Here is a 72,089-nt window from a genome sequence, read left to right on the forward strand (position 1 = left end):
TAGAGTAATCTTGGTTGTAGATTTTTCTCCATCATCACTTTAATTATGTCCTGCCACTCCCTTCTGGCTTGCAGAGTTTCTACTGAAAGATCAGCTGTTAACCTTATGGGGATTCCCTTATGTGTTATTTGTTGTTTTTCCCTTGCTGCTTTTAATACTTGATCTTTGTATTTAATTTTTGATAGTTTGATTAATATGTGTCTTGGCGTGTTTCTCCTTGGATTTATCCTGTATGGGACTCTCTGTGCTTCCTGGACTTGATTAACTATTTCCTTTCCCATGTTAGGGAAGTTTTCAACTATAATCTCTTCAAATATTTTCTCAGTCCCTTTCTTTTTCTCTTCTTCTTCTGGGACCCCTATAATTCAAATGTTGGTGCATTTAATGCTGTCCAAGAGGTCTCTGAGACTGTCCTTAATTCTTTTCATTCTTTTTTCTTTATTCTGCTCTGCAGTAGTTATTTCCACTATTTTATTTTCTAGGTCACTTATCCGTTCTTCTGCCTCAGTTATTCTGCTATTGATCCCTTCTGGAAAATTTTTAATTTCATTTATTGTGTTGTTCATCACTGTTTGTTTGCTCTTTAGTTCTTCTAGGTCCTTGTTAAACATTTCTTGTATTTTCTTCATTCTATTTCCAAGATTTTGTATCATCTTTACTATCATTATTCTGAATTCTTTTTCAGGTAGACTGCCTATTTCCTCTTCATTTGTTAGCTGGGTTTTTGCCTTGCTCCTTCATCCGCTGCGTGTTTCTCTGTCTTCTCATTTTACTTAACTTACTGTGTTTGGGGTCTCCTTTTTGCAGGCTGCAGGTTCGTAGTTTCTGTTGTTTTTTGTGTCTGTCCACAGTGGCTAAGTTTGGTTCAGTGGGTTGTGTAGGCTTCCTGGTGGTGGGGACTGGTGCCCGTGTTCTGGATGAGGCTGGATCTTGTCTTTCTGGTGGGCAGGTCCATGTCTGGAGGTGTGTTTGGGGGTGTCTGTGGTTTATTATGATTTTAGGCAGCCTCTGTGCTAATGGGTGGGGTTGTGTTCCTGTCTTGCTAGTTGTTTGGAATAGGGTGTCCTGCACTGTATTTTGCTGGTTGTTGAGTGGAGCTGGGTCTTGGCGTTGAGATGGAAATCTCTGGGAGATTTTCACCATTTGATATTACGTGGAGCTGGGAGGTCTCTTGTGGACCAGTGTCCTGAACGTGGCTGTTCCACCTCAGTGGCACAGCCCTGATGCCTGGCTGGAGCATCAAGAGCCTGTCCTCCACGTGGCTCTGTTTGAGCTTCTATTTCAACAGCAACAATGGGACTCTGGACGGTGTGGGCCACTTTTTTCGCCAATTGGCCGAGGAGAAGCGTGAGGACGCCCAGTGTCTCTTGAAAATGCAAAACCAGTGCTGCGGCCGCGCCCCCTACCAGGATGCGCAGAAGCTTTCTCAAGACGAGTGGAATAAAACCCAGGACGCTGTGGAAGTCGCCATTATTAGGGAGAAGAACCTGAACCAGGCACTATTGGATCTGCTTGCCCTGGGTTCTGCCCTCGCAGACTCCCACCTCTGTCGGATTGGGTTGTTTGTTTTTTTTTGATATTGAGCTGCATGAGCTGCTTGTAAATTTTGGAGATTAACCCTTTGTCAGTTGTTTCATTTGCAAATATTTTCTCCCATTCTGAGGGTTGTCTTTTCATCTTGTTTATGGTTTCCTTTGCTATGCAAAAGCTTTTAAGTTTCATTAGGTCCCATTTGTTTATTTTTGTTTTTATTTCCATTTCTCTAGGAGGTGGGTCAAAAAGGATCTTGCTGTGATTTATGTCCTAGAGTGTTCTGCCTATGTTTTCCTCTAAGAGTTTGATAGTGGGGCTTCCCTGGTGGCGCAGTGGTTGAGAGTCCGCCTGCGGATGCAGGGGACACGGGTTCGTGCCCCGGTATGGGAGGATCCCGCATGCTGCGGAGCGGCTGGGCCCGTGAGCCATGGCCGCTGAGCCTGCGCGTCCGGAGCCTGTGCTCCGCAATGGGAGAGGCCACAACAGTGAGAGGCCCACGCACAGCAAAAAAAAAAAAAAAAAAAAGAGTTTGATAGTGTCTGCATGCTCCTGAATTTATGTCACTCTCTAGTCTCAGTTTCACCCTTGGGCATGTTGCATGACCCCTCTGGAGTTCAGCCCCCACCCTCTCCATGCCTCCCTCACTGCACTTAGGAATATCTGCCCTACTTCCAAAACACTACTCAACTGATGGAAGAATAAATGTCAGGAATAATGACAACAATAATCCTTACGTAGGTTCCATGGTTTACAAAATATTCTTACACATTTTTAAAGTTTGAATCTTATAACAAAAGTGAGATTATTGAGACAGATATTGTTTTATGCTAGTTTGGTGAGGAAGAATCCATGAATGCAAGAGAGGTCAGGTGGCTCATTCAAGGTTACTAGTTTGGTAAGTAATGGGACAAAGGCTCCCAGTTTAGGGCCAAGTCTCCAAGTTCTGCACTTTCTCTATCACTCTGGACAAAGAACAAAAGGGTTATCAGGAAAAGAGATCAAAAGGCAGAAAACAGAACTGCTTTTCTGGGGAAATGCTGTCATCCTAAGGGAAAACTGTCCACCAGAGGCATAAAGGAGAGTGTGGCTTTCCAAAATATTTCCAAGGGAACATATCTTACTGTCATAGAAGTGTTCAAATCAACCTTCACACACACAAAAAATAAGGATATTTTCCTTTTTCCTAAAAAACTGAGTTGCTTAATTTCAAAATTATTAAGTTCTAAGATGAACTTCACAACATTTCCAAAGCTATGAAGCAGTAAACAGTGGCTGTCATTCCACCTTATAAATAGAAAACAAAGCCAAAGAGAAGTGATCCGCCCACTGTCACTCCCTTTTATAAACCAGCTGGTACCTCCTTAATCTTTTCACTGCTGCCTGCATCTCCTTGTTTCTCAGGGTGTAGATGATGGGGTTGAGCTTGGGGGTCATGACAGTTTGGCTAATGGATACAGCCTTGTCAATGGAGAAGGAGGTAAAGGGCTGGGTGTAGAGGTAAATGCTTGGAACAAAGACCATAGACACCACGACGATGTGAGTGGTGCAGGTAGAAGCTGTCTTTCTCCTCACTTGCCCTGAATGAGACCTCAGGATCACCAGGATGGCTGAGTAGGAGGTCAGGAGAAGGAGGAACCAGATGAGGACCAGCACCCCACTATTGGAAATGATAAGGAACTCCAGGAGGGAAGTGTCCGTGCTGCCAAGTCTCAGCACTTGTGGAACATCATAGTAGAAATTATTTAGGACACTGGGGCCACAGAAAGGTAGGGGGATCATCAGAGTCAGTTGGGAAATGGAATGGATGAAGCCTCCCACCCAGTTAGTCACCACCAGCCCCACACAGATCTGAGTGTTCATGATGGTGACATAGTGGAGGGGCTGAGAGATGGCAACAAGGCAATCATAGGCTATAAATGAGAGGAAGAAAACCATGGACCCTCCCACAGAGTGGAAGGAGAAGATCTGGGCCATGCAGCCCTGATAGGAGATGGCCTTCTTCTCAGCGAGGAGGTCCACCACCGTCTCTGGGGCAGTGACTATGGAGAAACAGAGCTCTAACACAGCCAGATTTCAGAGCAGAAAATACATGGGTGTTTGGAGTGGGAATCAAAGGTCACTGTGACCATGATGAGGAGGTTTCCCATGACAGTGGAGGCGGAGACAAACAGGAACACCAGAAACAAGAAGAGCTGGAGCTCCTGAGTCTGTGAGAGCCCCAGGAAGACAAATTCTGATACTCACGTGAGGTTCCCTGATTCCATGGTGTCTTCTCCATACACCTAAAAAACACAAACCACAGACAGAGATGCATGAAGTCACTACTTGCCCATTTAGTGCTTTCAGTGTCCAGGTCTAGCTGATGGAAATTTATGTGCAGATCATAATACCAGTTCTGATTAAACGACCTTGTCTCTGGAGAGTTCACTAGTTGGTGCTGGAATACACATTCTTGAGATATCTTAAAGCCATCCAGAGACACATGCAACCTGCCTTTCCAAGATTCAGTGTAATATAGTGGTGGGAAGGCTCTTGGAGTCCAATGGACCTGCAGTCAAATTTCAAAGCCTCTATTTCCTTGAGATTTGGCCTTGAGCTAGTTACTTAATCTCTCTTAATCTCAGTTTCCACATCTATAAGGAAAATGTTTTCTTTATAGAAATTGTCTAGGGGATTAAATAAAATAACACATAAGGTTCCTAGAACAGTGCCTGGAATAATAAATGGTAATCACTCTCCTCTGTGTAGTCTCCTGCTCTAAAGACCTCCTCCCCTTTCCAGTCTCTAATACATTTTTGTACCAATCATTTTTCATACAACAGTTAGCACATCATAATGTTAATGAATTTTTCATGTGTCTATATTTTTCCTCCACAATTCACAATATGCTACAGACAGAAGTCTTGATTCATAATTTATTTGTGCCCTGCAGTATCCATCCTTCCTCATAGTCAGTACTTAATAAATAGCTGGTGTTAACTGCTGAGTGGGTGAAAAGCTATTTTGTGTGCAGGTCCATGCAGGGGCGCCTCTGGATACAGCTGGACATCTGGGGCATTCCATTTCTTTCCATCCTTCACAGTAGGTGGTCCCTTACTAGGTGAGGCTCCCCAGATCAGAGGTGGAGACAAGAGGCAGAGGGGTAACTACCATTAGTGAAGAAATAGATGATGAATATATTGTTTGAAGGAGACTTAGAGCTCTTCTGAAAGGACAGCAATTTCAGAAGATGTTATTGAATCCAAGAGTAGAAGAGAAAAAAATATTGAAGGAGAAGAAATGGAAATAGACGAAGAATTAAAGGGAGGAAGGAAATTATAAGGAAGGAAAATGGGGGAATAGAATGAGTGAAGGAAGAAGAGATGGAAAGATGGTGGGCAGGGGAGGGAATGGGAACAAAGGGGAAGAAGGACATAGAGGTTGAGAGGTAGGGGTGACAGGTGAGGGTTAAGTGCCCTCCCCACTCCCCCTGCCTCGTCTCATCTCCCACCCTGACCTCATGCAATCCATTATCTATTAGAGACCACTCCCTTATTTTTTTAAATTAATTTTTATTGGAGTACAGTTGCTTTACAATGTTGTGTTAGTTTCCACTGTACAGCAAAGTGAATCAGCCATACGTATACACATATCCCCTCTTTCCTGGATTTCCCTCCCATCTAGGTCACCACAGAGCACCAAGTAGAGTTTCCTGTGCTACACAGTAGGTTCCCACCAGTTATCTATTTTATACACAGCAGTGTATATATTTCAATCCCAATCTCCCAATTCATCCCACCCCCCCTTGGTATCCATACATTTATTCTCTATGTCTGAGAGATCACTCCCTTATTTTTCACTTCAATTTGTTTTCACTCCAGTCCACTTTCTACACAGCTGTCCATGAGACCTTTCTAAATGCTGAAATGATCACATTCCCCTCACTCCTATCCTCGTAGTGATGCTCACCAGAGCCCCTTAGGAGCCACATCCAATACTTTGTGGATCAAGTCAGGGTGGATACACGTACACGTGCATGCAACACAGCATGTCATACAGGGCTGTAAAACGTAAGCTCCATTTGCCTTTCTAATCGGTATCTCCGCCTCTGATGAACCACTAGCTCTTTGATGGATTAAAGTCTTAAACACACTCCATATTTATTTCCATGTTGGTTCCCTGGAATTCTGTTCATACCTTCTCAACCCTAGAAAAGGCCCACTAAAACATCACCCTCTCTGTCATTCCTGTCACCATTTCTCCCATACAGAACAAATTCCCCATTTTTCAGTGTTCTTAAACATCGAAAACATACTCTGCTATAGGTTTATCATCATTCATTTTTTCAGCTTCTCTCCTCAACTTACTACATCGTAATTTCAATATCTTGGCAACCCCAGGACTTGGAACAGCCGGTCTGATACAGCACATGCTCAGTAAATATTGTCAAGTTAATGTATTAAGGAGGTAATTGATTATGTGGAGATTTTTAAAGTGAATTTACTTATCCTATGTTCCCTATCTCATAAAGCCACATCTATAAGTGGTTGTTAAAATTACTGGGTTTTACATGCAACCTAAAGCAGCTGCTTAAAAGCACATCCCCTCAATTACTTCCCGAGGCTCTCCTCCAACTTTAAACTTAGTACCATCAAGTCTATATCACTTTTTAATTCTCTCCAGCCTCCAGCAGGTGTTTTCAAGAACCTAGTTACCATTGACCTATCCGGAAGTGTGGAAACCCTCAGGCTCTCACCTTCCTTCAGCCCCGAATGGCGGAAGAGAGTTCAGGTCTTACATATTTCTGGGAGGTCCTCTCTATGCAGCTTCACAGCTTTCTGATCTCTGCCCATACCTCACACACACAACTCATCGGCATGACCCTGGGGACGAAGGGATATCCTTAGGGAGAAATTATTGGACTGGGAACAGGAAGCAGAGCTGGAATGAGTCTTGCTGGGGACAAGGGAACAATGGGAGTTGCTAAAAAGTTTCTAAGTCGGGCTTCCCTGGTGGCGCAGTGGTTGAGAGTCCGCCTGCCGATGCAGAGGACACGGGTTCGTGCCCCAGTCCAGGAAGATCCCACATGCCGCGGAGCGGCTGGGCCCGTGAGCCATGGCCGCTGAACCTGCGCATCCTGAGCCTGTGCTCTGCAACGGGAGAGGCCACAACAGTGAGAGGCCCGCGTACCACAAAAAAAGAAAAGTTTCTAAGTCTTTCAGAAACACTTGCTATTTGACCATACTCCCCAAGGCAACCTACAGATTCAATGCAATCCCTATCAAAGTACCAAAGGCATTTTTCACAGTACTAGAACAAATAATTTAAAAATTTATATGGAACCACAAAAGACCCCAAATAGCCAAAACAATCTTGAGAATGAAGATCAGGGTTGGAGGAATTATGCACTCTGACTCCAGACTATACTACAAAGCTATAGTAATCAGTACAGAATGGTATGGGTGCAAAAACAGACACACAGATCAATGGAACAGGATAGCCAGAAATAAACCCATGCACTTATAGTCAATTAATCTCCAACAAAGGAGGCAATACAATGGAGGAAAGACAGGCTCTTCAATAATTGGTGCTGGGAAAACTGGATAGCTACATATAAAAGAATGAAATTAGAATATTCTCTAACACTATATAGAAAAATAAACACAAAATGGATTAAAGACATAAATGTACAACTGTATACTATAACATAGGCAGAACACTCTTTCACATAAATTGTCACAATATTTTTTGAGATATGTCTCCTAAAGTAAAGAAAATAAAAGCAAAAATAAACAAATGGGGGCTTCCCTGGTGGTGCAGTGGTTGAGAGTCTGCCTGCTGATGCAGGGGACACGGGTTCATGCCCCGGTCCAGGAAGATCCCACATGCCGCGGAGCGGCTAGGCCCGTAAGCCATGGCCAATAAGCCTGCGCGTCTGGAGCTCGTGCTCCGTAACGGGAGAGGCCACAACAGTGAGAGGCCCACGTACCGCAAAAAATAAAAAATAAATAAACAAATGGGACCTAATTAAACTTCACAGCTTTTGTAGAGCAAAGGAAACCCTCGATAAAACGAAAAGACAACCTACTGAATGGGAGAAAATATTTGCAAATGATAGGACCAATAATGGGTTAATAGCCAACATATATAAACAGCTCGTACAACTCAACATCCATAAAACAAAAAAACCAATTAAAAATTGGCAGAACTTAATAGACATTTTTCCAAAGAGGAAATGCAGCTGGCCAACACGTACATGAAAAGATTCTCAGCAATGCTAATCATCATGGAAATGCAAATTAAAACCACAATGAGACATTACCTCACACCTGTCAGAATGGTTATCAGAAAGAACAGAAATAACAAATGTTGGCCAGAATGTGGAGAAAAGGGAGCCCTTGTACACTGTTGGGACTGTAAATTGGTGCAGCCACGTGGAAAACAGTATGCGGGTTTCTCAAAAAACTAAGAATAGAACTACCATATGACCAAGCAATTCCACCCTTAGGTGTATATCCGTAAAAAACAAAAGCACTAATTTGAAAAAAATACATGCACCCCAATGTTCCTAGCAGTATTATTTACAATTGCCAAAGTATGAAAGCAACCTAAGTGCCCATCAACAGATGAATGGATAAAGATGCAGTATATAGATATGACAGAATACTAATCAGCCATAAAAAAGAATGAAATTTTACCATTTGCAGTAACATGGATGGACTTCGAGGGTATTACGCTGAGTGAAATAAGTCAGACAGAGAAAGACGAATGCTATATGATATCACTTATATGTGCAATCTAAAAAAGTATAACAAATTAGTGAAAAAAGCAAAAAAAGAAACAGATTCACAGACATAGAGAACAAACTAGTGGTTATCAGTGGGAAGGGGGGTGAGGGGTGATATAGAGATGGGGAGTGGGAGGTACAAACTATTGGGTGTAAGATAGGATACAGGGATGTATTGTACAACACGAGGAATATAGCCAATATTTTGTAATAATTGTAAAGGGAGTGTAACCTTGAAAAATTGTATAAAAAATAAAATTAAAAAAATTGCAAACTCCCTTCCCCCCCAAAAAAGAATACCTGGAACATATTGGAAGCTTAATGAATATTAACTGAATTAACGCATAAGCAAATAATTTAACACATGGAGACTATAACCAAACTACCTTCTGTTAATGCATCTGCTTAAGTGCAAATAAAATAATTCTATATGAAAACTCCAAAAACAAAAAACAAAACAACACAGCAACAAAAAATAACACTTACTATTTGAAAGGTCTGCCTTGAGGGCAAAAAGCAAGCAAGCAAACAAAATTTTTTTTAAAAACCCACAAAAAACAACAAAACAGGGCTTCCCTGGTGGCGCAGTGGTTGAGAGTCCGCCTGCCAATGCAGGGGACGCGGGTTCGTGCCCCGGTCCGGGAAGATCCCACATGCCGCAGAGCGGCTGGGCCTGTGAGCCATGGCCGCTGGGCCTGCGCGTCCGGAGCCTGTGCTCCGCGACGGGAGAAGCCACAACAGTGAGAGGCGGCGTACCGCAAAAAAACAAACAAACAAACAAAAAAAAACAAACAAACAAAAAAAACCACCAATGACAATGAAAATTGTAGAGATTCATGACATGTAAGATTAGGAGATCAAGATTAGAAAGGCCAGGAACTCTCAAAATTTCTGGGATTTTTGGAAGGACCCACTTCATAGACCAGTGGTTCACACACTTAAACATGCATTAGAATCACCTGGAGGGAATGTCAAAACTCAGACATGCCCATGCAGAATTTTTGACTTAGTAGGTTTGGGTGGAGCCTGAGAATTCACATTTCTAACAAGTTTTCAGGTGATGCTGATGCTGCTTATCTCACAGTTTGAGAACCACTGACTTTGAGTTTCACTGCTCTTGTCAGCAGAATGAACAGTTCTTTCTCACAGCATCATCAAGGCGACTGGTTTAATAGTTTACTTTTTAAAAAAGAATTAATTGACCTTGACTTGGACAACATTATAGGTGGGAAGATATTTGTATACTACATTGGAAACAAAACCTATAAATCTGTCTTTTATTTTGTCAACGGGATCCCAAGGTTGATTCCCCATCCATATCCAATTCTATTGCACCATCTATAACATTCTAGTACCCTTTATATATGAATTATTACTCAGTAAGATCCTTCCTTTCATACAAGGACTAGTACAGGAAGTGCATATATATTTTCTTATTATGATGAACCAGAATTGGAATTTCTAATCTTGGTGTCCAGTAGCTTTCCTTTCTACATGAGATTTCCAGGATGATCTGAGTTCTTTTGTTACAAATATTTATACTTAGCAAGAACATAGAAAAACACTATCAGAAGCTCTGGTTTTGTCCAAATACAAGAGATATAGATTTTAAAAAACATGAATTCTTCCCAATATTTAGAGCTTTATTCCACTTAAAAACCAACCACCCGTTAAAATAGCCTGGGTTGAGGCTGGGGAAGGGACTAGGTCTTATCAATCTCCTTGACTGTCAGATGTCACTAACTGTAACATTATTAAGAATAACTAATTAAATTACCTGGACTAATTCATTATAATTCTGATTTGGTTTTCAATAAGAATGCCATTATATCTTCTACTTTATATATTTCTCCTCTCAAGTCACATAAATGTTTGTAAACACATTTCAACCCCAAAGTTGATTCCTCAGAGCATGATTGTGGACGAGTTATCTGTTTTAGAAATTGATTACAATGTGGCTTATTGTTTTGGAGTTATTGTACTTGGGCCGTTGTGAACATTCAATAAATGTGTAAAAATTAATAAACAGAAGCTTCAATTAAATAGTGTTGAGAGACCAGAAGGGGGAGCTCTCAAACCTTGTGACAATAGCAGAGCCCAACAGGAAAAAGAAAGACTCTACTTCTTTCCTGGCAAGAACTCAGCCAAAGAAAAGCCATGGGCTCTTTTTTTACTACAGCCTGCCACCTTCTTTTTTCTCTCTAAAGAAAGAAGTTCCCTTCCCACTGGGGACTTGCACGTGGCTCACTATGGGTGCAGACCCTGAATTGCAATTCTCTGCTGATCCTGAATAAACCCATCTTTGCTGGGAAATATTTGGCAGTCTGTTTGTTAGCATAACTGAAAGTTATCCTTTTTTAAGAATAGGAGAGCAGTAAAAGGCAGGTTGGGTACACCTCAATGCACAATGTTGCAGATACAAAAATAAGAAATCCATTCTCCTCTCAAGGAACTCACAGGTTGATGCGAAAAACAGAGCCGGGAACACATAAAGGCACTTCAGAGAGGAGATACCTCTACTAGCAGAATGGCCAATGGTTAAAAGGCTGAGCAGCTAACCATGACTGGAAGAGAAGGAAGACTTCGGAGAGGACATGACATTTAAACAGAGGTAAAGTTCAAATGTGTTAGGCAGACAAAGGAGGGAAAGTGTATTTCTGACAGGAAGACCAGAGGTCCAGGGATGAACTGGCACAGCATACACTCCAGGAGCCCTCAGGGCCTTGACAAGGTTGGAGCACAGGGGAAGTGAAGGGACATTAGGGTAGAAAGGAGGCAGGAATCACTGTGAATAGTGTTAAGAGATCAGGCTCATACACTTAAGTTTTACCTTGAGGGAGGTGAGAAGCCGGTGGAGGACATTATGCAGAAGAATGACCTACAGATGCGGGCCTCTCTGGCAGCAGGGAGGAGGAGAGATGGGAGAGTTGAGAGGATGAACATAGCGGTGCAGCTCCTCTGTTTATTCATACCCCATCCTGTTTCAGAAGAGACTTCGTGAGGGCAGTTAGGAGCTTATAAGTGTTCTGTGTTCGTTACCCAGCCCATCCCAGCTTCAAAATCATTAAAGATGTGAGGAGGGTGAAGAGCTAGAGGAGAAAGGGAAAAGGAGATGGGAGCTAAGAACAGAAGGAGGAGGATAAATAGGTAATTAAGAAAATTCAGCGTGTGAAAGCCGACGAGCCAACAGGGACCCATGGCTCAGTGATATCAAGACCCTGATTCAGTGAGTCTGTGGTGCCCTTGGCCTCTCCCTCATGAGCCGAGATGGCCTCCATGCTTCCTTATGGTGTAAGTCCTCACACATCTCATTCCAAGGTTGGTGGGGAGGAAACGGGTGGAGGGCAGTTTCTTTCTCCTCCTGCATCTCTTGCCTCTACTCCTGGAGGAGAAATCTTTCCCAGAATCTCCTAGGCTATCACACTGTTTGTTGTGATCACATGAACCGGATCACATGAACACATGAGCACTCCTGGCTTCTAAGTGTTCTGGGAAGGTGAACACTTATGATAGGGGACAAGCAAGGGGGAGGTGGTTGGCAATGGCTTTGGGTAGACACCCAAGAACAAGGCTATCTTCTTATAAAGCACCTAGAAACGGGGATGAACATGATGGACCAGAGGCAAGAGAATACTGACAGGGATGCAAAGTCTGTCGTATGTAGGATAACTCTTCTAACAGTAGAGGTCATGAACTCAAATGTGAGGTCACAAACTCAAATAAGAAAAGGAGGTCAGCAGTAATTTCTCTGTCTAAGAGGTACTGAGGATCATCACGCTCCTTACCCCAGGACAAAATTTGAGCATCTAAGCCAAAGACAGGAAATCAAGATTTTTCTTTGCAGAAACAACAACTCCTGAAAAATAGATCTCCATGTATTGGTACTTGGGTGTCCTCCAGTAAAGAGCTGATTTCCACCTGAACCCCTAAGGTAAAGTTTAAAACCTTTAATACATAGAGGTATGAATTCATATTTTATTCCCTTACTCTTAAATGTAGATAGCCAAGGATCAACAGGAAGACCGCTAATACAAAAGGGAAAAAAAATAAATAGAAAAATAAATGAGACGCAAACAGAAATGACATAGGAAATAGAAGAAAAGTTTATATAATTAACATCCTTTCAGAGAAACAAGAAGACATAGGATCCATAAATAAGAACAAGATGGTATTAAAAATCATAGAACAAAAAAGGGTTCTTGGATATTAAAATATGTTGACAGAAATGAAAACTTTAATAGAGAGATTGGAAGGTAGAGTTGAGAAAATCCTCCTAGTGTAGAATAAAAACACAGTTTGAATAGAGTTTCCACAGAATGGGGCCCAGCATGGGTTGTCAGAGCCTGGATATCCCTTTTGGGAGCCACCAGTTGCGAACATTAAAGCACAGTGAGAAGAATATTCCCATAGAGGGATGACTCAGTGTGGGGAGCAAAACTCCAAATGGATGAGAAGGGTGTCTATGTAGAGGTGCACCCTGATGTCAGGTGTCAGAGCCCAAGCAGGGTGAGGAGGGTTTCCACATGGGGGATATTCTGATGGGGGTGTTGGAGCACGAGTAGGGTAAGGAAAGTGTCTGAGCAGGGGGCTGGTCTGCTGTATGATACCAAAGCCCAACTGGAGTGAGGAAAGCATCAGGAGAGAGAGTGGAAACATGGACAGAACTGCTATGGGAGATGGCTGAATACAGGGGGATGAATGAAACAAGTTAAAAAATTAAGGATAGAGTGATGTCAGAGAAAATGGCAGAGTAGGGAACTCCAAGGGCCCATCCCTACACAGAATAGAATTGAGAATAGAATTGAGAGTCCAGAAATAAACCATATTTTTATGGTCAATTGATTTTCACCGAGAGTGCCAAGATTTTTCAATGGGGAAAGAATTGTCTCTTCATTAATTGTGCTGGGACAACTGGATATCCACATGCAAAAGAATAAAGTTGGACCACTACCTCATACCATCTACAAAAAATTAACTCAAAATGGATCAACGTCCTAAATGTAAGAGACAAAACTATAAAAATCCTAGAAGCAAACATAGAGGTAAATGTTTATGAACTTGGATTTGGCAAGGCATACTTAGGTATGATAACAAGAACACAAGCAACAAAAGAAATAATGATAAACTGGACTTCATCCTAATTTTAAAATTTGTGCATCAAAGACCCTTATGAAAAAAGTGAAAAGATTTCTTCCAAAGAATGGGAGAAAGTATTTGCAGATCAAAATTTGACAAGGATCTATCATCCAGAATATGTAATGAACTTCTACAACTTGACAACAAAAAAGACAACCCAATTTTTAAAAAATAGGCAATGGATTTGAATATACATTTCTGCAAAGAAGATATACAAATGTCCAACAAGAAAAAATGCTCAACATGAAAAGATGCTCAACATCATTAGTAATTAGGGAAATGAAAATCAAAATCATAATGAGATACCACTTCATACATGACAGGATGGTAATAATAATAATAACAATAGAAAACTACAAGTGTTAGAGAAGATGTGAGGAATTTAGAAGCCTCATAATTGCTAGTGGGAACAAAAAAGGGTACTGCTGCTGTGGAAAACACTTTGGCAGTTCTTCAACAAGTTACATATAGAATTAACCGTATGACCTAGCAATTCTACTCCTAGGTATATACTTGAAAGTCCTGAAAACAGGTACTCAAACAAATACTTACAAAGGCTAACAGCAGCACTACACACAATAGGCAAAAGATGTAAACAACTAAAATGTCATTCATCAGATGAATGGGTAAACAAAATGTGCTGTATCCAGACAATGGAATAGTATTCAGCCATAAAAAAGAATGGAGTACAGGGAATTCCCTTGCGGTCCAGTTGTTAGGACTCCATGCTTTCACTGCTGAGGGCGCAGATTCAATCCTTGATGGGAGAACTAAGATCCCTCAAGCCATGCGTCATGGCCAAAAAAGAATGAAGTATTAATACATACTACAGTGTAAACTAACCTTATTGACATTGTGCTAAGTGCAAGAAGCCAGACACAAATATTTTATCATTCTACTTTATGAAATGTCCATAATAGGTAAGTCTATAAAGCGGACTAGTGGTTTCCAGGAGCTGAGGAGAGGGGAGAGAATGGGGAATGACTGCTTAGTGGCATGGGAAATCCTTTCGGGGGGATGAAATGTGTTGGAACAAGACAGAGGTGATGGCTGCACAACACTGTGAAAATACTAAATGCCACTAAATTGTACACTTGAAAAAGTTAATTTTATGTGAAGTGAATTTCATATATTTATATAAAGGATTATGAGAGCCAGGTTCCTCAGCAGAGAAAATAGTTATAAGTGTGGAAAGGGAAAAACAGAATAAGTTCTAAGTTCTGTGATGCTGGATTGGGAAAGGAGAAATATATATATATATATATATATATATATATATATATATATATATATATATATATGAAACAGTGAGCACACCCAGCACCCAAATTTGCCTTCTAAATACCATTCTCCACTCAGAGGAAGCAGGACTGTTTACTGAAATAGTTGATTCCAGAGCTGGAGCACAGAAAGTACAAGATAAGCATGGTGCGTTTCATTGGACCAGTAAGAAAGGAAGTGCTCAAAGAATAGAAAGAACATATGGGACTTCCCTGGTGGTCCAGTGGTTAGGAATCCGCCTTCGTAGGGGATACAGGTTCAATCCCTGGTCAGGGAACTAAGATCCCATATGCATGCCGCAGCTAAGCCTGCGTGCTCTAGAGCCCATGTGCCACAATGATGCAGCCAAATAAATATTAAAAAAAAAAAAAGAACATAGAAGCCAGCCTGAAGAGACTATGACTGGCCAAATCTGGGATAAATTCACACAGATAATAAATAAATAAATAAATTGGAAGTTTGATAAGAAACCAGATATTGACATAGTCTCAAAGTACCTTTCCACAAAATATTCACTAATTTCCAAGGGAAAATGAATAACTTAGGTGAGAAGTCTAATGAACACTTCTTAGTCAAGTAATCAAAGTGATGGGACAACAAAAAAAAAGAGTGATGGGACACTAGTAAAGAGACAAAGCAAAATCACTCATCCCTCATAGGTTGTAATAAGAACACATCATGACTTCTGCGATATTCCTGGCAAACTGACAAAGATGCATCACCTGAGTCTAATCATCATGAAACATCTGACAAATCCAAACTGAAGGACATTCTACAAAATAATTGGCCAATAATTTTTTAACGTTCCAAGATAATCAAAATCAAGGAGAAACTCTTCCAGATCAAAAGAGCCTAAAGACACATGACGACTAAATGCAACACATGGTCTTTTTGTTTGTTTAAGATTTTTTTGATGTGGATCATTATTGAATTTGTTACAATATTGCTTCTGTTTTATGTTTGGGTGTTTTTTTTTTTTTTCGGCCACGAGGCATGTGGGATCTTAGCTCCCCATCCAGGGATCGAACTGGCACCCCCTGCATTGGAAGGCGAAGTCTTAACCACTGGACCACCAGGGAAGACCCACAACACATGTTTTTGAAGCAGATTCTCTTTCTATGAGACTTTCTTGGGACATATGGCAAAACTTGAGTAGAGGCTAAAGATTTGATTCTAACAATGTATTGATGTGTATCAATTTTAGTGACTGTATGGCAGTATTGGAGGGAATGTCTTTGTAGAAAATACACACAAATATTAAGGTGGGCATCAGGTTGGCAACTTACCCGGTTTCCTCAAACCGAGAGGGGAAAAAAAAGTCCTTTATAGTATACTTGCAACTTTAGTGTAAGTTTGAGATTTTTCAAAAAGTTAAAAAGGTGTTTAAAGTTAAATTTTTAAAAAAGTTAAAATAGAAAAACTATTATATGTGGCTTCCCTGGTGGCGCAGTGGTTAAGAATCCACCTACCAACACAGGGGACACGGGTTCGAGCCCTGGCCCAGGAAGATCCCACGTGCCGCGGAGCAACTAAGCCCGTGCGCCACAACTACTGAGCCCGCGCTCTAGAGCCCGCGTGCCACAACTACTGAGCCCACATGCCACAACTACTGAAGCCCGCATGCCTAGAGCCCGTGCTCTGCAATAAGAGAAGCCACTGAACTGAGAAGCCCGTGAACCGCAACGAAGAGTAGCCCCCGCTCGCCACAACCAGAGAAAGCCCACACACAGCAACGAAGACCCAACGCAGCCCAAATAAAAATAAATAAATAAACAAACTTTATATTTAAAAAAAGAACAATTATATGTAGCAGAATATCTTTTTGTCCTCTGGATAAGAAGCAATTTTTAAAAATTAGATCTCAATAAGAGGTCATACCAAAATAAAAGATTGATATACCTGACTACATGAACACTAACACCAAAAATAAAGAAGACAAACCACAAACTAGGAGAAGGTATTGTAATAAATATAGCTGACAATAGATCAGCAAATTATATAAGAACTCCTACATTAACTAGAAAAAGTCAGTAGAAAAGTGAACAAAAGGCATTCATGGGAAACCTGAATGCAGTAAAAAATATGGAAAGAAATGTTAGAGGAATGCAAATTGACTACAGTGAAATATCATTGTTTACCCATACACTGGCAAAAATGAAGACGTCTGACAATATCAACTGTTAGGAGGATGTGGATCAATAGGAACACTTCAACTCTGCTGATGAACATGTAATGTGTTACAACTTTGGAAAACAATTTGGCACGATTTTGTAAAGGTAAGTCTTTGAAGATCTCATGACTCAGCAATTCCACTTCAAGGTAATGAGCCATAGCTCCTCAATATAACAACTGGAGACAAACAGAAAAAATATTCAAAAGAGCACTGTTTGCTAGAGCAAAAACTGGGAGCAACCCCAATAACTTATTCTCACAATGGAATATAATATAGCAGCGCAAATGAATGAACCACAGTCAAACAGAGCAATATGGGTGTTTAGAAACATAATGTTGAGTGAAAAACACCCTCAGAATATTAAGTACGGTCTGATATGTTTATCAAGTTCAAAAAAAGCAAAACAAAACAATACACTGATTATGTAAAAATGTGATGAAATTATTTTTATAAGCAATGAAATGATAAACACAAAATTCAACAATATAGTTTCATCCGGGGAGCAGTGATGTGATGGAGAGTACCTACAGGCAGGTATAAGCTATTGGTGCCATATGGTTCTTGAACTGAGTAGTGTGCACATGAGTGTCCATACAATATAGTGTTTTATAGCTTACATGCATTGTACACATAATCTTTTGCTTGTAATAATTATTATACTGTATTAAAATGTACAGCAAAAAAACCTGAATATTCATGATAATTTCCAATTTGAAAATAAAAGATGGAGTAAAGAAATATAAGTTACAGAGAGAGAAATAAAAAGTAGATCTGAACTTGACAGGGAAAGAATAGGGTGCAAGAAAAAGCAGAAATGCCTCTCTGTATAAAATACTGTTCAAGGTGCTGGGAGGATATAAAGATGAATAAAACACACCTTTGCCCTCAAGAAGCCCTCATCCCAGGGAAGAAAGTCAAAGAGAAAGGCAAAAACCCATGAGGTGACAGCTTTGGACTGAACCCATGCCTCAAATCTGGACCACTAATAGACATGGCCCTGCCCTCTGACCTTGGTTTCCCAACCATACTATTAGCATCTTCTTCTCAGCCATATCATCCCAATGATGTAAAGATTAGGCTGGGAAAGTAGAATACTTTTCAGATTATCCAAGGAATTTTTCTAGAAAAGGAATAAATCCAAAGGGAAAATACTTTTATGGGAAATATTTAGAAAAATGTTAAAAGTGAGAACACTTCCCAAATACCGCGGTGAAGGAGGCAGAGAGGCAGGGAGCAGAAAAGAATGTGATTGTTCCAAAGTTGAGATGAAAGTGTTAGGCTGCAATTCAATTGAGAGAACATTAAAATGTAAGAGTTGATAGGATTATTAAAGTTGGAACACTTAAACAGGTTTTATATAAAGAAGTTGTGTGTCTTTTTAACTGAGTATTTTATGGAAATGGATATTATGTTTGGCTGTAGGAATACCACAAACAGGAATTTCTGGAACTCCTTGGTCTTTACCTAGTATTGTAAAGACAAAAATCTATTAATAAAGTCCTAATGGAGGCTATAAAAAAAAAGATGAAAGTGTTGAGCATTCATCACAGATATTCATCCATAGATGAGGAACTCTCTAAGTTTCCCCTTGTGATTGTGGGAGACCCTGAGTTTCAAACCCCACCCATATCTCCTGCCTCGAAACTTGGAGTCAGAGGAACAATCTCATGGCCAAGCTCTGCCCCTCCCTTGCTGTTCATCATTGAGCAGGTCACTTCTCTCTGAGTTTTCTCATTTGTAAAACTGTTTAATATAAAAGAACATATCCATTGTCAGTTTTGTGAGAATGAGATAAAAGTGCGAAAGTGCCTAACACAATACCTGCCACAGGAGTAGGTCCATAGAAATATTAGTTTAATCTCAACGGCTACACTCCATAAAGACTTTCCTCCACTTCTCACATGGGAAAACAAAAGTTCAGAGAGAAGATTTGTCATTTAAAGTCAACCTATTTTAAGTTCACTTCCTGCTGAAAATCACTAGGTGCTTGCCTAATCTCTTCATGGCTGCCTGTATCTCCTGGTTCCTCAGGGTTTAGATGATGGGGTTGAGCATGGCGATCATGACAGTTTGGCTGATGGGCACAGCCTTGTCCATGGGGAGGGAGGTGAAGGGCCAGGCATAGATATAGATACAGGGAATGAAGACCATAGACATGACGATGATGTGGGTGGTGCAGGTGGAAGCTGCCTTCCTCCTCGCCTGCCCTGAGTGGGACCTCAGCATCATCAGGATGACAGTGTAAGAGAGCAGAAGGAAAGGAACCAGATGAGGACCAACATCCCACTGTTGGAGATCATACGGACCTCCAGGAGGGAGGTGTCCGTGCAGGCAAGTCTTAGCACTTGTGGAACATCACAGTAGAAGTTATCCAGGATGTTGGGGCCACAAAAAGGCAATGGGAGCATCAGAACCAGCTGGACAATGGAGTGGAGAAAGCCCCCTACCCAAGCGGTCACCACCAGCCCTACACACATTTGAGTGTTCATGATGGAGACATAGTGGAGGGGCCGGGAGATGGCTATGTAGCGGTCATAGGCCAATACTGTGAGGAAGAAGACAGTCCCACCCCCCAGTAAGTGGAAGAAGAAGATCTGGGCCATGCAGCCCTGGTAGGAGATGATCTTGGTCTCATGTAAGAAGTCCACCAGCATCTCTGGGGAAGTGACTGTAGAAGAGCAGATGTCTATGACAGACTGATTTCAGAGCAGAAAATACATGGGTGTGTGGAGCCGAGAGTCAAAAGTCACTGTGACAATGATAAGGAGGGTTCCCACAACGGTGGTGACATAGACAAATAGGAATACCACAAACAGGAATTTCTGGAACTCCTTGGTCTGTGAGAACCCCAAGAGGACAAACTCTGACACCTGTGTGATGTTCTGTCGTTCCATGGGATCTTCCTCACATGCCTAGAAGAGAAAATATGCAAAACAAAAACCATAAAAATTTACTCGTTCTCCTTTGGAGAGTCAGGATTGAGTTAATCAAAGTCTTTGTTGAGTACCATTCCCAAATGGAGCTTAGAAGAGCCTTCCATGGAGATAAATACATTTTCAAGGCTTTCACAGACTTATCTCCCTAACCATACCCTACATCGTATGGCATTTATGGGTCTTTTTCCCTTTGTACCATGCTGTCCTTGTCCATGGGTTTCATGTCTGACTCACACTTGCTGTGCCTGTGAACCACAGGCTCTACAGATATAGATGAACCAATCAATGGATGAATACACATGTCACCAAGTACCTATGACCACAAACATCATCAACCTAGGTGCATCAATCTTGAGAGGATATAGAGGTTAATGATTTTAGATAAACAAATAGAGACTTCTTTTCAGTGAACATTTGAGGGGCTGCCTATGGTTCATTGCTGAAGAAAGAGAGATGTGTATTAGAAGAAATTGTCATGTACAAATTCAGAGGCAAATGTGAAGAAAACCAAGCAGATGATTTTGGCTGTAGTGAAGCTGGGATGATTAGAGCTTCTGAAACTTTTCCACATAAATACTTCTTGAATGGCATTTGTTGCCATGGGGCCATCTGCAGGGGTAACTCAAAGCAGCCCAGGACAAATGCAAAATCTCCTTGAACTCTCATGTTTTATATTTTAAAACTTATGTGAATTTTCTATTAAACACATATCTCTAGACAATCTTTGGGAGGCTTAAAATTTAAGTATTGTGGCTTGTAAAACTTTGTAAGACCAAGGTGTTAAAGAAAATATAGGATAGGGGAGGGAGGGGGATCAATATGGCAGAGGAGTAGGATGTGGAGTTCACCTTCTCCCACAAAAACATTGAAAATACATCTACAGGTGGAACGATTCACACAGAACAGCTACTGAACGCTGACAGAAGACCTCAGACATCCGAAAAGACAAGGAAACCCCCACGTAACCGGTAAATGATATTCAATTAATAAATACAAACTGGAAATCACAACTGTCAAGAACATTTAAAAATATATATCTGTAAATACCACTCTATGAGAAAAAGGACAAAAACAAAAGGTGAAGTATCATTGACTGATACGTTAAAAATAAATGACGCATATTCTCTAGTAATCAAAGAAATTTAAATTCAAATTCAAATCAGCTTAAAAAAATCCACTTGTAAAGGATTATTGAGATAGGCCTTCTCACACCCTGGTGGCAAAAGTATAAATTAATATACTTTATCTAGAATGCAACTTATTAACCTATGTCTGAGTTTTAAAAATATGTATTGTGACTTCAGGAACTTGAGCCTGTAAATATACTATAAAATGTAAACAAACACTTATGAAAATAGATGTATAGTTCACTGTTATTTCTAGAAAAAATAGGAAATAATCTAAAATCTAACAATAGAAGAAATAGAAGAGTCTACAATAATTAAGAGTTTCCATTTATTGAGTTTTCATAACATGTCCAATTTTGTCAAGGCCTTTGCAGATGTGATCTTATTTTGTCTTTATAATGACACAGGGAAGAAGGGACTCTTCACGTTTTATATTTGAGAGATTTCTATCATAGAGAGTAGGGACATAGTGGGCATTACCAAACTCACACGTGGTAAGGTTTGTATTCATGTGATTAAAAAGTAAATGTTCTTCAATATTACGTACTTCTTTCCTCTATAGTAATACTATGCATCCTTTTAAATGACCTGTTCATTTTATTGAATCATCACTGAATTGACCTAGAAATAATGCTGGTGAAGTGTAAGCGTTATTTCATTAAAGTTTGGTCATTGATATGGAAAATATATATGACAGGGAAGAAACATGTTTCTTTAGTTCAGTAAGTGAAAGTTCTAGAAGACATCCACTTAAACTGAATTCTTTGGTGTTAAAATCCATTCCCTCAGATTACACTTTTCCAGAATTGTTTTCAGTAATTGTTCAGGAAATTTTGCCCTGAGGCCCCACCCTGCAAAGATAATAGAACATAGAAAGATCCCCACCTGAAGTATGGGAAGGGAAGCAGCAAATGCACTGAAGTTCTTTTTACAAGGGAACTGAATGAATATATGTAAAAAGATTTCTATCAACTTCTGTAGACAAATATAAAACAATTCTCTCTAAAATTATCTGTGAGCTATTACAGTACTCAAAATATTACCACGTTTATCTCATCTAAAACTCACATTTATCCTCAAATATTTGTGTAAAAATGATGTTGCGGGGGCTTCCCTGGTGGCGCAGTGGTTGAGAGTCCGCCTGCCGATGCAGGGGACACGGGTTCGTGCCCCCGGTTCGGGAGGATCCCACGTGCCGCGGAGCGGCTGGGCCCGTGAGCCATGGCCGCTGAGCCTGCGCGTCCGGAGCCTGTGCTCCACGGCGGGAGAGGCCACAACAGTGAGAGGCCCGCGTACCGCAAAAAAAAAAAAAAAAAATGATGTTGCGGGAAGATGCCCTTTATTGTTTATTCAGGCTGCATCTACTCCCTGAATAGTACCATTGGAAAAGCATCCCCATGGGCCATTGAGACCCCCACAAGACTTTTGGAGGGAAATGATGTGATGAAACAGGGTTAAAATGGGTTTATCCTAGCACAGTAGGGCAGGAAGCCCTGAGACAGGCAAGAGCGGAACAGCACTTCTGGGGCGTTGTCAGAGCAACCCCTACAAAGGGTAATACGCTTTAGTCTGGCTTTGTGTCTTCGCTCCTCCACATGGTGTCAAGGTCAGACTGGGTAGGCAGCAGCTTCAATAGCATGGTTTGGCCTCTCTGAGAAAGCCCCTGACACCTAACCCTTCATTCTCAACTCTCGCACCTGTTCATTGATTCCTAAAATGCCAACGGCATAGCTTGATTATCTCTATTTTTTTTCTTTACTCCTATTACGTTGACAATTACACGCTTTTATATGCTTTTATCAGTCAGAGATGCACCCTGTGCAACGTTATACATAAGTCAACTTCCTAAAAGATATTTTCCCTCTCCTTCAAAGTTTTTTCAAAAAATTTCCATGGTTCTTCATTGTCTACAGGAAAATATTCAGGGTTTTCAGATGGATTTTCAGGGGCTTCCACACAAACTGGCTCCTACCTTTCTTTCCAGACCCACCTGCCACTTAATAGTAGTAGAAGTAGTAAACATTCATTGTAGCAGTAGAGGTAATGATTGTTAACATTTACTGTGCGTTTATTATGTGCTAGGCACTATGCTAAGCATTATCCTGTTTAATTCTCATATATTATCCTCATGCTTATAAAGTATAGTAAGTACTATTAATTATCCCCACTTTACTTTAAGTAAACTGAGACTTAAAAGGGTTAAATAGGGCTTCCCTGGTAGCGCAGTGGTTGAGAGTCCGCCTGCCGATGCAGGGGACACGGGTTTGTGTCCCGGTCCGGGAGGATCCCACATGCCGCGGAGCGGCTGGGCCCGTGAGCCATGGCCGCTGAGCCTGCACGTCCGGAGCCTGTGCTCCGCAACATGAGAGGCCGCGGCAGTGAGAGGTCCGCATACAGGAAAAAAAAAAAAAAAGAATGCTTGATTGCTTGATAGTGGGTGGAGAGACGGGCAGACCTCTGTGAGAGGTGAGGAGAGAGAGTAGCCACTGAACAGAGGGGTTCAGTTTAAGGGACCTGGAAGGGCATCCAGGCATCCTAGTTCCCAGCAACACCAGGTTTACAATCCTAGAAGCATCATCTTAGCATGGCCAGAATTCTTTCTACAGACTCCTAAATAATCTTTGGAAATGATTGTTTCACCTACATGTCTAGAGAATAGATTTAGAGGGATTCTAGATGGGAAAGAAAATAAAGAAACATGAAGGAGGGGCATGGACATGTGTGGGGTAAGGCAAGGATTCCAGACCCTTTTCTGTTATTACTCAGTCCTGTCTCCCATCTGTCTTGCTCTCAGGAAATTAGTTTACACAGGACAAAGAGAGAGGAGGGGAGGAGATATAAGTGGTTCCAAAAATGGGGGTGAATCTACTCTGTGGTCATCTTGGAAACATTAAGAGTTTTTATTAAACACAAGATTTAAGAGGAAGGAAAACATGGAGGAATAGCAACAGAGAGGGAATAAAAACCTGAAGTGAGTGGGAGAGGCAGCAAGCAGGAGGAAGAGGGAGAAAAGAGGATTAAAAGGGAAACATTAGAGGGCGGGAAGGGAGAGAGAAAGCCCTGGTTTGTTTTCTCTTAGGTGTGGGAAGAAGCTGTAGTACATGTGTGGGAGGTGAAGGAGAAACCGTTCACATCTATATACTGCTCTCCCTCCCACTCTGTCCTAAATTCCACCCAACACATACACCAGTACAGACAAAAGTCTTAGCTCCACATAAAATCAACTGTTCCTCAAATCCCATTCCCCAGCATTCTGCCCAAAGACTTCCCCATAGCTTCCCTCCACCCCATGCTTGTGTTACAATGGGCTTTGGCAAGAACCTTCTCAAGGCTGATTTGTCCATGGGAAGGACCCTGGAGCCATCACCAACCTCCAGCCCAAAGAGGCCAAGGGGACTTAGAGCTTCCCATCATCCAGGCCAGCCTTCTCCTGCAGCTCCATTTTTCTCTTGGCCTCTCTCAGACCAGGAACACATATAGGATTGGTCTTAAGCAGAGGGACATTCCTCGGGGGATAAAACTCAAGCTTAATTCATGAAATATAGCTGGGCTCAGGCTGCTGAGGGCGAGAGCAACGGGAGTTATTAAAAAGTATGTGAACTATTACATCAGATGTACATTATCATTGCGAAACTGTCTTGGGACAAAATACTTCAGGGGCTCTGATCATAGGACCAAGATGAAGAAGGATAAGAGTGCTTAAAGGAAATAAATTCCCAGGGAGTTTTACAAGAGCCAAATTCCCTGAGGTCAGCACCATGGGCAGCGCTCCACCCTCTCCTGACACCGGTCAGTGAAAAAGTGAGCTACGTCCTAGGACCTGGTCCAGGTCACACCCTCTAGAGAGTAAACTCTGAAGCATTTTTCACATGTACAACTGTTTAGGTATCTCTCACCCCAGCCTCTGATCTGCTGTCCTTTCAGCCAGAGTGAATTTCTCAATATAAATCAACTAAGTTTACTCTCAAGATAGAATTCACATACCATAAAATTCATCATTTTAAAATGCACAGTTCAGTGGGTTTTAGTATATTCACAAACTTGTGTAACCATCAGCATTGACTCCAAAATATTTTCATCACTCCAAAGAGAAACTTCGTACGCTTTAGCAGTCACTACCCGTTCTGTTCTCTCCTCGGTCCTGGGCAAAACCACTAATCTACTTTTTGTTCCTACGGATTTACCTACTCTGGACATTTCATATAAATGGAATCATATGATATGTTGTCTTTTATGTCTTGCTTCTTTCACTTAGCATAATGTTTTCAAGTTTCATCCATCTTGTAGCATGTACTTCATTCCTTTTTATGACCAAATAATATTCTATTGCATGGATACCACTTTTGTTTATCCAGTAATCCGTTCTTGGACATTTGGGTTGTTTCTCCTTTTTGGCTATTATGAATAATGCTGCTATAACATCTGTACACAAGTTTATGTACGGACATATGTTTTCACTTATCTTGGGTATATACCCAGGAGTAGAAGTACTGGCTCATGGTAACTCTATGTTTAACCTTTTAAAGAACTGCCAGTTTGTTTTCCAATGGCTGCACCATTTTATATTCCCACCGGTACTGTATGAGCAGTGATGATTTCTCCATATCATTGTCAACACTTATAATCTGTCTTTTTACTTTAGCCACCTTTGTGGGAGTAAAATGGTGTCTCATTGTGGTTTTGATTTGCATTTCCTTAATGATCAGTGGTATTGAACATCTTTTCATTGTTGGCCATTTGTATATCTTCTTGGGAGAAAAGTCTATTCAAGTCCTTTGTCCATTTTTAAATTGAGATGTCTTTTTGTTTTTTTTGAGTTCTTTTCAAATTCTGGATATTAAACTCTTATAAGATGTGTGATTTACAGATATTGTCTCCCACTCTGTAGGTTGTCTCTTCACATTCTTGATAAGTGCTTTGATGCACAAAAGTTTTTTATTTTTATGAAGTCTAATACATTTATTTTTTCATTTTTTGCTCATGCTTTTGGTGTCAAATTTTAAAACTCTGTTGCCAAATTTGAGGTCAGGAAGATTTACTTCTTCTAAGAGTTATATAGTTTTTTAGCTCTTATATTTAGGTAGTTGATTCATGTGGAATTCATTTTTATATAGAGAGTGAAGTAGGGGCCCAAATTTATCGTTTTGCATGTGGTTATCCAGTTGTCCCATTTTTTGAAGAGGCTATTCTTTCTCCATTGAATGGTCTTGGCACCATTATAAAACAAATCAATTGACCATAGATGCCTTTGGTTAACTTCTGGACACTCAATGCTATTCCACTGGTCTATAAGTTTATCCTTATTCTGACACAACACTGTTTCGATTAACTGTAGCTTTATAGTAAGTTTTGAAATTAGCAAGTGTGAGTCCTCCAACTTTGTTTTTCCTTTTCAAAGTTGTTTTGGCTCTTTGGGACCCCTTGTAATTGCATATGAATTTGAGAATTGGCTATTCCATTTCTGCAAAAAAGATATTTGAAATTTTGATAGGGATGGTACTGAATCTATAGATCACTTTGGGGAGTATTGCCATCTTAACAACATTAAAGCCTTCCAATCTATGAACACAGGATGTCCTTTCATTTATTTAGGTCTTCATTAATTTCTTTTTAAAAAAATTTATTTATTTTATTTTTGGCTGCTTTGGGTCTTCGTTGCTGAACGTGGGCTTTCTCTAGTTGCAGTGAGCAAGGGCTACTCTTCGTTGTGGTGTGTGGGCTTCTCATTGTGGTGGCTTATCTTTGTTTCAGAGCATGGGCTCTAGGTGCATGGGCTTCAATAGCTGTGGGGCATGGGCTCAGTAGTTGTGCCTCGCAGGCTCTAGAGCACAGGCTCAGTAGTTGTGGTGCATGGGCTTAGTTGCTTCGCGGCATGTGAGATCTTCCTGGACCAGGGCTCAAACCCATGTCCCCTGCATTGGCCGGTGGATCCTTAACCACTGAGCCACCAGGGAAGCCCAGGTCTTCATTAATTTCTTTCAGCAATGTTTTGTAGTTTTCAGTACATAAGTCTTTCATCTTTTTGGTTAACTTTTTCCTAGGTATTTTATTCTTTTGGATGCTATTGTAAATTGAATTGTTTTCTTAACTTCTTTTTTTGATTGTTTACCAGTTTATAGAAGCACAACCTACATTTGTATGTTGATCTTGGACCCTGCTTTGCCAAATTTGTTCATTAGCTCTAATAGTTTTTTGTGGATTCTATGGGATTTTCTGTATATATACAATCATGTCATCTGAAGATAGAAATACTACTTCTTTTACTTCTTCCTGTCTGATGTAGATGCCTGTTATTTTTTTTTCTTACCTAAATGCTACGGCCAGAACTTCCAATATAATATTGAATAGCAGTGGGGAAAGTGGCCTTCTTTTTCTTGATCTTAGTGGGGGAACGTTTTCAGTTTTTCACCATTGAGTATGACGCTAGCTGTGGGTTTTTCATAAATTTCCCCCTTGTATTCCTAATTTGCTGAGTGTATTTATCATGAAACTGTGTTGAATTTTTTCAAATGCTCCTTCTGCATCTATTGAGATGATTATGTGCGTTGTACCTTTGTTTTATTAATATGTTGTATTACATTGATGATTTTTTTCTTATGTTGAATCATATTTGCATTTATGGGATAAATCCTACTTGGTCATGGCATATAATCCTTTTAATGTGCCTTTGGATTTGGTTTGCTAGTATTTTATTGATTTTTGCATCTATATTTATAAGGAATATTGGTCTATAGTTTTCTTTCCTTGTGGTATCTTTGTTTGACTTCGGTATCAGGGTAATGTTGACCTTGTAGAATGTGTTGGAAAGTGTTCCCTTTGCTTCTATTTCTTGGGAACATTTGAGCAGTACTGGCATTACTTCTCCTTTAAATGATAGAACTCACCAGCGAAGCCATTTGGTCCTCGACTTTTCTTTGTTGGGAGGCTGCTAAATACAATTTTTACTTGCTACAGGTCTGTTGAGATTTTCTATTACTTCTTGAGTAATTTCTTTGGTAATTTGTGTTTTTCTAGGAATTTGTCCATTTAATTTAGATTATCTAATTTGTTGGTATGTAATTGCTTGTATTATTCCATTATAACCCTTTTCATTTCTATATGGTTGTAGTAACCTTCCCACTTTCATTTCTGATTTTGTTCATTTGTGTCTTCTTTTTTCTTAGTCAGTTTTGTTAAAGTCTTGTACATTTTGCTCATTTTTCTTTTCTTTTTTTTTAAAGAAGGTACTATGTTGAATTTGTACAAATTCCTCAGTCTGCTGAAGCTTTAAATCTCTATTATCTTGAAAACATTCTAAATATATTTTTTTATAAGTTTATTTATTTATTTTTGTCTGTGTTGGGTCTTTGTTGCTGCAAGCGGGATTTCTCAAGTTGCAGCGAGCTGGGGCTACTCTTCGTTGTGGTGCACGGGCTTCCATTGCGATGGCTTGTCTTTGCTGCGGAGCACAGACTCTAGGTGTGCAGGCTTCAGTAGTTGTGCCTCGCAGGCTCTAGAGTGCAGGCTCAGTAGTTGTGGCACACAGGCTTAGTTGCTCCACAGCATGTGGGATCTTCCCAGACCAGGGCTTGAACCTGTGTCCCCTGCATTAGCAGGCAGATTCTTAACGACTGTACCACCATTAAGTCCCTGTTCATTTTTCAAAGAATCAATTTTTGGTTTTGTTGATTCTTTCTATTGTTTTTCTACTCTCTATTTCATTTATTTCTGCTCTAATCTATATAATTTCCTTTTTTCTGCTGGCTTTGGACTTAGTTTTTCTTCTTTTTGTAGTTCCTTACAGGGTAAAGTTAGACTGTTGATTTGAGACCTTTCTTCTTTTTTAATGTAGACATTTAGAGCAATAAACTTCCCTATAAGTACTGCTTTCAATGCACCCCATAAGTTTTGGTTGTTATGCTTTTGCTTTCACTTATCTCAAAGTATTTTCTAATTTCCCAAGTGATTTCCTCTTTGATTCATTTGTTGTTGAAGAATGTATGGTTTAGTTTCCACATATTTTCAAATTTTCCAGTTTTCCTTTTGTTATAGATTTCTAGCTTCATCCCATTGTAGTCAGAGAAGATCAAGCTTTTTAAATTTATTGGTAATTGTTTTGTGACCTAACATATACTCTATCCAAAGAAATTCTCCATGTGCACTAGAGAAAAAATGTATACTTTGCCATTCTTGGGTGTTCTGTATGTGTTTTAAGTCTAGTTGGTTTATAATATTATTAGCCCCTTATTTCCTTATTGGATACTATTTGCATGGAATAGTAAATAGCTCTCTTTTGGTTACTATTTGCATGGAATATATTTTCCCATCCTTTCACTTTCAATCTATTTTTGTCTTTGGTTCTAAAGTGAGCCTATTGTAAGCAGCATGCTATGGTCTGAATATTTGTGTTCCCCCATTCATATGTTGAAACCTAACCCCTAGTGTGATGGTATTAGGATGTGAGTCCTTTGGAGGTGAGTAAGTCATGAGGGCTCTGCCCCTATGAAAAAAGCTCAAGGGAGCTCTCTCACCCCTTCCTCCATGTGAGGACACAGTGAAAAGTTGCTGTCTACAAACCGGGAAGTAGGACCAGACACCTAATATGCCAGCATCTTGATCTTAGACTTCCCAGCCTTGAGAACTGTGACAAATAAATATTTGTTGCCAGTAGGCTGTCCAGTTTATGGTATTTTGTTTAGCAGCCCAAACAGACTAATGCACAGCATATAGTTTGATCATATTATTTTTCCATTCTTCCAATCTCTCTTTTTATTTTTTTAGGGGCGCCAGGACCAACGATCACTAGTTGCCCAATTTTCAAAAAATTTCCAATCTCTTTTCATTGGTGAGTACAATCCTTTTATATTTAAAGTGATTACTGATAATGAAATACTTATTTCTGCCCTTGTGCTTTTGTTTTCTACATGTCTTACATTCTGTTCCTCGCCTCCTCCAATACTTCCATCTTTTATGTTTGATTTTTTTTCAAGTGTACCATTTTTATTCCCTCTTTATTTCCTTTTCTGTATATACTTTAAGTTTTTTCTTAATGGTTACCTTGAGGATTACAGTTAACATCCTAACTTTATAGCAATCAAGTTTGAATGTAGTTGAATAGCATACATTAAGACTGCTCCTATCCCACTCCTTCCTCCCCACCTTTATGTCGCTATTTTCACAAATTACTTTTTTTTTTAACAGTAGTCTTCTATTCTGGTTGTATTTTAAATTAATTAATTAATTTGGCTGCATCGGGTCTTAGCTGTGGCACATGGGATCTTCACTGCAGCATGTGGGATCTTTTGTTGCAGTGTGCGGGCTTCTCTCTTGTTGTGTTTCATGGGCTCCAGAGCGCATGGGCTCAGTAGTTACCGAGTACAGGCTCTCTAGTTGTGATGCACAGGCTCCAGAGTGTGCGGGTTGTGTAGTTGTGGCACGTGGGCTTAGTTGCCCTGCAGCATGTGGGATCTTAGTTTCCTGACCAGGGATTGAAGCCATGTCCCCTGCATTGGAAGGCGGATTCTTAACCACTGGGCCACCAGGGAAGTCCCACAAATTACTTCTTTATGCATGTGTGCCTGTTAACATGGATTCATAATTATTACTTTATGTATGTTTCTTCTAAACCATATAGGAAACAAAACGAGAATTTACACACCAAAATATAATGATACTAATTTTATATTTACCTATGTAGTTACCTTTTCCAGTGATCTGTATTTCTTCATATGGCTTTAAGTTACCTGGTGACCTTTTGTTTCGGCTCCATTTAGCATTTCTTGTAGGGCAGGTCTATGAGCAATGAACTCCCTCAGCTTTGTTGACCTGATAATGTCTTAATGTCTTAATTATTTCTTCATTTTTGAGAAATAAAATTCTTGGTTGATAAGTTTTTTTCTTTCAACACTTTAAATAGCATACTGCCTATGTTTTATTTGAGGAGTTTTATGGTTTCATGTCTTACATTTAAGTCTTTAATCCATTTGTAGTTTATTTTTGTTCATGGTATGGGAGAGTAGTCCAGTAGTCCAGTAGTCCAGATTCTTTTGTACGTAGCTGTACTGTTTTCCCAACCCCGTTTATTGAAGAGGCTGTAATTTCCCCAAGATATAGTCTTGCCTCCTTCGTTGTAGACTGATTGACCATATAAGTGTGGGCTTAAATCTGGGCTGTCTATTCTGTTCCATAGATCTGTCTGTTTTTGAGCGAGTAACATACTATTTTGATTATTATAGCTTTGTAACATAGTTTGAAATCAGGGAGCGTGATACCTCCAGCTTTGTTCTTCTTTCACAAGATTGTTTTGACTATTTGGGGTCTTTTGTGTTTCCATACAAATTTTAGATTTGTTTGTTCTAGCTCTGTGAAAAATGCCATTAGTATTTTGATAGGGCTTGCATTGAATCTGTGGATTGCCTTGGGTAGTAGGGTTGCTTTAACAATAGTAATTTTTCCAATCCGTGAGCATGGTATATCTTTCCACTTGTTTGTGTTGTCTTCAATTTCTTTCATCAATGTCTCATAGTTTTTTACCAGTCTTTTACCTCTTTGGTTAGATTCATCAATGTCTCATAGTTTTTTACCAGTCTTTTACCTCTTTGGTTAGATTCATTCCTGGGTATTTTATTCCTTTCGATGCAATTATAAGTGGGATTGTTTTCTTAATTTCTCTATTGATAGTTTTTGTTATTGTATAGAAATGCAACAGATTTCTGTATATTAATTTTGTATCCTGTGACTTTACTGAATTCATTGATGAATTCTAGTAGTTTTTAATGGTATGTTTAGGATTTTCTGCATATAGTATCATGTCATCTGCAAACAGTGACAGGTTTACTTTTTCTTATACAGTTTGGATTCCTTTTATTTCTCTTTCTTGTCTGATAGCTATGGCTAGGACTTCCACTACTATGTTGAATAAAAGTGGTGAAAGTGGGCATCCTTGTCTTGTTCTTGATCTTAGAGAAAATGCTTTTAGCTTTTCACTGTTGAGAATGATGTGAGCTGTGGGATTGTCATATATGGTCTTTATTGTGTCAAGGTATGTTCCCTCTATACTCACTGTGTTGAGAATTTTCAATAACAAATGGATGTTGAATTTTACATTTCTTACTAAGCTGGCAGTGGTGCTGAGCTCTTTTAGCTTTTACTTGTCTGTAAAACTTTTGATATCTCCATCAAATCTGAATGAAAGTCTTACTGGTTAGAGTATTCTTGGTCATAGATTTTTCCCCCCTTTTATCACTTTAAATATATTGGGCCACCCACTTCTGGCCTGCAAAGTTTCTGCTGAAAAGGCAGCTGATAGCCTTATGAGAGTTCCCTTGTATATGACTTGTTGCTGCTTTTAATATTCTCTCTTTATGTTTAATTTTTGCCATTTTAATTACAATGTGTCTTAGTGTGGCCATTTTGGGGTTGATCCTGTTTGGGACTCTCTGTGCTTCCTGGACCTAGATGTCTTAGGGAAGGTTTCAACTATTATGGAAGGGAAGTTTTTAGTTATTATGTCTTCAAATATGTTCTCTTCCCCTTTCTTCTCCCTCTGGAACCCCTACAATGCAAATGTTAGTATGTTTGATGTTGTCCCAGAGGTCTCTTAAACTGTCCTAATTTCTTTTCATGCTTTTTTTCTTTTTGCTGTTCAGCTTCAGTGGTTTCCAGTATTCTGTCTTCCAGTTTGCTGATCCATTATTATGTATCATCTAATCTACTGTTTATTCCTTCTGGTGAATTTTTTATATCAGCTATTGTATTCTTCATCTCTATTAGGTTCTTCTTTATATTTTCTAACTCTTAGTTAGACCTCTCACTGTTCTTTCTTCTCCTGAGTTCTTTGAGCATGTTTATGATCATTACCTTGAACTCTTCATCAGGTAGACTGGTTATCTCCACTTCCCTTAGTTCTTCTGGGGTTTTATCTTGTTCTTTTGTTTGAAACATATTCCTCTGTTGCCTCATTTTGCCCTACTCACTGTTTTTATTTCTATGTATTTGGTAAGTTTGTTAAATTTCCAAGTCTTGGAGAGGTGGGCTTTTGCAGGAGAAGTCCTACGTGTCTCAGCACCTCATTCCTCTCTGGTCACCAGAACTATATGCTCTGTGTGCTGTGTGGGTCCTTCTGTTATGGTGGGCTGACTATTGTGGGTGGTCTAGTAGGCATGGTTGACCCCCATCCAGTTGGTTGCCAGGCCATGCTTTGTGTGGAGGCTGCCAGCCCCTGATGGGTGGGACTGGATCACAAAGGAGCTGGCTGTGGAGCCTTGGTGGTGGTGGTGGTGGGGTCCCTGGGCTAGAGCTGGCCGACTGGTGGGCAGACTCAAATTCCAGGGTGGGTGGTTGCAGGGCCGGGGGTACCAGATTTAGTGTCAACCTGGTGAGTGGGGCCAGTTCCTGACATGTCTGGCTGCAGGGTCAGGGTGCCCCAAAGCTGGTGTCAGCCTGCTGGTGAGTGGGGCTGGATCCTGGGGTGGCTGGCTGAGGGGTCCAAAGTTTCTCAGAGCTGGTGTCAGACTGCTGGTGGGCAGGGCTAGTTGGGTGGGGTCCCAGGGCTAGTGTTAGCCCACTGGAGGGGGGTTCAAGGCCCAGGGGGTCCCAGGACTAGCAGGCTCAGTGGTGGGTGGTGCTGGGTCCTGAGGTCTCTAGCTGCAGGACACTGGGGATTCTGGAATTGGTATGTTGGCCTATTGGTGGGAAGGGTCAGGGCCCAGGGGGTCCCAGAGCTGGTGCCTGCCCACTGGTGGGTGAGGCTGGTCCCAGGTTTGTCCTGGCCCACTGGTGGGCTGGTCTGGATCTGTCTGTCTGGCTGCAGGGCCCTGGTTGTCCTCGGGCTAGTGCAGGCACACTGGTGTGTGGAGCCGTGTCCCAGGGTGGCTGTGGACTCCGGGGGTCTTAAGCCAGCCTGCTGTTGGGTAGGACTGTGTCCATACCCAGCTAGCTGCTTGACCTGAGGCATCCCAGTACTGGTGCCACGAGGCTGGTGGGTGTGGCTATCCCAGCTTTAATAAGCTAGAGGGAGGATTCCAAAATGGTGCTTGCCAGCACCAGTGTCCTCATGGTAGAAAGAGTTCCCAAAAATGGGCTTCTGCCATTGTTTATGTCCCCAGGGTGAGCTCCATTTGCCTCCTGACTCTCCAGGAGGCTCTCCGAGATCAGCAGGTGCTTCTGACCCAGACTCATTCCAAATCACTGCTTCTGCCCTGGGTCCCAGAGCATGTGAGACTTTGTGTGGGTCCTTTAAGAGTGGAGTCCTCTGGTGCTCCTGAAAGCAAGCCCTGCTGGCCATCAAAGCCAAATGCTCTGGGGGTTTGTCTTTCCAGTGCAGGACCCCTGGGCTGGGGATCCCAGTGTGGGGCTTGGACCCCTCACTCCTTGGGGAGAATTTCTACAATTGTAACTATCCTCACCCACCCGGGGGTATGAGTCTTGACAATACTGCATCTCCGCCCCTCCTGTCCATCTCATTGTGGCTCCTTCTTTATATCTTTAGTTGCAGATCTTTTCTGCTGGTCTTCCAGTCTTTCTCATTGGTAGTTGCTCTGTAAATAGTTGTAGTTTTGGTGTGCCCATGGGAGGAGGTGAGCTCAGGGTCTTCCTAATCTGCCATCTTGGCCACTCCTCCATATTTGGTTATATCATATTATTTAATGATAAATTCTCTATTTTTAATGACTCTTTTGTATTTTATTTTTATGATATATGTTTTTCTTTTTGTTATCTATTTATATACAAATAAATACACACACATATAAAATTTTACCAACTTTAGACAATATCTATTGACTATTCATATTAAAATATAAGGAAATTGATATATCCCCCTCTCCCAGGTCCCTTCCCCCCTTCTGTTTTATTTCTCAATTTTAGTTGTGTATACTATCTTTCTTAGTTAGTGTAGTGTTACTATTCATTCTTTATCAAATGTAAATTAAACTCATATGTCCATTACCTGATTTATCAGCTTTAAACAATGAAAAAGAAACTAGTATGCTAAGATTACTTCCTATTATTCTCTTCCACTTCTATTTCCACTTCTTTGTGGTCTATAACATCACTATGTTGTACACCTGAAACTTATATGACATTGTACATCAACTATACCTCAATAAATAAATAAATAAATAATTTTTAAAAAGAAAATACCTGAAATCCATCAATCAATCAATAAAATAAAAACATCTGTTTCCTTTATATTTGAATGATGGTGTATCTGGATATGAGTGTAGCATCAGACTCTCTTTTCCTTAGGACCACATAGACATTGCCTCATTGTCTATAAAATTAAGTATTGTTCTGGAAAAGCCTAAGCCAGTCTGACTTTTTTCCTTACAGATGGTTTGATTCTTTCTCCTACGTATCATAAAAGTCTGCCATTACCTTTGAACTTCTATAACTTTATTAGGATTTGTTTCATTGTTGATCCATCTGCATCACATTTCTGTGGGATGATTTTGAGGAAGAAGCAGTGGTGGCAGCGGCACTGTTTTTAATTTTCCCAGAATCCCCATACTAAAACAGCAGAGCAGCAATATCATGGGGGTGATCTTACACTATAATTTTACAAAAGATTACCATTGGAGGAAATTGTACAAAATGTAAAAGAGATTTCTCTTTATTATTTTTTACAACAACTGCATGTCAATCTACATTAATTTCACTTAACAAAAAAGCAAAACAAAACAAAAACAACACTGGACCAGGATTCAGAGGGCATGTGCACTACTGTCAGCTCAACTACAAATCAACTGTATGTTCTTTGGAATGTCACTGAAGTTTTCTCAACTTCTATTCCAAAATCTCTAAAATAAAAGAGTTAGGGAAAAAAAAACCCGCAGAGCATTAGATAGCAAAGTAAACGTCCACGGACAACATTTACAGTAAAACTAGATAACGAGGTATCCCATGGACTCCAATAAGTGAATGAAGAAACTCCACGCACGGTATCAGCATCTGTGAAGGAGGAAGCAGAGGAAAGCAATGAGGTACCTAATGGACCTGAAAAGAATGAAAATGAAAAATAGCCAAGAGGTATTCTCTGGAAAGTATGGCAGACCAATTCGAAAATAGCAGCTGAAACTGAGATCAGTGGATAGTGAATGCAAAAGCCTAGAGTCACAAGCCAAGGGATGGAATGGTCTCAGTCACAGAAACTGTCAGAACCGACAAGCCAGAGCCTCCTTCCAGCACACATCCCACGTGGAAGAGAAACTGTTGGGAGTGGGATCAAAGCCGATCCAGATGGAACAACAGAGACAAAGAAAATAGAAAGTACAGACAGAACTGGGGGAGGGGGGAGGGGGACAGAGCTAGCTCTAACAGAATTACTAAACCCAGAAAGCAAGAAACCACATTTTTTTTTGAATACCACATGAAAAGAACAGAAGAGGGGAATGCATGAATCGTGTTCCCTTCTAAAAGTTCAGCAAAACTACTTTCACACAAAAATGAGCCACAGAAAAATATCAAGGGAAAATCCAATACAAAGTTGTTATAAGAAATGAAAGACTGCAGAGTACAATAATAGCTCAAGAACAATGAGATCACAGCAGAAAGACATTTCCATCACATGAGTCAAAACTATAACCTAGGAATTCTAAGACTCATCCAAATTTTCCCATTCATTGCAAATAAAAACTGAAATCTGAGGGCTCTGAGAAGAGAACTGCAGCAGGCAGTCCGGGGAGGGACGTCAAACCTTGAAGAACAACCAGCGTAGTTGTTGGCTCCCTGATTATTTTTTCCTTCCATAGCTATTGCTTAGACTCTAGAGCCCCAGAAGTGTAAACATCGACATGGACAAAAAAGTCCAAGAAAAGCCTTCTCTTTGTGGCCAGAAGACTGGGAAAGGGGGCCCCTGCAGGACTGAGAATATGTGGGGAAATACCCATTTTTTTCCCTTTCTTTCTCTTCTCCTGGTCCTATCCCAACTAAAGCCCGGTCATGGAGTGACAATCCTGCACCTGCTGCACAAGCACTTAAAATTCTGAACAAAAATCCTCTTTTGCCAGAGGACCTGGCTAAACAGGCTCCTGGAGTCCAAATAGAGTGAGGGGAATCCTCGTATTTTTTCTCTCTTTAGTTTCACCACTTTGCCCCAAGGCAAACACAGTCATGGGAAGTTCATGACAACACAGGGAGGCTAAAACCCTGACTTTGTAGTCAGAACACTGGGAAAAAGGGCCCCTAGGACCTAGGAGGCATAAAGCACAGAGAGAAAGAAATCCTTAAGTCTGTGCATGGGTGGAACTGACTTGAAGCAGCACAGCAAAGGCTTTGAGAACTGAAGTAGAGTGTAGACCACTAGCCAAGTCCCAGACTGGCCACTAGGTGGCACCCACCTGGCGCGGACTGAATAGCACTGCAAAGGCTTTGAAAAGCCACTGACCTTGGAACCACACCTCAGAGCAGACAGGTCAAGACTTACAGGGTTAACTGACAGCTAAAACAGACAAAAAAACAAACAAAATAAACGTTCTCCAGAGGATGCTGGCAGGACTCAAAGTCTTACAAAATAAAATTTCCAGGATGCAATCCAAAATTTTCAACTTTAAAAGAAAAAAAAGGACAACTTCAATAACTTACAAGGAAAAGACAACGAACAAACGTCAACTCTAACATGAAGCCAATGTTGAAATTATCAAAGACTTTAAAGTAGCTATTGTTACCATGCTTCCTGCAATAAAATTGAACCCTTGAAACACATGGAAAGATAGCAGCTCTCAGCAAAGAAATGAAAGTTGTAAAAAGAATCAAATGGAAATATTAGAACTGAAAAAATACAACAATGGAAAAAAAATTCTCTGAAAGCATTTAATGGAGATGACAGAGAGAAGAGTCAGTGAACTTGAAGATAGAGCAATACAAATTATCCAGTCTGACAACAAAGAGACAAAAGATCACAGTCATGGTTGAGTTCACACGTGGTCAGAGTTCACCTTGGAGATGGTGTATCTGGACCTGATGATCTAGACTCACCTCCTTCCCACCACTCCAGGGTCTCATTTCCGTGTGTGTGTGTGTGTGTGTGTGTGTGTGTGTGTGTGTGTGTGTGTTCCCTTCCCTTTTCTGCTTTAAATGTCACCCATTGCTGGAAAAGATGGAAGTTAACAGGAGCTCAAGAGCTCTGAGGTTTCTCAGCTTCCCTGGGCAATTGCCCTCGATTCGTTTTCTTTATTCAAAGGCTTAGCTCATTCCTGCTTTAACCTTGAGGCTATTTTACAGATTCACAAAACTTTTGCATCTGCCCTTGGACAGGTGCCTCTCCTGTCTCCTCGCCATACATTATCTTTCAGAGATTGTCTCTGTTCATGAAATCAGACTTATTCTTATCTCACTCTTTTAAAATCTGCCTTACTCAATGACCGAGTTTCATTCCTTTCCCCCAAAAATGATTTGACCACTTTCTTCCCAAGATTTCCACCACTTACACCCTGGATCATGCTTCCTTACAGCCCAGATTTAAGTGCAAAGTGTTACAGCGCTGTTCTTTTTTTATAACCCACCCTCCCATCCCGCCCAGCCCCTCCCTTTTCCTCCCCTCCAGCCAAGTCCTTCTACCCCAGTGATGGACAGGGAAGAAAGAGGTAAAAGCCACAGCATCCAGTCATTCTGGAGGAAATTCTCATGGAATAACTCAGATTTTTTGTGGTGTGATCAAATAAGCATTGGACCAGGAGCCAAAACCCTGGATTCTTGCCATGGTTCTTCCACAAACAAGCCATGTAACCTTGAACAGGACATAAAGTCATGGAATTTTGAAATTCTATGAAGCCTTAAGAGGTCATCTAATTCAACTTTCTACTTTCACATATGCAGAAACTGAGGCCTAGAAACGTGATATAACCTACTCCAAGTCACATGATTGGCTAATGGCATAGCTGGCTCTTACACACAGGACTGTTACATCAATACTCTTTCCATCACCCCTTACTGAGCGTCTCCATTCCTCAGCTGCACGACGGGCAAGATTAGGATTACAGATGAGAACAAATGAGCTAATGCTGCTGTTAGAATATGGAAAACAGAAAATAGTATTCAGATGAGAGGTTATTAACTTCATTGACAATCCCCACTGGAAACTGACTCACTACTGTACCCCAGAGGAAGGTCAGAACCCAAGGGAGGTCTAAGCTGGCTTGTCCACCTCTCCTGGGGTCCGTAAAATTTTAATGGAAACAGCGGGCAGAGAGCCACGGCCACTGCAGCTAATAAGGCTCACTGGAACCACTTTAAAAGTTTTGTTCTAAAATATTTGTAGTAAATACCCAGATCTTAACAACAAATGTGTTAAGGGATGTGGGGTTATGGATGGTTTATCCTCTTCCTTTTTCTATTTTACAAATTGATTACAATGTGATTTATTGTTTTGGCATAATCATGCCTGGTCTATTATAGGCATTCAGCAAACTTTTGTTAAGTTAGGTATTAATAATTTGAAATTAAATTTCTTGAAGAGTTGAAAAGCAGTGTGAGGCAGTTCTAGGTAAACCTCTATGCTCAATGCTGAGGATACAAAAATAAGACATACATTCTGCTCTCAAGGAACTCAGAGGCTTATGGGGAAAACAGATCCAGAAATATATAAATGCACCTCAGAGAGGAAATAGTTCTACAAGGGGAATGCTGACAGGCTAAATGGCTGAGCAACTAACCATGCCTGGGAGAGGGAGGAAGCCTTCCCAGAGGAGGAGACATTTAAATAAAGGGGAAGTTTATCCATGTAGGCAGAAGTGTGTCTCTGGCAGGGAGAACAGAGGTCCAGAGACGTAATGGCACAGCATACACTCCAGGAACCCCCTGAGTCTCAGCAAGGCTGGAGCACATGAGACGTGGTAGATGTGTATAGAGAGGAGGCAGGGGCCAGACTCTGGAGAGCTTTGAGGGACCAGGTTAATGAGTTTAGATTTTACCCTGTGGGACATGAGAAGCCAGTGGAGGACGTCATACAGAAGAATGACCTACAGACGAGGGTCTCTCTGGCAGCAGGGAGGAGGAGAGAGGGGAGAGTTGAGAGGATGGACATAGTGGGTGCAGCTCCTTTGTTTATTCATACCCCATCCTGTTTCAGAAAAGACTTGGTGAAAGCAGTTGAGGGCCTATAACTTTTCCTGTGTCTGTGACTCAGCCCATCCCACCTTCAAAACTCTTAAAGATGTGAGAAGGGTGAAGAGCTAAAGGAGAAAGGGAAAAGGAGATGGGAGCTAAGGAAAGAAGGAGGAGGATAAATAGGTAATTAAGCAAAATCAGAGTGTGAAAGCCGATGAGCCAACAGGGACCCATGGCTCAGTGATATCAAGACCCTGATTCAGTGAGTCTGTGGTGCCCTTGGCCTCTCCCTCATGAACCTAGATGGCCTTCATAGCTTCAATCATCATACATGTTTCCAAACAATCTCATTCAAAAGCTGGAGGTGAGGAAAGGCGAGTGGGACAAGATCTTTCTCTTTCTGAATCTCTTGACTTTAATCATGGAAGAGAAATCTTGCCCCAGAAATCCCCAGTGAACACCCCTATGTCTTATTGGCCAATATTAAATTGATCACATGACTACTCCTAGCTACCAAGTGGTTTGGGGACATAAATATCTGGCTTTTTTCGCTGCTTTGGTAGGAGGCAGGCAAGAGAGAGGGATTTGGAATGGAAGTGCTGGGTAGGCAATTTGTAGTGTCTGCCATGTTGTTGTAAAGCACCTCGCAACAAGAATGAACATGATGGGCCAAAAGCAAGAGAATCTTGAGAATGACACGAAGTCCATCTTGTACAAAAGAATTCTTATAATATCAGGGGTCACAAACTCAAATGTAGGCAATATAAATGAGAGGATGTAGGTGGGAACTTCCCTGACTGAAAGAGGACTTAGTTTCATCTCTTTCCTTAACCCAGTGTAAAACTTTAGCATCTAATGTAAAGGCAAGAAACCAAGATTTTTCTTTGGAGAAACAACAGCCTCAGAAAAATTGGCCTTAACATTCTGGCACTTGGAAGTCCTCCTGTGAAGTATTGATTTGGCCAGCTGATTCCCTAAAGTAAAATATATCAGTATAAAAGCCCTGCCTATACACAGAGGTTTCAATCAACATTTTAGTGCCTTACTCTTAAATGGATATAGACAATCAAGGATCAACTGGCATTTAAGAAAGTCTTCGATAAAAGAGTGGAAAAAATAGAAAAATTAATGGGAAGTCTCTTCATGAAAGAGTGAAAACAAAATAAATAGAAAAACTAATGGGACAAAAACAAAAATGATGCAGGGAACATAAGAAACCTTTAAAAGAAGTCTCTAGTTCATATAATTAGTATCTTTGGAGAGAGGCAAGGAGATATAATATCTATAAAATGAGAATAGGAAAAAATAGAAAGCAAGAAATAACTCTCAGAAATTCAAATTATTTACAAATGTAAAAACTTCAAAAGAGGGATTAGATGATAAAGTTTAAATTACTTTTCACTGTAGAATAAAAAATTAAGAAGTGGTAAACAACTAGAGAGAAAACATAAGAGGCTTAGAAATTAATTCACTAGGAATTCCCCAAAGAATGGCAATTACAGAAGTGAAAAATGTCAAAGCAATAATACAAGAAATTTCCAAATATTAAAACAGTCCACCAAATATAGCAGAAGAAATGAAACCGATATCAAACACTTCATTGTAAGATTTCAAAACACTAAGGACAAAAAGGAAGTCCTAAAAGCCTCCAGAGATAAGGAACAGGCCACCCACAAAAGAACAAGAAGCAGAACAGCTTCAGACTTCTCAAGAGCAAACTGAATGCTAGAGGAAAATCAAGAAATGCCTTTAACATTTGGGGGAAATTATTTTCAATCTACTATTCCAATCTCAGCCAAAACATCAATTAAGGGACTGATGAAATCACTCTGCAATGGACTTTGACTTCCCCAAAATTATTATGTTGAAATTCTAAACCCAATGTGATGGTATTAGAAGGTGGGACTTTTGGAAAGTAATTAGGTCATGAGAGTGGAGCACTCATGAATGGGATTAGTGCCCTCATAAAAGGGACCCTGGAGAGTTCTCTATCCTGCTTCCACCATGTAAGGACACAGTGAGAAGATGGTCATCTATGAACCAGGAAGTGGACTTCATCAGATACTAAATCTGCTGGCACCATAATCTTGGACTCCCAGGAGTCCAAGAACTGTGAGAAATAAATTTCTGTTATTTATAAGCTACTCAATCTATAGTATTCATGTGTAAGAAGCTGTGAGAATTGAAAAAAGCAAGGATGCCTACTCTCACTGCTTCTACTCAACATCATACTGGAAATCCCAGCCAGTAAATTAAAGCAATTAAAAGTATACAGGTTGGGACTTCCATCGTGTTGCAGTGGTTAAGAGTCTGCCTGCCAACGCAGGGGACATGGGTTTGATCCCTGATCTGGGAAGATCCCACATGTCGTGGAGCAACTGGGCCCATGCACCACAACTACTGAGCCTGTACTCTAGAGCCCGCGAACCACAACTACTGAGCCTATGTGCTACAACTACTGAAGCCTGCGTTCCTAGAGCCTGTGCTCCACAACAAGAGAAACCACTGCAATGAGAAGCCCGCACACCCCAAGGAAGAGTAGCCCCCACTCGCCGCAACTAGAGAAAGCCCACGTACAGCAATGAAGACTCAATGCAGCCAAAATAATTAATTAATTTTTAAAAAAGTATACAGGTTATCCTTATTCTCAGAAAATATGATTTTTTATATAGAAATTTGGAAGGAATCTACAAAAATATTCCAAAAATTAGTAAGTGAGTTTAGCAAGATGGCAGATACTAGCAATAAATAATTGAATGCCAAAATGTAAAGAAGAACATTTTAAATAGCTCTAAAAATGAAGCATTTATGTATAAATCTTATAAAATGTGTACAGGATTTGTATGCTGAAAATTACAAAACGTTGATCAAAGAAATGGAAGAAAACCTAAATAAATAGAGAGATATACTATGTTCAAGGACTAGAAGACTCATATTGTTAAGATGTCAATTCTCCCCAAATGGTGTATAGATTCAATGCAAACGCAATCAAAATCCCAGCAGGTTTTTTGGTAGATATTGACAAGATGATTCTAAAATGTATGGGAAACACAAAAGAACTGAAACAGCCAAAACAATTTTGAAAAGAATAAGGCCGGAGTAGTAAAATCATCTATATCCACAAGAGTAGTTAAGGGAAGTGCAAAACAAAAAGATGTGAAATCTTTCAAAAACATTAAACATGAAGGAGGAATAAAAATGCATTCAAACTTAAGAGATCACCAATTTAAAATAATCCCATATATATATAACCCACAAATCAAAAACCTATAATAGGGCTTCCCTGGTGGCGCAGTGATTGAGAGTCTGCCTGCTGATGCAGGGGACACGGGTTCGTGCCCTGGTCTGGGAAGATCCCCCATGCCGCGGAGCGGCTGGGCCCATGAGCCATGGCCACTGAGCCTGCGCATCTGGAGCTTGTGCTCTGCAACAGGAGAGGCCACAACAGTGAGAGGCCTGCGTACCACAAAAAACAAAAAACAAAACAAAACAAAAAAACCTATAATAGATACACACACACAAAAAGAGAAAGGAATCCAAACATAACACTAAAGATAGTCATCAAATCACAAGGGAAGAGAGCAAAAGAAGAAAAAGGGAACAAAAAAGAACTACAAAACAACCCTAAAACATTAGCAGAATGGCAATAAGTACATACCCATCAATAATTACTTTAAATGTAAATGGACCAAATGCTCCAATCAAAAGATATATACATATGGATTAAAAAATATATATATATGCTACTTACAAGAGACTCACTTCAGATCTAGACACACACAACTGAAAGTGAGGGAATGGAAAAAGGAATTCCATGCAAATGGAAACAAAAAGAAAGCTGGGGTAGCCATACTTATATCAGACAAAATAGAATTTAAAACAAAGACTGTAATAAGAGACAAAGAAGGACATTACATAATGATCAAGGGATCAACCCAACAAGAAGATATAACAATTGTAAGTATATATGCATGCAACATAGGCGTACCTAAATACATAAAGCAAATATTAACAAATATAAAGGGAAAAATCGACAGTAACACAATAATAGTATGGGACTTTAACACCCCACTTACATCAATGGACAGATGGCACATTAAACCAAATGACTTCATAGATATATGTATAACATTCCATCCAAAAGCAGAAGAACACACATTCTTTTCAAGTCCACATGGAACCATCTCAGGATAAATCACATGGTAGGACACAAAACAAGTCTCATTAAATTAAAGAAAACTGAAGTCATATCAAACATATTTTCCAAACACGACGGTATGAGACTAGAAATTAACTACAAGAAAAATCTGCAAAAAACACAAACACATGAAGGCTAAACAATATGCTACTAAACAACCAATGGGTCACTGAAGAAATCAAAGAGGAAAATTTAAAATATCTGGATACAAATAAAACCAAAAACACAGCAAACCAAAATCTATGGGATGCAGCAAAAGCAGTTCTAAAAGGGAAGTCTATAGTAATACAAGCCTACCTCAGGAAACAAGAAAAATCTCAAATAAGCAATCTAAACTTAGATCTAAAGAAACTACAAGAAGGTGAACAAACAAAACCCAAAGTTAGAAGAAGGAAAGAAATAAAAAAGGTCAGAGCAGAAATAACTGGAATAGAGACTTAAAAAATAAAAAAGATCAATGAAACTAAGAGCTGGTTCTTTAAAAAGGTAAGCAAAATTGATAAACCTTAAGCCAGACTCATCAAGAAAAAAAGAGAGAGGGTCCAAACAAATAAAATCAGAAATGAAAGAGAAGTTTCAATCAACACCACAGAAATACAAAGGATCTTTGGGATTAACATATACATACTACTATATATAAAATAGTTAACCAACAAGGACCTACTGTATAGCACAGGGAACTATACTCAATATCTCATAATAACCTATAATGGAAAATAATCTGAAAAAGAATATATATATATAACTGAATCACTTTGCTGTACACTTGAAACTAACACAACATTGTAAATTAACTATACTTCAATTAAAAAAGAAATAGAAAGGATCATAAAAGATTACTGTAAACAATTATACACCAATAAATTTGTCAATCTAAAAGAAATGGATAAATTCCTAGAAACATACAAGCTCCCAAGTCTGAATCAGGAAGAAATAGAAAATATAAACAGACCAATTACCAGTAGCAAAATTGAATCAGTATTATAAAAAAATCTACCCCCCCAATAAAGAAAAACTTGCTAAAAGCAGAAGTCCAGGACCGAATGGCTTCACCGGTGAATTCTACCAAACATTTAAAGAAGAGCTAACACCTACCTTTCTCAAACTATTCGCAAAAAATTGAAGAAGAAGGAATGATTCCAAAGTCATTCTACAAAGCCAGCATCACCCTGATACCAAAAGCATTCAAAGATACCACAAGAAAAGAAAATTACAGGCCAATATCACTGGTGAACATGGATGCAAAAATCCTCAACAAAATATTAGCAAACTGAATGCAACAAGGATCATATACCATGATCAAGTGGGATTTATCCCAGGGATACAAGGATGGTTCAATATCTGCAAACCAATCAATGGGATACACAACATTAACAAATTGAAGAATAAAAATCATGTGATCATCTTAATAGATGCAGAAAGAGCTTCTGACAAAACTCATCATCCACTTATGATAAAAACTTTCAACAAAGTGGGTATAGAGGGAACAAACCTCAACATAATAAAGGCCATTTATGACAAACGAATGGTCAACATCATACCCAGTGATGAAAAGCAGGAAGCGTCCTCTAAGATCAGGAAAAGACCAGGATACCCAGTCTCATAACTTTTATTCAACATAGTATTGGATGATCTAGCCACTGTAATCAGATAAGAAAGAGAAATAATATGAATTTAAATTGTAAAGGGAGAAGTAAAATTGTCACTGTTTGTAGATGACATGATATTGTATCTAGAAAATCCTAAAGATGCCACAAAAAACTATTAGAACTAATAAATGAATTCTGTAAAGTTGCAGGGTGCAAAATTAATATACAGAAATCTGTTGCATTTCTATACACTAACAACAAACTATCAGAAAGAGAAATTAGGAAAGTAATCCAATTTCAATTGCATCAAAAAGAATAAAATACCCAGGAATGAATCTAACCAAAGAGATAAAAGACTTGTACTCAGAAAACTGTGAACATTGATGAAAGAAATTGAACACAACACAAATTGGAAGATATACCATACTCATGGATTGGAAAAACTGATATCATTAAAATGACCATACTATCCAAGGCAATCCACAGATCCAATGCAGTCCCCATCAAAATACCAATGACATTTTTCACAGAACTAGAACAGAAGTCTAAAATTTGTATGGAAACACAGAAGACCCCAAATAGCCAAAATGATCTTGAGAAAGAACAAAGCTGGAGGTACCATGCTCCCTGATTTCAAACTATACTACAGAGCTACAGTAATCAGTATGGTACTGGCACAAAAACAGACAGATCAATGGAACAGAATAGAGAGCCTAGATTTAAACCCACACTTATATGTTCAAAGGAGGCAAGAATACACCTTGGGGAAAATACAGCCTCTTCAGTAAAAGGATGGGAAATCTGGACAGCTCCATGCAAAGGAATTGAACTGTACTACTTTCTCACATCATACACAAAAACAAACTCAAAATGGATTAAATAATTAAATGTAAGAGTTAAAACCATAAAACTCCTAGAAGAAAACATAGGCAGTATGCTTTTTGACATTGGTCTTAGCTATATTTTTTGGATCTGTCTCTTCAGGCAAGGGAAACAAAAGCAAAAATAAATGGGGGACTTCCCTGGTGGTGCAGTGGTTAAGGATCCGCCTGCCAATGCAGGGGACACAGGTTCGATCCCTGGTCTGGGAAGATCCCACATGCCACGGAGCAATTAAGCCCTTGTGCTGCAACTACTGAGCCTGAGCTCTAGAGCCCGCGAGCCACAACTACTGAGCCCATGTGCCACAACTACTGAAGTCTGAGTGCCTAGAGCCGGTGTTCTGCAACAAGAGAAGCCACTGCAATGAGAAGCGCGCGCAGCACGATGAGGAGTAGCCCCTGCTCACCACAACTAGAGAAAGCCCACATGCAGCAACGAAGACCCAAAGCAGCCAAAAATAAATAAAAAATAAATGGGACAACTTCAAACTGAAAGCCTTTTGTACAGTGAAGGAAACTATCAACAAAATGAAAAGGCAGCCTACTGAATGGGAAAGATATTTTCAAACGATATATCCGATAAGGAGCCAAAATATACAAAGAATTCATACAACTGAACACCAAAAAAAAAAAAATCCAATTAAAAATGGACAGAGGAACTTAATAGACACTTTTCCATAAAAGGTATACATATGGTCAACAGACACATGAAAAGATACTAAACATCACTAACCATCAAGTAAATGCAAATCAAAACCACAATGAGATACCACCTCACACCTGTCAGAATGGCTATTATCAAAAAGAACATAAAAACCAAGTGTTGAGGAGGATGTAGAGAAAAGGGAACACTTGTGCCTCGTGCACCGTTTGTGGGAATGTAAATTGATGCAGCCACCCTGGAAAACAGTGCAGAGGTTCCTCAAAAAATTAAAAATAGAATTGCCAGGGCTTCCTTGGTGGCGCAGTGGTTGAGAATCCGCCTGCCGATGCAGGGGACACGGGTTCATGCCCCGGTCCGGAAAGATCCCACATGCCGCGGAGCGGCTGGACCTGTGAGCCATGGCTGCTGAGCCTGCGCATCCAGAGCCTGTGCTCCGCAACGGGAGAGGCCACAACAGTGAGAGGCCCGCGTACCACAAAAAAAAAAAAAAAAAAAAAAGAATTGTCATATTATCCAACACTTTTGCTTCTGGGTATTTAGTCAAATAAAACAAAAATAGCAATTAGAAAAGGTATATTCACTCCAGCATTCATTGTAGCATTATTTACCATAGCCAAGACATGGAAGCAACCTAAGTGTCCATATATAGATGAATGGATGAAGAAGATGTGGTATATATACACAATGGAATATTACTCAGCCACCAGAAAATGAAAATTTGCCATTTGTGACAACATGGATGGATCTAGAGGGTATTATGCTAAGTGAGATGTCAGACAGACAAATACCAAATGATCTCACTTATATGTGGAATCTGAAAAACAAAACAAACAAAACAGAACAAAAACAGATTCAGAGATACAGGGAACAAATGGGTAGTTGCCAGAAAGGAGGGGCATGGGGGTGAAATAGATATAGGGGATTAAAAGGTACAGATTTCCAGTTATATAATAAATAAGTACAGAGATGTAATATACAGCATAAGGAATATGGTCGATAAAATTGTAATGACTTTTTATGGGGACAGATGGTTACTAGACTTACCATGGTGATCATTTCATAATGTATGCAAATGTCAAATCATGATGTAGTACACTTGAAACTAACATAATATTGTCAACTATATTTCAAGAAAAATCTATTAGGTAGACATAAAAACTCTTAGATAAATAGTTGTGTTTTTTTGTCCTGCAGGAAATTGAAAGAACTTGCAGTCATTTGTAGTATTGTTGTGAAACCAGCAACTGATTCAGTTTGTAATTATTTTGAATTTCATAAAGATACTTGAAGTGTGGTACCCATACTAACATGAAACAATGCTAATCCAGTGGAGTTTAATAAGGAAAATGTAAAAGAGCAATGTATGGGTCTATTTTGAAATATATAAGCCTTCAACATTGCATAAAGTTAATTTTAAAAATCTTAAGAAGTACAAGTTAGTGTGTCCATAGCACCTATACCAGAAACAACACAAGATTCAAGTGATGGGACTTCCCTGGTGGCGCAGTGGTTGAGAATCTGCCTATCAATGCAGGGGACACGGGTTCAAACCCTGGCCCAGGAAGATCCCACATGCTGCGGAGCAAGTAAGCCCGTGAGCCACAACTACTGAGCCTGCGCTCTAGAGCCCACGAGCCACAACTACTGAGCCCACGTGCAACAACTATGGAAGTCCGCGTGCCTAGAGCCCGTGTTCCACAACAAGAGAAGCCACCGCAATGAGAAGCCTGCGAACCCCAACGAAGAGTAGCCCCTGCTCGCCACAACCAGAGAAAAGCCCACACACAGGGAAGACCCAACACAACCAAAAATAAGATAAATAAATATATTTTTAAAAAAAGATTCAAGTGATTATTTTTTCTTTTTTGTACTTAAATTTTTTTTTACTGGCATTATACATAGATACGAAATTCAATAAAAGAAAATTTTTACTCTGTGTTTCTTTTCAAGCCCTTATTATTATTTGTTTTGTTTCATGACTATTACTGTAAATAAAGTTGTCATACAGAGGACTGTCAAAAAATGATCCTTGGGGGACTTCCCTGGTGGCACAGTGGTTAAGAGTCTGCCTGCCAGTGCAGAGGATGTGGGTTCAAGCCCTGGTCCGGGAAGATCCGACATGCCGCGGAGCAACTAAGCCTATGTGCCACAACTACTGAGCCTGCACTCTAGAGCCTGCGAGCCACAACTACTGAGCCCATGTGCTGCAACTACCGAAGCCCATGCGCCTAGAGCCCATGCTCTGCAACAGGAGAAGCCACTGCAATGAGAGAAGCCCGCGAACCGCAACAAAGAGCAGCCCCCTCTCTCCACAGCTAGAGGAAGCCCGCGCGCAGCAACGGAGACCCAACGCAGCCATAAATCAATAAATCAATAAATTAAAAAAAAAAGGTCCATGGGAATTCCCTGGTGGTCCAGTGCTTAGGACTCCATGATTTCACTGACAAGGATCCGGGTTCAATCCCTGGTCGGGGAACTAAGATCCCACAAGTCGCGCGGCCAAAAATAAAGAAAGAAGATCCAATCCACCTGTCATACATGCAATGTGGATATTGACTCAATGGAAAATGAATGATAATTATATATATTTGGAGTATGAGAAGTTGAGTGTATGCATATGTGTTAGGATGAGGACCAAGTAAAATAGCTAGAGCCTCAACAGCAGGAAGTCAATGCTTTGCCGTGTGAATGTGATAGCAAAGGAGATTGCTGTAGGAGGTAGGGATTTGGAGCAGTGAGATTTGGGAGGGTGAAGACTTGAAGCAGAGAAATGCCGTTTCATTTAGAGCTAAGTCGTAAAATTTGACTTTTTAATTATGTGCACATATTACTTTGAAAAAAATTATAAAATCAAAAGAACTTAAGAATGGAGAAGATAGTATAAAAAAGACCAACCCTAACACACCATTGTAAAGCAATTATACCCCAATAAATATGTTAAAAAAAAAAAAAAGACCAACCCTTATTATTATTTCTTTTATTTCATGATTATTAAAGCGATCAGCTTTAGATACATTTAATTATATAATATGGAACTTATGATTACCGAATGCAATATAAATAATATAAACCCCAATGAAAGGAAAATCAACAGAAGTAACAAATTAGGAGGTTGATAACGGGAGGAGGAAGTATAGTGTGCTAACCACCTCAGCTTTTAGAGCAGGGAATCAATCAATACTGTCTAAAACTGAACAATGGGGTTCGAAAATCAATGACTCTAACCTCTTTATGGTTTTATGGTTTTCATAATCATTTTTCTTCATCCTGGGGGGGTGATCTTTCAGTAATTAATATCTCCTGTGAAGGAAAAATATTTAAAGTACAGCATTTTCTTCAGATCTACTTCAATTTCTCATGTTGAATTTTATTAAAATTAAGCTTAAATATTGATAAAATGTAGAGTAGGGACCAATTTTACAATATTATTTCTGTCTAACCTTATCTAAAATTTTCTCTCACTTCTCCACTCATTCTTCTTTTTGTATATAAGCACAGAAAGATATTTGAAGTCATGTTTATCAGAGTTTCTGTTTCATCCATTCTAAAATGCAGATTTATTTTTTCACATATAAGCAACTTTGAAATCTAGTAAGTTCATGCAATGGCTGCTGGACAGATGCCAGAAGTGAAGTACAATAGTTGACATTGGTGCCACCTTCTGGTAAGATGAAGACAGTGTCAGCATCAAAATGCATAACTGTATCAGTGCTTTGGAAGAAAAGTCCAGAGACGATTTGTGAGCACTCTTTTAAGAAACGCCGCATCCCCCATATTCTTTAAGCACAAAGGGTAAACACCCCCCCCACACACACACACATACACACACGACTTGGAGTCAAAAAGTGATTCAGAAAAGTTGAACTCTAAATGTGAAGATGGGGACTTCCCTGGTGGTCCAGGGATTAAGACTCTGCTTTCACTGCAGGGGCTTGGGTTCAATCCCTAGTCTGGGAACTAAGATCCCGCAAGCCACACGGCGTGGCCAAATGGGGGGGAAATGTGAAGATGGTTTAGGAATACATTGCTCAATTTATTTCACATATATTTTCATTTTCGTGTTTGCATAAGAATAATATAAGGGACTTCCCCGCTGGCTCAGTGGTTAAGAATCCACCTGCCAATATAGGGGACACGGGCTCGATCCCTGGTCTGGGAAGATCCCAGATGCCTTGGAGCAGCTAAGCCCGTGCACCACAACTACTGAGCCCACATGCCCTAGACCCCGCGCGCCGCAAATACTGAAGCCCGCGTGCTCTGGGGCCTGCGTGCTGCAACTACTGAAGCCCATGTGCCTAGAGCCCATGCTCCACAAGAGAAGCCACTGCAATGAGAAGCCTGCACACCACAAGGAAGAGTAGCCCCTGCTCGCTGCAACTAGAGAAAGCCCGCGCGCAGCAATGAAGGCCCAGTGCAGCCAAAAAAACAAAACAAAAAAACAATGTAAAACATATGTTTAAATAAGTCTAAAAGAGTTTTTCAATAAAAATTCTAAGTGATAAAAAGTATTGTGCCATGGTTTAATTGGCAGCATTTTTATATGACACAAAAAATGATTTGTCAGAATCAAAACATGGATTCGATGAAATATGGTATTTCTGAGTGATATAACTGGATGGTTTGTTGCTTTCATCTTTAAATTTTTTCTATATGGCTTAACTTTATAATGAATATATAATAAGGAATATTACATATTACATGTAATATTAGATATCTTAATTACATATCATTTATAATATATTTTATGTATATTATACATTATAAATTTTAATATATAGTATGTATTAAACATATATAATATTTCATATTATAAATAGAAAAAATACATAATAATATGCAATGAAGATGTAAATTTTCATATGGCTTGATTTTATAATGAGTATGGGATAAGAAAATAAAAACTATGGGCTCGGGCTTCCCTGGTGGCACAGTGGTTGAGGGTCCACCTGCCGATGCAGGGGACACGGGTTCGTGCCCCGGTCCGGGAAGATCCCACATGCTGCGGAGTGGCTGGGCCCGTGAGCCATGGCCTCTGAGCCTGCGCGTCCGGAGCCTGTGCTCCGCAACAGGAGAGGCCACAACAGTGAGAGGCCCGTGTACCGCAAAAAATAAATAAATAAATAAATAAATAAAAACTATGGGCTCTTTAGTATAATAACTGATATCATTTCACTTGAACCATCTTGATATTGCTCTCCCAATCTTATCCATACTCACCCACATTTGCTTAAGCTGGTGTACGAATTTCTCCATATTCTTCAGCTTTTCAGTATTTTGGACATTGTGCAAGTCTAAGGTGATTTCTTTCATGGTGGAAACAAATATTTCAAAACCAAAACTCTCTGGCACTCTTTTGGGACTGTGCCTTTCTAACAGCCTCTATATTTGCTCTCTCCCTCGACTTCTTCTATTTTCCTCCACCTTCTTATTCCTTACCTATTTCCAGATCTCTGAGAGGTGTTCCACAGGAGTCATTAGTGTCCCTGGGTTAGAAGAATCAGTCACATCCTAAAGAGCAATGATGATATTCAGAACCACGGACAGTAACATGCAGGCACAGATGCCCAAACAAGCTCCCAACCCTCACCCTGCAAGTTCCTCCAAGGAGACCAGTCAAGGCTGGCAATGGGTCAAATTCATGCTCTTAGCAGGTCAAATTCATGCTCTTCTTCCAAGTCAGGCTTAGAAAACCCTCCTGAGCAAGATATCATATAGTAAGTATTTGAGGAACAACAAGAGCCCGGTGTAGCTGTGGCAGCTGAGAGTGGAAGAGCATGCTGGGAAATTAAGTCAGTGAAGCCATGTTGATCATTTACATGTTAATTTATAGACCAGCTTTGAACCACATGGAAAAATGCAAAGAGTGTAAAAAGGTATATACAGCCAAGTCTTCCTCACCCATGTCCTCCAGTCACTCAGTTCCCTTCCTAATAGGAAACTAATGTCATTGGTTTCTTGCATATCCTGTGCATATGTAAGCAAATGCATACATTCATGTGATAATTTCCTCCTGTTACAGAAATGGTAATGTGCTATACATTGTTCTTTACTGTGCCCTGTTCCCTTAATTTTATATCTGAAGATCTTCCTAAATACTTTGCTTATGGCTACATATATTGAGAGGATGTCCTGTAACTTGTTTAACCAATTTCCAACCAGCGGATGTTTATATTTTCAATCTTTTGATGTAATAAAAACCACCACAGCCTCTAGACATAAGGCCAAGGCTCAGAGTAAGTTCAACCAAGGTTTAAATTATGCTTTTATTTACAAGCCAAGTGACTTTGCGTCAGCTATTTGGGCTTCCCTGTGCCTCTCTTTCCTTACCTGCAAAATGAGGATAATAATACTATCATGACATCCTTTTGGGAAGGGTCAAAGGAGAAAATGTATGTAAAGTGCTTAACAGAATACCTGGCCCAAGAGAGTAATAATAATAACAATAGTCACCAAGTATTGAGTACTTAATATGAACTACACTCTGCTGAGAATTCACATATTATCTCTTTCCATCCTCATATCAACCCTAAAAGGTAGAGACCACTGTTTCCACATTTACCAAAGAATAACAGAGAGGTTAACCAATATGCCCCTCAACTCAGCTATAAGTAGAACAGGATTCAAACTCAGGGTTTCCCAACATCAGAGCCCTGTTCTGAACCATTACTTCCATCTGCTGGTGCTCAACAAATGTAGCTGTTATCATCCTCCCCGTCACCATTGTCACCACCACCACCACCATCATCACCACCACCACCACCATCATCACCACCATCATCACCACCACCACCACCATCCTCATCACCATCATCACCACCATCACTGTCATTACTCTCACCTGATTTAGGCCTGTTGCTCTCTGAATTGGCCTGTGCCTACCTTTGCCTTCAGGCTCCCCAGCAGCTGGTGCAAGTTTTTCCAGAAACAATTGTTTTTTGCCGATTTCAGGTTATCACTTCCTCTGATCTCTCCTTCCTGTGCATGCATGTGTATGCATGCATGCACACGCACACACACTCAGGCAGATCTAGGGATCTTTATTACAATACAACATCCGTCTGAGATGGTCCATATTTCATTATTGCATTTGGCCAACATCACTAGCAGAGGCAGCTGAGCAAAGCGAAGTAGAATTTTGAGGTGGATAGGGAGGGTAGTCTGAAATGGTTGTGGCCCATCCTCTCCCCTACCCATCCACCACCTCCAGGGACAGAAGAGGAGGAAAAGAAAAAAAAATCAGCAGCCATTAAATGACTGTCTACTACATGACAAGAGGTGTGCTTTATGTGTGTTACCTTAATCCTCAGGGTAGGTACTCTTCACTCCATTTTACAAATAAAGAAACTGAAATTCACAAGAGGTAAAGTGAGTTGCCAAAGCTAGTGAGTACCTGAGCCAAGATTCTAATCCAGGTCTGTGGAGATACAGCAGGTTTGAATTCTGGGGGAATAGTCAGTGTGTCACCATCCCCAAAATCCAGGGAACCAGGGTCAGCTGGAGAGAGGCAGAGCCCCTAAAAGTGGTCTCTGTCTTCTTAGACCCCTCCCCTGCAGGACTTCTCTGAGGCTGACACACATGCCAGGAAACAAACTGAAGCTGTCTCTCCACCTTCCTTAAACATCTAAAATCCTCACTCCTCTGTTGTATCTTCAGGACAGTTTAGGTTATGCTGCTGTAACAAATAACCCCCAAATCTCATGGTCAGCATGGGAGGGTGGGCAGATCTGTTCATCATCATTACTCAGGAAACCAGGCTAATGAGACTTCATCCACCTTCACTACAGCCCATGGGAAAGGGGATGTGGCAACTCAAACACTGGCTTTTAAAGCTTCCACCTTGGGACTTAACTGGTGGCACAGTGGTTAAGAATCCACCTGCCAATGCAGGAGACACTGGTTCGAGCCCTGGTCCGGGAAGATCCCACAGGCCGCGGAGCAACTAAGCCCATGTGCCACAACTACTGAGCCTGTGCTCTAGAGCCCGCGAGCCACAACTACTGAAGCCCGCAAGCCACAACTACTGAAGCCCGAGTGCCTAGAGCCCGTGCTCCGCAACAAGAGAAGCCACTGCAATGAGAAGCCCGCGCACCACAACGAAGAGTAGCCCCTGCTCGCCGCAACTAGAGAAAGCCCACGCGCAGCAATGAAGACCCAACGCAGCCCAAAATAAATAAATAAATACTCAACGTGATTTTTTTTTTTTTCAACGTGATTTTTTTGAAAAAGCTTCCACCTGGAAGGAACATATGTCACTTTCACTCACATTTCATTAGCCTCAGCAAGTCTCATGGTCTACCTACCTCAAAGCATGCCTGAGGAGAGAAGAGAAGTGTCTTCTGGCCAGCACTGTGGGTATCCCAGCCAGCGGCACTGCCCCCTAGCCTGCCCACTTCTCTGCCACCCCACTGGTGCATTCACACAGCCTCTTTTGTACTCTCTTCCCCTCCCCCAAGGTCATGAGGTGTACTTGACCTTGCTCTAGAGCCCACAAGATTTTATTCAGCCACTGGAGCTCCACTTGCTTTGTCAGGGCCTCAGTCTTGGGCTGGAATTGCGGGGGATCCTGGGAAAGGCTCTCTGTGCCTGTCTCTGGGCTGAAAGCACCACACAAAGACAGAGAATTCTCCCGATCCCCTCCCAGGGCCTGGGCTTTCTCCTGCAGCACTAGCTGCTTTTGTCACAATAAGGCAGAGCTTAGGTCCAAACTGGAAACCAAGGCTGTAGACAAGTGGTCACAGAAGCAATGTCCCTCAGAGTGTAATTCAAGGAAGAGCCAGGAATCTACCAAGTGGGGAGCCGACTGGTGGTCTCCTGAGGCCTCTGTCACAACTACCCTCGGAGACACCTCCCCTCTCCTGTCCCTGAACGAGCTATACATACAGTCCGAGAAGCTGTCCCCTGAGGAACAGCAAAGCACACCCTTCTAATCCCCAGATACAATACCTTCTCTTCTTAACTGCCTCTACTCCCTGAGGTTTCCACCACTAAAGAGCATCTTTGTGTTTAAGGCTTCCAAGATTCCAATAAATATTATCCAGGAAAGCTAAAACACCACACATTCTTCCTATCCTGACCAAGATTCTCTTGATTTCCAGTAACAGGAGCTCATCTAAACTATTTTGGGCAGAGGGGGGAAATTTACTGTGAGGACACAGGTCAGTCTCACAGAACTCGACAGTGGGGCCTCCCGGGGTGGAGAGTGAGGCAGTGTGTCTCTCAGATTGTCTTCCTCTGGGGCACCTCACTGAACACCAGTTCGGTACCAGGCACCACAGAAAGCTCTGCAACTAGTCAAACACAAATGAGACAAGGTCTGTTCCCTCAGGAAGTTACAGCCTGAATGGAATGATCAGACATGACACATAAACTAGAGCAAGGAGGTGTCACAAGGGAGGAGGCATTGGCCATGCAGAAACGGAGGACAATCCAGGGGCCAGACCCAGCGGGGGCAAAGCCACGGTGCCCTTGGCTAAATTATGGAGGCAGTGAACCTGATCAGTGAGAAACAGGCTGGGAAAATAGGTTAGGATGAGATCATGGAGGGCTTGGATGCCAGGAAGATAAATATAGCTTTCATCTAGGAAAAAAAAGTCAGAAGACACCGAAGGTCTGATGACAGTAGAGTGGTGGGATCAGACATGAGCCCATCTGTCTTTGGCCTGAGGGAAAGATGGGGACAAAGGAGACCATGGAGGTAAGGAGGCTTCGAAGCAGCACGGAGAGAAAGGACCAACCGAGAAGCAAGCTGGGTGGGAAGAGAGGTCAAGGGCACCTTCGAGCTCCTGCACACAGACACCGACACACAGCTGTCCCCTCCAAGCATCCATCAGCCCAGAGGGCCTGAGAGGAGGGTCCCAGGCCAGGGCCTTCTGTCTGGGGAGGGAGGGTGGGAGTATCAGGAAAGACCCAGAGCATGGGCAGCTCCACAGGGCAGCAGGGACCAGGGTAGGGGATGAACAACTGATGGTGCTGAGCACAGATGCACCTAATCGGAATCACACACGCGTGCACACACGCCACACCCAGCATATGAGGCAGTGACTACAGGAAGAGCTCAGAGTCAAGCAGACCCTGGTTCAAGTCCTGGCTCTGCCTTTTGCTAGCTGTGAGATCGTATGCAACTCTAAATGTCTCTGAGCCTCAGTTTTCTTCTCATCTGTGAAACGTCAATGGTAAGATCCACCTCCTGGCTTGCTGTGAGAATTAAAGCGAAGTAATGATGGCTATTGATAGACTCATCCTAAAAAATCACACACATTCTCGCCCTCCTGTATTTGTGCCCTTGCAACGTGACCTCGTAGCTCCTCTCAACAAGAGGTGGAGTCTATTTCTTAAGCCCATGAATCTGAGTTCGTGACTTGCTTTGGCCAAAGGGACGATAGCAAAAGTGATGCTGGAATAGACTTGAATCATGGAGCCTTGCTTTCTCATGCTCTTAGAACCGAGAGACCATGCGAAGGAGGCCAGGCTAGCCGGCTGGCTGATGAGACACGTGGCCCATTGGCCCCATCACTCCAGTCAACAGCCGGCAAATGCCCAGGAAAGAGAGTCACCTAGCTGACTCACAGCTGACTGCAGGCCCATGGGTTAGCCCAGCCAAGACAGCAGAACTGCCCAACCCAAACTGCCAAATCATGAGCAAATGAATGCTTGTTTTAAGCCACTATGTCTTGGGTGGTTTGTTATGCAGTAAAATCTAATTGATAGACTTATGCTCCTGCCCAAGAGGAAGTAACAGGGGTCAGATTTATCTTCCTGCCTGAAAAAAACAAAATACTCAAGCAAGACTCTGGACATTGGGTGGGTACTGAAGGGTGGTGATCCCCAAAAGACGGGAAAACAAATGATGTGAGCCCTAAGATCACCCCCGCTTACTGTCCAGGCTTCAGTGCAGATGAGGGGACCCCGATGGAGTCTGAGCTGAGAAGACATAGCTGAGAGCCTGGGGAGACCAAGGTGGGTGCTGTTCTCAGGACAGAGTGCTGGAGAGGAGAGAGCTGCTCCCAGAGAGAACCCTGGAGACCTGCAAGTACCTCAGCAGGGTACTTAGCACATGCATGTCAGCAAACTACCTGAGGCCAGGGAAAGACCCGTCTGAAAGGATGAGAGAACAGTGCCCCACACTCACCCAGAGCCAGAAATGGAGGCTGCTGTCTCCAGCCAGACTGTAAAAACTCAATCTACAGGGCATTGAGTGGAATACTCAGGAAGGTCACGCTTCAGTACTGGAGGGATAACTAGTCCTAAACAGAACACTCCTCCAGACCTGCCTAATAAAAACAAGATCTCAAATGATCAGACTGTGTCTAAGTAACTTCACTGCATCTCAGAAAATCTAATTGATACGAAACCTAAAACTTAAGGAGTGTTTATTATGTTCCAGCAACTTTACATATACGTAAACATTTTACATATATTACTACATTGCTATTACTTTATTAAAACCCTTTCAAATAGGTTTTTATCCCCATTGTACAGATGGCAAAGTCTAAGATGACACATATAAAGTGCTGGCATGTTCAATAAATGCTATTTCTCTTAACTCCTCCCCCTCACTCCCTGCCTGCAGCCACGAGCAACCAAATGTTTTTTCCCAAATTGCACATGTACTTCAAAGAAATTATGGCTTTTAAAACCCAAATACTCCAGACTTCAGGAGGAAAGTGTTCTCTGGCCGGGGTCCTGGGGAAAGTCCTGAATGAAGAGTTAGGAGTGCTAGTTCCAGTCTGGGTACTGCCACTATCTTTCCAGGTGACCTTGGGCCAGCCTTCACCTCTCTGATCCTGATTCACCCACCTGTGATAGGGGGAGGAGGTGATTCCTCAAAGCAACCCTCTCATTCCAGAAGCCAGGATGCCTCAATCATACTTTGGCTAATATTCTGATGTGACAGATGGCAGAGTTGGAAAAGCAGAGTGGTATCTACCACAGTTGGAATGCATGCACACGCGCACGCGCGCGCGCACACACACACACACACAGGCGTGCGCGCTCTCAGAGCCTCTCTCCAAAGGTTTCTTGCACATAGAACTAGCTCTCCCTCACCAGCCCTAGTGCAGCATTACCACCTTAGGCCAGAAGGTGGTGTTGCATCTCCGTGTGCGTTCAACCGCATTTATAATGTGCACAAGCCGAGCTGGGCACAGAGCGAGTGCAGAGGGTAACGGTGTGTCCCTTCCTTTCCAGAACACTCGAATCACAAGCACCAAGGACAATTCGAAATTAGAAGGGAATTGGGACTTTTCTGGAAAGAAACTAAATATTACCGGAACGTGCCAGGTACTGTGCCAGCTACTTTACAACCCTTCTTTTAAAAACCAGGTCCGCTAATGCTCAGAGATGATAAAAGGAAGAAGTAGATGCTTAGTAAATGTTGATTTGATTTCCCCATCTTTGTAGCCTTCATAGCATAGGGCATTTGACTGATGATCAATGAGTATTGATTGACTGATTGATTTGTAACTGCAGATAGAAAACCAAAGGCTGAGCTAGTGTAGCAGGACCAAAGAGAGTATTCAGTCCAAAACTACAATTTCTAGATAAAATGAAGGCCAGAGAGAAACAGAAAGAAAACTATGTGCCTGGCACAAAGCAGGTTCTCACCAAACATCTGCTGAATTAGTAGGTGAAGTGCTTTTGCCCACATCATCCCTTACTCCATAAGGCAATAGTTTTTATCCCCACTTTACAGATGGAAAAACTGAGGCTGTCACAAGCGACCTGGCGAAGTCACAAGGTGACTTCGAAGCACATTGAGCCCTGCCCCTAAGAATAATGTTTGTAAGCTATTTCTATTGATCTTGATAAGTTGTCAAGCACTTTCATATGCACTCTTTCATTTATTTTAATCCTCATAGGAACCGTGAAGAGTATGTGTTACTATTTCTATTTTGCAGATGGGGAAACTGAGGCTTAGCAAGGTTGTCTGCCCAAGTACACACAACTGCTGAGGGGCAGATATGAAGATGAGGTCCCGAGCCTCTGAGTCTGCCCCTCATCCCCTACACCAGTGCATTTTTAACTCGAGTGTTTATGGGGGTACAAGAACTCACTAGAATAATTTTTCACTTTGTGTTTTCATTGTTCCCTTTTCCCCCAGCTTTACTGAGATATCATTGACACATAACATTGTGTGAGTTTAAGGTGCACAATGTGATGATTTGACACCAGTATATATTGTGAAACGTTTACCACAGTAAGGTTAGTTACCACATCCTCCACCTCTCATAGTTACAAGTTTGTTGTTGTTGTTGTTATGGTAAGAACATTAATCCTTTACCGTCATAGCAACTTTCAAGTATAAAACACAGTGTTGTCAACTGTAGTCACTAAGCTGTACCTTAGACCCCAGAACTTACTCATCTTATAACTGGAAGTTTGTACCCTCTGACCAACATCTCCCCATTTCCCCCACCCCCCAAGCCCCTGGCCACCTTCATCCTACTCACTGTTTCCATGAGTTCAGTGTTTTTAGATTCCACACCTAAGTGAGCTCATAAAGTATTTGTTTTTCTCAGTCTGACATTTCACTTAGCACAATGCCCTCAAGGGCTATTCATAAAAGTTGTCAAAATGATAACTTTTTTTTTTTTTTAATGAATGGCTGCTTTAAAACTAACAGCTGCCTCCCAATTTCAGTGTCCTCTTGTATTTTCTGGTAGCTTCGGCTACTTTAATTATTCAGCGCCAATGAGAGTTAGACCTAATACCTAAATGATGCACTCATACCACGTGAAAGTCAAATGACCCCAAGATGCGTTGTTAGAAGGGAAGATTTACAGGGGTTTAAATCAAGGAGGAGAAGTGAGTGATCTACTTGGCACACCCAGGGCAGCATGCCAGGCGAACCTGTGCTGTGGCTGGTGGGCACTCGTTCCCGGCGGGAAGTGTGACTTAGATATAGAAAGAAAAAATAGCATTAATGTCATTCATTTGAATTTTAGAAAATTTGTAATTTTGCTTGTATTTAATTTGCAAATTTGTTTCTGGTTTCATAGTCACATAAGAGCTATAAGCATACATGTATACCTAGTTTTATGCTTCTACATACTTAATATTATAATGAAATTAATTTGTCAACACCGAGAGACCCTGGGAATGTCTTTCCCTTTAAAAGGACGGTGCACATAGTCAGGTTAGAGAAACACTTCCTAACCTGACCATACTTCCTTCCCTCAAAGAAGAGGCTGTAGCCACAGATATTTTTTTCTCTGGCTGGGAAGGAACTCTCTCTCTAGAGAACAGGGAAGAGTTCACTCCCAGGCCAGGTGCAGGGCCGTGGGGAGGCAATCCCTTCCCTCATCCCCAGTCTCGCCTGGCCGTTGGGGACAGGGACAGGGAGAGTTTGTTTTGAGGCTAAGAGTAGGTTCCCTATGGAAGATGGGCAGCTCTCGCCTGGTTCAGTCAGGAAGGCAAGAGGGTGGTGCACCTTAAAATTGAGGGTGAAGTGGATCCATTTTCCTCTCACCTGACTCATTAATAGAACATCCGGGATCCACCTCCAGGCAAATGAGAGTGGCAACAGTTAGGTCCAAGATCTTGCCATTGGTTTCCTTTAGAATTTTACTAAACTATTCAAAAATCACAAAAATAACTTACGTTTATTGCTTCCAGTGAGACAGATGTATGTATAATACCCCCCAAAAAGGAACGTGATTAATCTCTTCCCCACCCCCGCAATATTAGCTGCTCGGATGTGACTCTCTACCCACGTCTCCATACTCACACAGCCGTGTCCAAACACACACATCCTATTTAGAGGGTGCTTTGGTCATCCCTTGACAACAGAGGATAATTCCACTTGCTTATCTCAACTAACATCATCTTAACTTTTCAGGTCAATGGGTAGACCCTCAACTCATTCTTTCTGAAGAGCTGCATGACATTGCAGAATACGGATGGGACACAATTTACTCACCCACTCTCCTAAGGATGGACAGTCAGGTTGTTTCCAAGTTTTCCTTCCTGACCATTTCAAGCAAGGCTGCAATACCCATCCTTGAACATATGGCTTCCTTCCTCACACCCCTTTCTAATGGATCCTAGAAGTGACTGAGGTCAATATATGTGGGTCATTCTGTTTTAGTTCAATGGCTATTCCCCGCATTATTATTCATGCGTTCTTTTCACAGATCTGCACTGAGTGTCTGCTGTGTGCAGAGCACTGTGTTAGATGTGCAGAAGTAAATGAGGCAAGGCTTTGCCCTCAGTCACATAAATACTAAAGATTATTTACATAGCTGGTATATATTAGTTATATAGGTAATTATTAGTTGTATGCTAGTTACATAGTATATAACTAGTATTTATAGAACTCTTTTCAACAGACGAAGTGATAGCGCCCTAAGGGAGGTAGACATAGATTAAGGGGTGAAGGAGTGTATGTGTATCCATGTCCTTTTCCTCCAGGGCAGGCAGAGAGTGACCTGAGGAGGCCCTGCCCCTGGGCCCACCCTTCTCCTCATCCCTGGTTGCCCACAAGAGACAACCTCTGGAACTGGATGACATTTTTCCCACTCGTACTAACCACCATTCATCATGGTGGCCTCTTTCTTTTCTTTTCTTTTCTTTTTGGCTGTGTTGGGTCTTTGTTGCTGCGCACAGGCTTTCCTCTAGTTGCGGCGATCGGGGGCTACTCTTCGTTGCGGTGCGCAGGCTTCTCATTGCAGTGGCTTTTCTTGTTGCAGAGCACGAGCTCTAGGCACGTGGGCTTCAGTAGTTGCATCACGCAGGCTCAGTAGTTGCAGCACGTGGGCCCTAGAGCACGCAGGGTTCAGTAGTTACAGTGCATGGGCTCTAGGGCAGCCAGGCTTCAGTAGTTGTGACGCACGGGCTTAGTTGTTCCGCGGCATGTGGGATCTTCCCGGACCAGGGATTGAACCAGTGTCCCCTACATTGGCAGGTGGATTCTTAACCACCGCGCCACTAGGGAAGTCCATGGTGGACTTCTATATGTTAAACATCTCACATATATTCCCTTATTCACACTAATCCTTACAAACCCACTGAATTCATTATCTATTGCTATGTAACAGATTATCCCAAAATTTAGTGGCCTAAAACAATAAACTTCTGTTATCTCACAGGTTTTATGTGGCCTTTTGTGTCCGACTTCTTTCGCTTAGCATTAACATTTTCAAGGTTCATTCACGTTATATACATGAATCCACACTCCATTCCTCTTCATGGTCCAAAAAATTCCATGGTATGAATATACCACTTTCCTTCGTCTATACATCAGTTAATGGACATTCTTTTAAAGTTGCCTTAGAGATTATCATACTAAGTGAAGTAAGTCAGACAAAGACAAATATCATATAATATCACTTATATGTGGAATCTAAAAAAATGATACAAATGAACTTATTTAAAAAACAGAAACAGACTCACAGACAGAGAAAACAAACTTATGGTTACCAAAGGGGAAAGGTGGAGGAGAGGGATAAATTAGTAGTTTGGGATTAACATATACACACTACTATATATAAAATAGATAAACAACAAGGACCTACTGTACAGCACAGGGAACTCTACTCAATATTCTGTAATAACCTATATGGGAAAAGAATCTGAAAAAGGATGGATATGTGTATATGTATAACTGAACCACTTTGCTGTACACCTGAAACTAACACAACATTGTAAATAAACTATACCCCAATATAAAATAAAAATTAAATTTAAAAAAAGAAAAAGAAAAAAATTTAAACAAGCAAAACACCTAAAAATATTCTTAAAAAGGATAATGGCAGGTAACTATTTCTACTAGATAATAAAACATTTTTTTAAATCTATGATAATAATGTTGATACATTAAATATATAAATACAACAGAATAAAAATTCTACATTATTTCCATAAAAAAACAGTACTATTACAATAGCACAGAAAAAGGAAACACATAGATATAAACTAATAAAATAGGTGCAGAATCTGTACACTGAAAATTACAGAACAGTTATGGGAAACAATCAGAAGACCAAAAACAAAGAGAAATACCAGGTTCGTGGATCAGAAAACTCAATAGTGTTAAGATGTCAGTTGTCTCCAAATTGATCTATAAATTCAGTGCAATCCAAACAAAAATCCCAGAAAGATATTTTGCAAATATTGATCGCAGGATTTGTAAATTTATATGCAAAGGCAAAGAGACTAGAATACCCAAATTAATTTTGAAAAAGAATAACCTAGGAAGATTTACATTACCCAAGTTCAAGACTTACTATAAAACTACAGTACAATGTTGGCAGACAGACAGACAAGTAGATGGATGGGACAGAACACAAAGTCCAGAAATAAAGATATGGCCAATTGAATCTTTACAAAGGTGCAAAGGCAATTTAATGGAGAACGGAGAGTCTTTTCAAAAAATGATGATGAAACCATTGGAAGGGAAACAATATGCAAAGGGAGGGGAGGAAGGGAGGGAGGAAGAGATGAGAAGAGAAATAAACCACGATCTATACCTCATACCATACACAAAGTTAATTCCAAATGGATTATAGATCTATATGTAAAACTCTAAAACTTTTAGAAAAAAAAAATAGGAGAAAACCTTTGTTACCTCGGGTTATGCAAAGTGTCCTTAGATATACCAAAAGCACTATGGAAAAAAGAAAAAAAAATTAGACTTATCAAAATGCTTTAAACGTTTTCTCTGTAAAAGTCAATTAAGAGAATGAAAAGACAGGTCACAGATCAAGAGAAAATATTTGCAAATCTTATATTTGATGATGGACTTCTTTCCAGAACATATAAGAAATTTTGAAAACTCAACAATGAGAAAACAAACAGCACAATAAAAAGATGAGCAAAGATATACAGGTAGTAAATAAGCACATGAAAAGATGCTCAACATCATTTGTCATCTGGGAAATGTAAATCAAAACCACAATGAGATATCACTATATACCTATTTGGAAAGTTAAAATTAAAAAAGAAAAACTGACAATAGCTAGTGTTAACAAGATGGAAGCCGATGAAACGCTCATACGTTGCTGGTGGGAATGTGCAATGGTGTGGCCACTCCGGAAAATAGTTTGGCCGTTTCTTTTAACGTAAACAAACACTTACCATAAAATCCAGCAATCCCACTCTTATTTATCCAAATGAAGTAAAAACCGACATTAATATAAAACTTATACACAAATGTTTATAGCAACTTTATTCATAATCACCAAAACAGAAACCCAAGTGTCCTTCAGTTGGGGAATGGATTAATACATCTTATATATCCATACACTGGACTACTACTCACCAACAAAAAAGAATAAACTATGATACACAGAAGAACAACATGGATGAATCTCAAAATAATTATGCTGAGTGAAAGAAACCAGACCCAAAAAGAGTACACATTGTATGATTCCATTTTTTTTTTTTTTTTTTTTTTGCGGTATGCAGGCCTCTCACTGTTGTGGCCTCTCCCGTTGCAGAGCACAGGCTCCAGACGCGCAGGCTCAGCGGCCATGGCTCACGGGCCCAGCTGCTCCGCGGCATGTGGGATCTTCCCGGACCGGGGCACGAACCCGTGTCCCCTGCATCGGCAGGCGGACTCTCAACCACTGCGCCACCAGGGAAGCCCTGTATGATTCCATTTTTATAAAATTCTGGAAAATGCAAACTAATCTACAGGGACAAAAAGTAGATCAGTGGTTGTCTGGTGACAGGGGCTGCAAGGGAGGCAAGGAAGGGAGAGGGCGGGATTACAAGGGCTTAAGAGGAGACTTTTAGGTGTGATGGGAATGTTTCCTATCTTAATTGTGGTGATAGTTTTAACGGTATATACATGTGTCAAAACTTATTAAATCGTACACTTTAAATCCATGCAATTTATTGTATGTCAATTACACTACAATAAAACTGCTTTTAAAAATGACCTGTCTCTTTGAACATGTTTGGGTTCCTCTATGAGAAGTTACAACTTTCTCAGTTTACAAATTCTGTCAGTTTTTTTATGTGTCAATTTGGCTAGGCTATGGTACCCAATTATTTAATCAAATACTAATCTAGGTGTTTCTGTGAAGGTGTTTTATAGATGAGATTAATATCTACAATCAGTTGAAAGAAAGAAGGAAAGGAGATTATCCTGGATAATATGGGTGGGCCTGATCCACTCAGTTGAAAGGCATTAAGAACAGAATTGAGGGCTTCCCTGGTGGCGCAGTGGTTAAGAATCCGCCTGCCAATGCAGGGGACACAGGTTCCATCCCTGGTCTAGGAAGGTCCCACATGCTACGGAACAACTAAGCCCATGCACCGCAACTACTGAGCCTGTGCTCTTGAGCCCACAAGACACAACTACTGAGTCCATATGCCACAACTACTGAAGCCCGCGTGTCTAGAGCCTGTGCTCTACAACAAGAGAAGCCACCGCAGTGAGAAGCCTGCGCACTGCAACGAAGAGTGGCTCCCACTCTCTGCAACCAGAGAAAAGCCCACGCGCAGCAACAAAGACCCAACGCAGCCAAATAAATAAATAAATAAGAACATAATTGAGGTTTCCCTGAGGTAGAAGAAATTCTGCTTGTGGACTGGAGCTTCAGCTCCTATCAGAGTCCCAGCCTGCCAGCCTACAGATTTCAAATTTGCCTAGCCAGCCTCCACAAACACATAAGCTAAGTACTTACAGTAAATCTCTTTACACAGAGAGAATATATCATATATTAATATATTATATATCCTAACACACCTATTAGAATCATATACTGATATTATCTTATTGCTCATATATTATCAATAGTATAATATATGTATGAATGTATATTATATATGGTTTGGGGGTATATACACATATATATAAATATCTATATCTCAGTTCCTTTTCTTTGGTACCAAGTGGCCCAAACACCCATAGTCCCTACTCCTGCCACATTGCCTTTTCTCTCCCAGCCTGCCTCTATGGCCTCATGGGGAGTTCCCTACAACCAGCTGACTGAGGAAGAGAAAACTCAGGACTGGTTCACAGATGGTTCTGCACGATATGTAGGCATCCCCCCAAAATGGACAGCTACAGCACTGCAGCCCTTTCTAGTGCATCCTGTAGGACAGTGGTGAAAGTAAATCTTCCCAGTGGGCAGAACTCTGATCAGGGCACCTGGTTGTTCATTTTGAAAAGAAATGGCCAGAGGCATAAGTTTGGTTCATGAGCTGTGGCTAATGGTTTGACTAGATAGCCAGGGACTTGGAAGGAATGTGATTGGAAAGTTGGTGACAAGGAATCTAGGTCATAGGCCTCTCTGAATGCGCAAGGAATGTGGAGATATTTATGTCCCATGTGAATGCTCACCAAAGGGTGACCTCCACAGAGGAGGATTTTAGTAATCAGGTGGATAGGGTGACCAGCCACCCCATCATTGTCCATTGGCTTATAAGCAAAGTAGCCAGATGGCAGGGATGGAGGCTATGCATGGGCTCAGCCATGTGGGCGTCCACTCACCAAGGCCTAGCTGGCTACAGCCAGTGCTGAGTGCCCAGTCTGCCAGCAGCGAAGACCAACCCTGAGACCCGGCACCGTTCCCTGGGGTGATCAGCCCGCTGCCTCGTGGCAGATCGATTACATTGGATTGCTTCCATCGTGGAAGGGATAGTGCTTTGTTCCTACTCTGGATGTGATTTGCTTTCCCTGCATGTAATGCTTCTGCAAAAGCTGCCAGCTGTGGACTCCCAGAATGCCTTACCCACCATCACGGTATTCCACAGAGCACTGCTTCTAGTCAAGGGACTCACTTCACAGCAAATGAAGTGCAGTAATGGGCTCACGTTCGTGGATTCTCCTGGTCTCACTATATTGCCTGCCATCCTGAAGTAGCTGGCTTGATAGAAAGGTTGAATGGCCTTTTTTTTTTTTTTGCGGTACGCGGGCCTCTCACTGTTGTGGCCTCTCCCGTTGCGGAGCACAGGCTCCGGACGCGCAGGCTCAGCGCCCATGGCTCACGGGGCTCCGCGGCATGTGGGACCTTCCCAGACCGGGGCACGAACCCGTGTCCCCTGCATCGGCAGGTGGACTCCCAACCACTGCGCCACCAGGGAAGCCCTGAATGGCCTTTTGAAGATCCAGTTACAGAACTAGCTAGGTGGCAACACCTTGCAGGGCTGGGGCAACGTCCTTCAGGAGACTGTCCGTACTCAAATCAGCATTCCATGTATGGTGTTATTTCTCCCACAGCTAGGATTCATGGTTCCAGGAATCAAGGAGTGGAAATGGCATGGCAGCATTCAATATTAACCCTAGTGATTCATAAGAAAAATTTTGCTTCCTGTCTGCAACCTTATGCTTGCTGATATAGACATCTTCATTCCAAAGGGAGGAACGCTTCCACCTGGAAACACAACAATGATTCCATTGAACTGGAAGTTAAGACTGCTACCTCCATTTTAGAGTCCTCATCCTTCTAAATATACAAAGATGGGAGTGACTGTACTGGCTGGGGTGATTGATTCTGACTGCCAAGGGGAAAGCGGGCTGCTACTACATAACGGAGGTAAGGAGAAGTATGTCTGGAATACAGGAGATCCCTTAGGGCATCTCTTAGTACTCTCATAGCCCGTGACTAACGCCAATGAAATACCATAACAACACAATTCAGGCAAGACTTCTAATGGCACAGACCCTTCAAGAATGGATGTTTGGGGGCATCCCACCAGGAAAAGAACCACAACCAGCACTGAGGTGCTTGCTGAGGGTAAAGGAAATATGGAATGGGTAGTAGAAGAAGGTAGTTATAAATACCAGCTACGACCACCTGACCAATTTCAGAACTGAAGGCTGTATTATTATGAGTATTTATTCCTTATTTTATTGTGAGAATGTTTATTTGTGTATTTTTTCTTCCCTCTCTTATCCCCTTGTCATCTAACATAAAATGTATCAATAAAAACTAAGTTTACATTATTGAAGTTATAGGATTATCAAGGAGAGGAGTGAACTTCATCCAAAGGCTTTGCCTCCTCTTCTGGGGAAAGGGTTAGCACATTTTCAGTTGTACACAGGATCATTGTATCATGTTAGGTGGAAGTATGACTTTGTTATTATCTTTATTTGGAGATTAAGTATGGTTTAGGAGATGTGTATTGGTGCCAGGTTGACCAGATGTGGTCTGTGCTGATCAGTTTTATGTGTCAGGTTGGCTAGGCTCTAGTACCTAGATATTCAATCAAACACTAACCTAGGTGTTGCTGTGAAGGTATTTTGTAAATGTGATAACACCTACAATCAGTTAACTTTACGTAAAGGAAATTTCTTGGATTATCTGGGTGGACCTGATCCAACCAATTGAAAGGCCTGAGGTTTCCCTCAAGAAATTCCACCTGTGTATTGCAGCATCAGCACCTGCCTAAGAGTTTCCAGCCTGACCTTCCTCATGGCATGCACTAGACTCCAGACCTGCCTACCTGATCCCTACAGTTACAAAAGCCAATTCCTTGCAACAAATATAGATGGATAGATAGATATAGATAGATATAATAGATAAATTGATTGATAGATAATTGAAAGATAGAGGATGGATGGATAGATAGAATAGGTAGGATAGATATCCACAGCTTGCATCTCTCTATCTCTGTGGTGGAACTGACTGCCACAAAAACCACCTAAGAAAATCTTGCATCCCTTGAGAGTCAGAGCTTGTTTTTGATCCAAAAGGGATCACTCAACATATTCATCAGGCATGGCCCCCAAAGCTCCTGGGCAAATCCCAGGAGTTCAAAGGATTATTCTAATGGAGGAATCAATTGGGCAGGTCAGGGTGACACTCCTAGAATAGTGTTCTGTCTTCCAGGGCATGCCTTCGGATATGTTAGTCCTTTCATATTTATTAAACTATCTGTAACGCAGTGGAACGCTACATGGCCACTTAAAAATACGCTCTTTATAGGGCTTCCCTGGTGGTGCAGTGGTTAAGAATCCACCTGCCAATTCAGGGGACATGGGTTCGAGCCCTGGTCCGGGAAGATCCCACATGCCAAGGAGCAACTGGGCCTATGCGCCACAACTACTGAGCCTGCGCTCTAGAGCCCGAGAGCCACAACTACTGAGCCCGCGTGCCACAAGTACTGAAGCCCGTGTGCATAGAGCCCAAGCTCCGCAACAAGAGAAGCCACCGCAATGAGAGGCCCGTGCACCACAAGGAGTGGCCCCCGCTCGCCACAACTGAGAGAGCCGTGCACATCAGCAAAGACCCAATGCAGCCAAAAATAAATAAATAAATAAATAATTTAAAAAAATATGCTCTTTATCAACTGCCCCTGAAAGGGGATACAAAATCTCATAATATTAATTGCTTCTAAGGAGGGGAGCCCCTGGGCTCTGGGAGAGAAGTGGGAGGGAGGATTTTCACTGTTTGTACTTTTGGAATGTTGGATTATGTGAGTCTATCATCTAAATTAGGGATTGGCAAACTGTAATCCACAGGCCAAATCTAACCCACTGCCTGTTTAAAGTTTTACTGGAACACATCCATGCTTATTTGTTTACATACTGGCTATGGCTGCTTTCAAGCTGCAATGGCAGAGTTCAGGAATCAGAACAACTACATACACAACATACACAATGTCATACGGCCCACAAAGCCTAAAATACTTACTATCAGACCCTTTACAGAAAAAATTTTCCGATATCAATCTAGATTTTTTTCAAATAGAAAAGTAAACTGACACTTAAAGAAAAAATGACCCAAGAGAATTGAAAACATCTGTCCACACAAAAACTTATATATCAATGTCCATAGCAGCACTAGTCACAATAGGCAAAAAGTGGAACCAACCCAAAATCACTCAACTGATACATAAACAAAATGACAAAATATGATATAGCCACACAGTGGAACATTACTTGGCCAGAAAAAGGAACGAAGTACTGATAAATGTTACAACACAGATGAACCTTGAAAACGTTATGCTAAGTGAAAGAAGCCAGACACAAAAGGCCATATATTGTAGGATTCCATTTATATGAAATGTCCAGGCAAATTCACAGTGATAGAAAATACATTAGTGGTTTACAGGGGCTAGAGAGAAGGAAGAATGAGGAGTGACTGCAAATGGGTGCAAGGTTTCTTTGAGGAGTGATGACAATGTTCTGGAATTAGATAGTGGTGATGGTTGCACAACTCTTTGAATATACTAAAAACCACTGAATTGTACACCATCACCAAGTACACGGCATTTCAGAGTTCAGTAGGGGGCTTAGCACCAAGTGATAAGTTAGTCCCCTCTACCACCTCAGGATCAGACCAGCCAGGGAGTTAGGAGACCAAGTTCTACATCCCAATTAACCCAAACATCCATGAGATCTTAGGTAAGTTTGTTTCCCTGTCTGGTTCTCAACTTCCTTCTCTATAATATGATACAATTGGACAATGCAGGAGAAGGCCAGTACGAGACACGAGGGGAGATTCAGGGGGCCCTGACTTCCCAGAATCCTTTATTCTTTCCCCAAGATTTATCATCACTGACCCTAATAACCAGCATCTTCATCACCATCATGATGTTCCAATTTGAAAGCACTTTCACATACATGATGTCATTTGATCCTCATAACCACTCTTTTGGGTAGATAGGTATTATCCCCATATTACAGATGAAGAAATTAAACCTCAGAATCAAATGACTTACCCAAGTTCATAAAGTGGTTAAGTGTAGGAGCTGGGACTCAACCCCAGGTCTGTCCACAACACCACACTGTTTTTGCATGTTTGGCCTCTCTCTAAAGCCAAGACAGCAATGTCCAGCAGCCTCACTATAACACATCTTTGTTTGGACAAAGCAAGGGAGGAGAGGCACAA

The 72,089-nt window shown here is 41.1% G+C and overlaps 2 protein-coding genes across 2 annotated transcripts; both read right to left on the bottom strand.

Annotated features, from left to right (window-relative positions):
- Positions 1 to 2,862: 2,862 nt before the first annotated feature.
- Positions 2,863 to 3,797, bottom strand: LOC132414288 (olfactory receptor 4D2). The gene is given in 2 exon segments (XM_059996668.1): positions 2,863 to 3,638; positions 3,641 to 3,797. Coding segments are annotated over 2 exon segments (933 nt in total).
- Positions 3,798 to 18,848: 15,051 nt separating this feature from the next.
- LOC132415391 (olfactory receptor 4D1-like) lies at positions 18,849 to 19,783 on the bottom strand. The gene is given in 2 exon segments (XM_059998769.1): positions 18,849 to 19,147; positions 19,150 to 19,783. Coding segments are annotated over 2 exon segments (933 nt in total).
- Between the last annotated feature and the right edge of the window lie 52,306 nt (positions 19,784 to 72,089).

The sequence above is a fragment of the Delphinus delphis genome, chromosome 19 (assembly GCF_949987515.2).
Source record: "Delphinus delphis chromosome 19, mDelDel1.2, whole genome shotgun sequence".
Lineage (NCBI taxonomy): Eukaryota > Metazoa > Chordata > Mammalia > Artiodactyla > Delphinidae > Delphinus > Delphinus delphis.